The sequence below is a fragment of the Sander lucioperca genome, chromosome 20, assembly GCF_008315115.2.
Source record: "Sander lucioperca isolate FBNREF2018 chromosome 20, SLUC_FBN_1.2, whole genome shotgun sequence".
NCBI classification, from domain to species: domain Eukaryota; kingdom Metazoa; phylum Chordata; class Actinopteri; order Perciformes; family Percidae; genus Sander; species Sander lucioperca.
Window position 1 is genome coordinate 22484768 of NC_050192.1, and position 72089 is coordinate 22556856.

General features: G+C 42.4%; 1 protein-coding gene and 1 long non-coding RNA gene across 2 annotated transcripts in view; one reads left to right on the top strand and one right to left on the bottom strand.

The window, feature by feature from the left end:
• Positions 1-4377: 4377 nt before the first annotated feature.
• On the top strand, positions 4378-56609 carry LOC116051998 (calcium-activated potassium channel subunit beta-4). The gene is made up of 4 exons (XM_031302488.2): positions 4378-4781; positions 10814-10984; positions 46562-46689; positions 55965-56609. The coding sequence occupies exons 1-4, from the start codon at positions 4617-4619 to the stop codon at positions 56290-56292; spliced, it is 792 nt and encodes a 263-aa protein (XP_031158348.1). The 5' UTR covers positions 4378-4616; the 3' UTR covers positions 56293-56609.
• An 11222-nt stretch (positions 56610-67831) lies between these two features.
• Positions 67832-72089, bottom strand: part of LOC116052009 — a 13182-nt gene continuing 8924 nt past the window's right edge. The window contains exons 3-4 of the long non-coding RNA XR_004105472.1: positions 68690-69021; positions 67832-67861 (exon numbers count right to left, since the gene is read on the bottom strand). This is a non-coding gene — a long non-coding RNA (uncharacterized LOC116052009). The remainder of the gene's footprint in view (positions 67862-68689; positions 69022-72089) is intronic.

Genomic DNA, 72089 nt, shown 5'->3' on the forward strand with positions numbered 1-72089 from the left:
TCCTATATTTATATTCATTTTGGTGCCTAAACTTATGTAGTCCTTGGAGGCCATTTTGGATGGCTGGTTGTATCTTTAAGAGCGATTAGACTCACACACACACACACACACACTCACACACACACACACACACACACACACACACACTCCCGCACACACTCTCACACACACACACACACTCACACACTGTCACACACACATGCACACACACACACACACACACAGACGCACACACACGCACGCACACAGACACACGCACACACACACACACTCCCGCACACACATGCACGCACACAGACACACGCACACACACACACACACACGCATAGACACATGCACGCACACACACACAGACATGCACACAGACACACTCACGCATAGACACATGCACACACACACACTTGCACACGGACTCAAACACACACAATCTTTTTCCTAAATTTATAGTAATTTTGGTGCCTAAACTTAATTCAATTCAATTCAATTCAATTTTATTTATAGTATCAAATCATAACAAGAGTTATCTCGAGACACTTTACAGATAGAGTAGGTCTAGACCAAACTCTGTACTTTACGAAGCCCCAACTATTACAGTGGTTGCCTCAAGAGCAAGCATTAGCAGTAGCTATTGCGACAGTGGCAAGGAAAAACTCCCTTTTTTTGTTAGGAAGAAACCTCGGACAGACCCAGACTCTTGGTAGGCGGTGTCTGACGGCACCAGTTGGGGGAGTGGTGAATGGTGGCAATAATAGTCATAATAAAGATAGTGAAGCAGTGATCACAATGGTAGTCATAGTAGTTCATGTCATAGTAGGGCACAGCAGGGCGTTACGGGGTGTAGTGTGGCACAGCAGCCTGGGTGGACGCGGTTGGACGCGGCAGGACGCAGTCGGACACTGCGGGGAAATGCAGAGCGTAGCAGGGTGTAGTAAGTCCATAGCGTCAGCTGCACCCAGGACCCCGGTGTAGGTGCCACCCAATTCCAAGGCGATGTTCTGGGTGAAGAAGAAGCAAAGGGACTCCGGGGAGAAAACTCCCCAGAGATAGGTTAGTAACAGGCATTTCTGGGACTAAGATGCACACAAAAGGAGACAAGTGAAAAGAGAGAAGAGGGAGCGGCTCATTGTGTCCTTGGAAGGAGCTTCCCACAGCAGTCTAGAGTTATAATAGTATAACTAAGAGAGGCAGGCTAAAGAGAGGGGCCCTGGACCGGGCTCGTACTCTCCCCTGCCGGAACGGGCTTGTACTTCCTGCCTCCCTCTACTCTACTCTACTATGCTGCAACTCCTCACTCCCTAACTATAAGCTTTATCAAAGATGATGGTTTTCAGTTTATTCTTAAATGTGGCGACGGTGTCAGCCCCCCGAACCCAAGTTGGGAGCTGGTTCCACAGGAGAGGAGCCTGGTAGCTGAAGGCTCTGGCTCCCATTCTACTTTTAGAGACTCTAGGAACCACAAGTAGCTCTGAGTTCTGGGAGCGTAGTGCTCTAGTGGGACAATAAGGTACTAAAAGCTCTTCTATGTATGATGGTGCTTGACCATTTAGTGCTTTGTAGGTCAGGAGAAGGATTTTAAATTCAATCCTGGATTTTACAGGAAGCCAATGCAGAGAAGCTAATACAGGAGAAATGTGATCTCTTTTGTTAGTTCTTGTCAGAACACGTGCTGCAGCATTCTGGATCAGCTGGAGGGTCTTGAGGGACTTATTTGAGCAGCCTGATAGTAAAGAATTACAGTAGTCCAGCCGGGAAGTTACGAATGCATGGACTAGTTTTTCAGCATCGTTTTGAGACAGGATGTTCCTGATTTTGGCAATGTTACGAAGATGGAAAAAGGCTGTTCTTGAGGATTGTTTTAAGTGGGCGTTAAAGGATAGATCCTGGTCAAAAATGACTCCTAGATTTCTGACAGTAGTGCTGGAGGCCAGGGCAATACCATCTAGGGTAGCTATATATTTAGATAATGAAGTTCGGTGGTGCTTGGGTCCCAGCACAATAACTTCCGTTTTGTTTGAGTTCAACATCAGAAAATTGTGGGTCATCCAGGATTTTATATCTTTAATGCACGCTTGAAGTTTAGCTAACTGACCGCTTTCGTCTGGCTTGATTGACAGATATAATTGGGTGTCGTCTGCGTAACAGTGAAAGTTAATTGAGTGTTTCCTAATAATATTGCCTAGAGGAAGCATATATAAAGAGAATAGAATTGGTCCAAGCACTGAGCCTTGAGGAACGCCATGGCTAACTTTAGCGTATTTGGATGGTTTATCGTTAATATTAACATTACATACTTAACTGTCGTTGCAGCGTGATGCTCACTATTTGTCGGCTAAACTCAACTAGCAACGGTACGACCGACCGCTCACGGAGCTTTGTAGCCGGCGTCACGTGACCGGCCCATACATGACAAAATGCTCAGAGAATGGAAACGTTCAACATCTACAAATTCCATCTGCTGATCGTTTTGTCAACATGTTTCAATAAATAGTCCAACAAAAATGTGTGTAGAGAAAGTTACTGTAAACATTGAGTCAAAATCAGCACATATTTGTCAAATTTTGTCTAATTAAATCATCAACTCAAAGCATTTGTAGCTTGATATTCATGTCTAGTATTTATTAAACCAACGATAAATAATATATGACATGTTTGTCCCTGAGAAACCGAGGATGTTCCTGCTCTCCCTCGGCTAAGAGGCTTATCTCGTGCAGCATGTAGCAGTGAGAGAACAACACGCAGCCAGCGGCGAAATATGAAACACAAATCTGGATTGAATCATCAGGCCACCTGGGCGAGCGAGCATCCCTCAACCTGCAGAGAGAGAGAGAGAGAGAGAGAGAGAGAGAGATGAAACCATAGAAACATCCCAGATAGCTGCAGGCTGCACTATGTGGCCAAAAGTATGTGGACACCTGAATATTGCTGCTGTATGTGAGAACGTGAACAGTCTCACGACTTCAGTTTCAGGCGTCCGGCAGATGTTTGCAACAGCTGCAGAGAGTTTTTTAGATGTCACACACCAAAGAAAAACATGCATTTTCAGAAAATCCAATGTGGTTTTTAAGTAATTAATATTATTCCCAGGGTGTCTAACTAGCAGTCATCTTAACTACTGCAGCCACTAGAGGGCGCCGCCACTAGAAATGTAAATATGAGTCGTAATATAGCTAAACAGTGAGCCCACTTTTTTTTTTAAAGGCTCTGGTTTCCGGAAGTGTTTTTCCCTGTTCAATTGTTCCATTTACATTCCAAAAATTGCTTAAAGTCTTCATATTCTGCTCATTTTCAGGTTCATAATTGTATTTAGAGATTATATCAGAATAGGTTTACATGGTTTAATTTTCAAAAAACACCATATTGTTGTTGTACTGCACATTGCTGCAGCTCCTCTTTTCACCCTGTGTGTTGAGCTCTCTGTTTTAGCTACAGAGTGAGACCTCTCACTGCTGTAACATCTTTGTTGGGAGTCGCACATGCTCAGTAGCTAGGTAAGGACTACTAGCCAGTCAGAAGCAGAGTATGAGGGCGTGCCCTGACAGTACCTAGGTAAGGACTACTAGCCAGTCAGAAGCAGAGTATGAGGGTGTGTCCTGACAGTACCTAGGTAAGGACTACTAGCCAGTCAGAAGCAGAGTATGAGGGCGTGCCCTGACAATACCTACGTAAGGACTACTAGCCAGTCAGAAACAGAGTATGAGGGCGTGCCCTGACAGTACCTAGGTAAGGACTACTAGCCAGTCAGGAGCAGAGTATGAGGGCGTGCCCTGACAGTACCTAGGTAAGGACTACTAGCCAGTCAGGAGCAGAGTATGAGGGCGTGCCACGCTTGCAGCTAGGCGAGCATTATAACCTAGGGGGCTAAGCTTCTCCTCACAACACGTAGCTCCTATGGCGCCATTTTGATGCTACCAAGCCATCACCTCCCGTTAGCATCCCATTGACTGCCATTCATTTTGACGTCACTTTGACAGAGAATAACTTTACATCTGAAGAGTTTAAAGACTCTATTTGTCCATTGTAGTGTACTGTGGTGTACAAACAACCTACTGTATGTGGGCGTTTTTCTGGGGAGCCTTAAAAATCATCAAATAGTCTTGTATGTGAATGTCTTAATTGCCACAAACTAAAAAAAAATGTTAAATAAATGTAGTGGAGTAGATTGTATAAATGCCTAAGTAAATTTACTAATGAGTTACTTTCCACCATTGGTTGATTATTGGACTTTTTGGAGTATTTTTAAAGAGCAGTATTGCTACTTTTACTCAAGGAAAATATATCTTTAAAGTAGTAATTTCACCTCTGGTAACAGATAATTAAACAATAACAAAGATAGACGACACAAAATTGGGAAGGAGAGAGAGAGAGAGAGGGAGAGAGAGAGAGAGAGAGAGAGAGAGAGAGAGAGAGGTTGGTGTTTAAACTCAACCGTTGACGACCGTTGTATTTTAAACTCCGCAGTTTCTCAGCAGCAGAGAAACAGCGCACGCCTCCTCCTCCTTCATCCTCCTCCTCTTTCTTTATCTTTTCCTCCTCCTCCTCCTCCTCCTCCTCCTCTTCTTCATCCTCCACGGGTCCTCGGTCCTCTCCATGCCGGCGGAGGTCTCCGCGGGGCTGCCATGGCGAAGATCCGGGTGTCGTACGAGTACTCCGAAGCCGAGGACAAGAGCATCAGGCTGGGGTTGTTCCTGATCGCCTGCGGCATCCTCAGCCTCTTCATCCTGGGCTTCTGCTGGCTCAGCCCGACCCTGCAGAGCCTGCAGAGCAAGCCGGCCAACTGCACGGTGAGTCCGGCTCCGAGGCTCCGCGCAGCCGCCGCCGCAGACCGCTGCCGGAGCCTCGGATCTGTAGCGTCAGTATTGGGAGGGTTAGTGGAGGCAATGTTGGATAAAACACTAGCTAGGCAAATACACGACTCTTATATTGGATTTTTTTTTTCAGCAGTGTTGTTGCCATTAAAAGTTGTGTAACTTCTTACAGTGTTGTGTTTCAAGTAGAAGTATTTTTGTGTGTTATTTTGTCTTTTTTGTGTGTTTTTGTGGTTTTTTTTGTCTGTTTTGTGAGTTTTTAGTAAAGTGTTTGTCTGACAGTGTATATATTGTTGTTGTGTTTCAAATAGAAGTATTTTTATTTGAATTTTATTCTGAATTTGTAGTTTTTGTGACTGTGGATGTTATCGGTAACGTTATTATTAAGCTTATTAGTAGGCTATTAATAGGTAGGCTACTAAACATAGGCCTACATATTTTTGCATTAGGCTATATTAAGACTAGGCTTTCCAAGTTTTGGAGGCAGTAAAATAGGAGCCAAATACTCGACTTGTTTTCAGCAAAGTTGTTGCCATTAAAAGTTGTGTAACGACTTACAGTGTATTGTTGTATTTCAAATAGAAGTATTTTTATTTGAATTTTATTCTGAATTTGTATTTTTGTTTGTGACTGTGGATGTTATCGGTAACGTTATTGCTATTATTATTATTAGGGTAGCTTACTAATAGGTAGGCCTACTAAACATACATATTGCATTATATTAAGACTAGTAATCAAGTTTTGGGGGCAGTAAAAAATAGGAGCCAAATACTTGTATTATTTTTTAGCAGTGATGTGTTAGCTACTTCTTAAATAGAAGTACGTTTATTTCTATGATATTCTGAAATAGTTTTTGTGACTGTGGAGCTACTTCTCAGTATTATTAAGCTATTCTTGTTATTATTAGTACCAATACTTATTAAACATACATATTTTGCATTATACTAAGACAAGTATCCAACTTTAAAGTAATATTAGTTAACACAGGAGCTCAATACTCAACTTGTATTGGTATTTTTAGCAGTGTTGTTGCCATTAATAGTTGTGTAACTTCTTACAGTGGTGGATTTGTTGTTGTGGTATGAAAAGAAGTGTTTGCAGTATTGTCAAAATGAGCATGGATTTCAGGGTGATAAATCAGAGAGTCCCTCATGGGCTTTTGTTTATTTGCAGATGAGCTCACAGAAGATTTCTTTTAGCATCTGGATTGTTCCTGACATCTATGTTTTTTTTTTTTTTTGCAATTGAAATAGGTAATAGCAACGGAAAAATGTGTGGAGTGGATGAGATTGGTGTACAGTAGCTACGCAGGTGGTTTTAGATTAACTTACATCTTACTTAACAACTCTTAAAGGGACAGTTCAGATGTTTTTAAGTGTGGTTGTATGAGATAATGTTACTATTCGAGGTGGGGGGGGGGGCTTGGGAGAAGCTAAATAGATTTTAGACACCTAACAACATCTAAATCAGTTTAAGTGTACGCTATATTTAGAATATTTTCAGAGCTCTACCTTGCTGTCAGACGGCCCTTTACGACGGGGAACTGAAGCTGTTATCTCTGCATCATACAGACCGTTTATTAAAAAATTAGTGTTACTGCTGGTTGCACGGCATTCGACTGCTCATGACTGTTTTCCAAGATGGCGCCCGGGACTGAGTACTCAGGGTCCTCATGTGAGGAAAGTCCAAAAAGATGTTAGAATGAATAGCTGTGGATGCAGGGAGGGGCCCATAGAGAATGTCTTTCTACAGGGCCCAGAATTTGGTGCTACGTCCATCGACACATCGATCCAGATCAATGTTTCTTTACACCCCTAGTTTCTATGTCTTTTAAAGTGGCCATTTTATGCTAATTTTCAGGTTCATAATTGTATTTTGAGGTTGTACCAGAATAGGTTTACATGGTTTAATTTTCAAAAAACACCATATTTTAGTTGTACTGCTCATTGCTGCAGCTCCTCTTTTCACCCTGTGTTCAGGTCTCTGTTTTAGCTACAGAGTGAGACCTCTCACTGCTGGAACATCTTTGTTGGCAGTCGCACATGCTCAGTAGCTAGGTAAGATCACATGCTCAGTAGCTAGGTAAGGACTACATGAGCTAGCTAGCTGTTTCTCTAACTTCAGTAGTACAAGGCAGGATTAGCCGGGAGACTTCTTCTAAACGAGGGCGCACTTCGAACTTTGTGGAATACCTGCAGAACAGGGACATGGAAGTAGTTCTTTTGTAGATTATGGTGAACTAGTGTGTGTTGTAGCTGTCGGTACACGATCCGTTCTGCCTGCACGATCCGTTCTGCACATGTGCAAGATAATACTGTTTTACCGAGGATACGACCTGCACGATCTGTTCCACGCTAGCCTATGGCTAGCCTCCACCAGGAAGCTAACGTTAGTTCAGCTAACAGCTAATTCGGCTAACCGCTAGCTGACAGCTAGATTCAGTCTAAAATAACGTTAACTCAAACGTAATGGGAAAAGCAGGCTACAGCTAAATTAAGACTTCACAGTAATAACAATAAAGACAAGTATTGAGTGATTGTATTTTAAATGAGCACAAGTAAAGTAGAACTGACGTAACAGCTGTTATATATGTTAGGTGTTTGTTATATATGTCAACGTTTATTTTCAAGTTTTATTTTGAGGGTCTTTTAAAGTTATTACATGCTGTCTCAGCTAGCAGTTAGCCGAATTAGCTGTTAGCTAAACTAACGTTAGCTTGCCTGTGGAGGCTAACGGCAGACCGCTACAATCAGCTAGCGGTTAGCCGAATTAGCTGTTAGCTAAACTAACGTTAGCTTGGCTGTCGACCGGAAGCGTGGAACAGATCGTGCAGTGTCGTAAATCCTCGTACAACCGCGCATGCGCGAACATTTTGCGCATGTGCAGAACGGATCGTGCAGGCAGAACGGATCGTGTACTGACAGTAGCAGTGTTTTGCCATTCAGAACGAGCTAGCATGCTAGCGCTAGCATGCTACGGTTAGCTACCTCGTTTCAGCTAGTGACGTAGAAAGCCCTGCCGATTTTGACCAGCTCACCTGGAGACTGAAGGCAGGACACATTCAGAAACCGTATCTCACTCTAAACAGCATGGATGGTTTTTATCAAAGTTTGTATGTGTATGGAAGCACAAGAGACACAAAATAACTCCCCAAATCATAGAAAAAGTGATTTTTTTCATAATATGGGCACTTTAAACTTAAAGGTGCTCTAAGCGATGTCACATGTTTTTTAGGCTACAACATTGTTTGTCACATACAGCAAACATCTCCTCACTATCTGCTAGCTGCCTGTCCCCTGAACACACTGTAAAAAAACGTGGTCTCTGTAGACAGCCCAGGCTCCACAAACGCCAACAAAAACAAACTGCGCCAACCTGCACCATCAAACATAACAAACAGTGTTCCAGCCAATAGCCGACAAGAAGGATTTGGGGGTGGAAGGAAGAGAGGGGGAGGGGACGGGATGAGGATGAGGAGGGGCGAGCTAGCCTCGTTTTATCTGACAATACTTCGAACGTCAACAAGAAGTGACGTCACCCAACATCGCTTAGAGCACCTTTAAGTAACTATATTTAATAGGTTTTAAATAAATAACAATTTGAGTGTATTTCATCCGGAGTTCCCTCCACTCTCTTATAATATATGATAGAACCTACCCTGTCACATTAAATAGTTATATTTTAAGTTGAACAATCCTGTCTTGTTGGGTTGTAACCGTCATCTCTCTCCCTACGTAGCAGTAGAAAAACATGACCTTTAGTTCTGCAGAAAGTTAAAACCTTTTTTTCCATTTATTTCCTCATTTATTTGAATTTTTTTATTTTTTTTATTGTTGATACAAAGTGTGTTTGTCCTCCTTCGGGTGTTTTTTTCCTTCATGCTGCGTCACTTTCCACTGTGGATAATTATAACTGTTTTGCCTTGCGAAGCTGTTTGGGAGTTTTCATAAATAAACATAAATACAAATTACACTCCTGGCTCTTTACTGCGGAGGATGAATTCGTGCCAGCTTGATTTATCTGGCTGTTAGCTTATTGCATCGGCCTGAAATAATGTCAGTGCATTACAGAGAGTGGAAGCTTTTTGTTGTGTGTTTTTTTTTTTTTTTTGTCTTTAAATCACAAACTCATGAGGCAGTGAGAGAGTCCACTACGTCAGTCACTAATCCACAGCTTAGTGAAACATAAATCACAATACTTTGACTTTACTGCAGTTCCCTGACCTTCTTGAGTGATGAAGAAAGGTCTGACTTTTATCAAATCTGCACAGATTGATTGTGTATTCACCATGTATTGATATTTATTCTCCTGCCTGCAGCTGCTATTTCAGTCCTTTAATGAGCAGGGAGCTCAAATGCAGCCATCACTCTTTATTTTTTCTCATTTTTGAATCTAATCACTCACATTCAGTCACATATATCAACAAATATTAGCTGGACTTATTCAGAGTCCACACACATATTTTGCCGTTACATCTAGGACCAAATACTTCCAGTAAATAGACTATTTGCAACCCTATCTCCTATAAAATGACGTTCCCATACAACAAAATAGGTGTTTGAATGATGACCATGCGTCAGTGTCGACCCAGATACTCAGGACTCACGGTGTGTAATAACTGCTCAGCCCGTTCTCATGAACCATTCAGAATTGGAAAAGGTTTTATTGCTGCAATAAGTTACACTTATGTGGAATTACATACATACATAACCAAACAAAATTAAACATTAAAGTGCTCATGTTATTCGTTTTGGCTTTTCCCCTTTCCTTTATTGTGTTATATATCTTTTTTATATCACATTATAATGCTCGCCTAGCTGCTAGCATGGCACGCCCTCATACTCTGCTCCTGACTGGCTAGTAGTCCTTACCTAGCTGCTAGCATGGCACGCCCTCATACTCTGCTCCTGACTCGCTAGTAGTCCTTACCTAGCTACTGTCAGGGCACGCCCTCATACTCTGCTTCTGACTGGCTAGTAGTCCTTACCTAGCTACTGTCAGGGCACGCCCTCATACTCTGCTTCTGACTGGCTAGTAGTCCTTACCTAGCTACTGTCAGGGCCCTCATACTCTGCTCCTGACTGGCTAGTAGTCCTTACCTAGGTACTGTCAGGGCACGCCCTCATACTCTGCTTCTGACTGGCTAGTAGTCCTTACCTAGCTACTGTCAGGGCACGCCCTCATACTCTGCTTCTGACTGGCTAGTAGTCCTTACCTAGCTACTGTCAGGGCCCTCATACTCTGCTCCTGACTGGCTAGTAGTCCTTACCTAGCTACTGTCAGGGCACGCCCTCATACTCTGCTTCTGACTGGCTAGTAGTCCTTACCTAGCTACTGTCAGGGCACGCCCTCATACTCTGCTCCTGACTGGCTAGTAGTCCTTACCTAGCTACTGCGCATGTGCGACTCCCAACAAAGATGTAACAGAAGTGAGAGGTCTCACTCTGTAGCTGTACCAATGACCGGCGCACGATATCAAACGGTTGCTGATTTAAACCTGTGGTTAACTTTGTGAAATGAAACAAAACTATGTTAGGTTTAGAAAAATCATAGTTTGGGTTAAAATAAGTATGTTTGTGACGTAGCTTAAGTGACGTAGGTTAAGTAGGTTACGTAAACAAGTCAACGTTGACTTTCGGTTTCACGCGGGACACGACCAGCCTGTGTTTGTTTGACCCATCCACCACCCTGACCTCCTCCCTACGCAGACTTTCACAGACTTCCATTAGGAACATATTTGTGATAAATCAAAAACTAAACGTAATCCAGGATGAAATTATGGACAAAACTATGTGTTTTTTCAAGAGTAAGTAGCATGTTTATGGTGAAAAAGATTCCCATGTACTGTGTCTAGCTAACGGTTGTTAAGCTAATCATGTGTAGGGGTTTAGGATAGCAAACAATGGATTCCCAACAAAATCTAATAACTATATGCACAAAATTGATTACATGTTTTCTATAAGTATACTGAAGTTAGTAGGTAACAGTGTGATCCTCTCTTGGTCCAGGTGGTGTCGGTGTTGCGTCCCGAGGAGATGTTCGAGTGTGTGTTTACGTGCGGTACCGACTGTAAGGGGACGTCTCTTTATCCCTGCCTGCAGATCTTCGTCAACAACTCGGAGTCAAACTCGGTGGCTCTGCTGCACTTTGATGAGCAACAGCTGGTCCTCAACCCAAAGGTAACAACACACCTCCGTCACGTTGCAAGTAGTCTCGCTTTGCCAGACCTTCCTCCACAGCGCTGCAGAGGAAGGTCTGGCTAGTCCACACAGCATTCCTGGAATGGGAGAAAAACGTGCTCTGGTTTATTGGCATTTCTTTAAACCAATCACAATCGTCTTGGGCGGTGCTAAGCGCCGGACGGAGCCACGGTGCCTCTGAAAAATAGTCTCAGGAAGGAACTTGTTTTGGTGGAACATGTGTACGTTCAAAAGTTGTTGTAGTCGTGCAACAGAAAACTCAGATTGGACAGATAGTCTAGCTAGCTGTCTGGATTGACCCTGCAGAGATCTGAGGAGCAGTTAACCATAGTCCTCAGAAATTCACTGGAGGTTAGAATAAGAAACAAATAAAGTGGACTAGCGGACTTTCATCTGGCGAAATTTCCGGCGGCAACAGAGCAATCCCGGAAGTGGAACGTCGTGGATAAAGACTACGTTGCATGTTAAACTTACGAGCAAAATGTAGCTCTTTAGCAACATCTAGTGGCAGCTGTGGGAAACTACAAATGTTTTCTCCACTGTGACGCGGGAGGGAAGTCAAAAGGTTCTGTAACCCTATCCGTCAGGCCGCAAGCCCCAGCAAAGTCGGACTCTGGGTTGTGTTTATTTAGGATGTTGGATATACCAGGGCACGTGGCAGGGACAGGAAAACAGGAGTCCAAATGGTGGTTGAGACAAGCCAAACTCTCATTTATTGAGCCTTTCGGAAAACAAAAGTGAATCACAGAACCAGTTTAGAAGAACAATGTGGCTCATAAATCACATACAGTACAACATAAACCTTAGCTGCCCCTCTTGACAGTAAGTGCTTGTTACTTAGCTAGCTCCATGTGCCTGTTTAACATGAATAACAGAAATGCCGGATTAAGCTAGCTTTCCACACACACACACACACTTATGGCGTTTTTCCATTACATGGTACCTGCTCGACTCGACTCGACACGCTGTGCGTCCGTTTTCCGTTGCAGATTTTAGTCCCGCCTCAGCGTGGCTGGTCGTCTTGCCGCATCGACGCACACACCAGCGCACAAGTATAAACATCAGGCCACTTGAGTTGGTTTTACAGTTCTGTGGAGGCTCCACGCAGAGCTTTCTCCGTAGTCTGTGTAGCCTGTGTAAAAGTGGCCTGATGTTTATACTTGTGCGCTGGTCTGTGCGTGGAGCCGGCCATGTGCGTGTGTAGTTAGGCTAAGGCGAAAGCTCTGCCGGAGCCTCCGCAGAACTGTAAAACAAGCGGCGCCGCAGTAAACTGCAGAGACCTAACACGACACACACACAGAACGTGGAAGGTGTGTGTTGTTGTTGCCAGAAGACACATTTAGTTTCTAAAGAAGCTGGAGGCAGCAAAAAAAACACAGCTGGCTAAACTGTTTAAAAATGGCGGGTTTGTTCAGGACGCCCCCGTCTGTCGCTTTCACGTCACCTTTTCGGCTCGCCTCAGCTCGCTGGGAACCTCGACTGAGGAGGTACTAAAAAAAGTACCTGTTAGCAGGTACCAGGTACTTTTTTCATAATGGAAAACCAAAAAAGGCGAGTAGAGTCGAGGCGAGTCGAGCTGGTACCATGTGATGGAAAAGCGCCATTAGCTAGCAACTAGCATTAGCTGTGGATTTCTTAAACATTGACTCACACTGTCCACATATTCTGCTCAACCATCTATTTCAATTCAATTCAATTTTATTCATAGTATCAAATCATAACAAGAGTTATCTCGAGACACTTTACAGATAGAGTAGGTCTAGACCACACTCTATAATTTACAAAGCCCCAACAATTCCAATAGTTCCCCCAAGAGCAAGCATTAGCAGTGGCTATTGCGACAGTGGCGAGGAAAAACTCCCTTTTTAGGAAGAAGCCTCGGCAGACCCAGACTCTTGGTGGGCGGTGTCTGACGGTGCACAATGAAACTTCAAACAGGTGTAATATACAAAATCGTTGCACCAACCAACCTATTTATAATTTAAAATAACGTTTCAGTGTTACAGTGCTCTGATACTCGGCTTATCTTTCGGAAAACAAAAGAGAATATGACCTCCTGCGGTGGCCGCGGAGGAAAGAGGAGCACTCAAAATAAGACAAGGGCGCCACCTGCTGGCCAATACAGAACCCTTCCTTGCAGTTCCATATTAAGATTTTACTTAGGTAACAAATTAGGGCTGAAACGATTCCTCGAGTAACTCAAATAATAATGCGATGACTAAAAATCATCGATGCAAAATTAGGGTTGGGTACCGTTTGAATTTTTACGATTCCGATGCCGAACCGGTTCTTGAAAAACTGAAAAATGACATCAAAGAAAGGCTCTTTTATGGAGTTTTTTTAAAAAATTGAAAATTATTTAAATTCAACAATATATTAACGTTTTAAAGTACTTCAATATGTAACAAGTAAACCTAAGTCACCTAACGCATAACTACAATAATTTAACAAATAACAGTTACACTATTAACAAGTAACAACAAAATAAATGTTGAGTTGGTATGCCAACCAGTTTCAAACTTTAGCAGTTCTTTTGCAGAAAAATGACCATATTTGCTTCTCTGGCGAGATACTACACCTCTCCTGACTTATGGCATGTCCTGCACAGGAGAAAACTCTCTCAGGTGGTGTCAGAGAGGCCTGGACACACAGGGAGGAGTTGGAAAGGGCAGACAATTTGGGGAGGCTGTCCCACCTCCCCCACCACCAGGCTACAGGGTCTTGTCCTGAACGATAGACCAGCAGAGCGTAATCTGTTTACTAGCGATCACGTGCAGTGAATGGTTAATATGCCTTTACGTCCGTTTTGGTGAGCCCAGAGGGGAAAATATAGCATTTTAAAAGTAGCCTACATTTACAATAGCTTGCTAACGGTAGACTACAGAGAAAATGTGATATTTTTACGTCCGTTTCAGAGCGTGTACAAAAAGCCGTCTATCAGCAGTGATGGTAGAGTGCATGTCTGAGAATAGCACGGACACGCGCTTCACACCGCGAGCAGGCACGTGCGCCACTCGGCAGAAAAAGGAGAAAGAAAAAAGAGTCAGAGAGCGACAGAGAGAAAATATTTCAGTCGGAACCAAAATGAGGAACCGAAATTTGCGTTGTAATCCAGTCCAAATACTACCGTTTGCAGTGTTTCCTTCAGGATTTTTTTTAGCAATGGGGGAAGGTCCGCACCCCATGAAACAGAACTGACACAACACAAACTAATATATTTATTCACCTCTATTCACACACAATGAGGCATGTTTTCTGTTGTGATTGAACTGTATTTTTTGAGTTACTATAAAGGCCAACTTTGACATATAGGCTAAGCATTCTGTAGCAAATAACAGTAAACCCACTATTAATTACATGATCTTAGTGTGACTACTTCAGCATGTAAATAATGCACCTAAAATACAGACATGGGCGAGGGCGTTCGGCAATCGCTATCAAATCAGCAGCCACGTGCAATTTAGCTCGCAGGTGAAGAACACAAACAACGAAAATCACCAGTTAACTTCATTTAAATTCGCAAGACCAGGCTTAAATGATCTGACAACATAAGTTATACCACTTACAGTTCTCAAGGACGTACACACACCATCTCAACTGGCTAGTTTAGAGTAGTACTTGTACTCTCACAATGCGGCCCTATTTCTTATACCGTGGGGGACAGAAATGTTGACGTGGGGGTAGAGTTTAAATTCTCGGCCCAAGCCCGAGCCTGACCCGAGCCCGACCGGACCTCGGGTTACCGGGTTACCGTTATTTTCCGCCACATCCTCGGGCCGGGCCGGACCCTTGATCAAGCAATTTTTTTTTTTTTTATCCATTACCTTATTATCCTATTTGGGTGGGAAGATAGCTATGCCATAATCAGAAATATTATAAATATATATATATAGGCTATATAAAAGTAACAAATGTGTACAAAAGTTAGGCTGCAGTTACAAAATGCAGCACTTCATGCGCGGAGTCTCCTCCTCTCACACGCATCACACCGGGAGCTTGAAGATGTAAAGAAAAAAAGAAAAACAGGAGAATTACCTTTGAGCAAGCGTGGAGGAAAGTCGGAGGTATGGAAGCAGTTTAAACAAGTCGTGGGCAGTGACAACAATATGTTGTTCATCATTGTTTTGTTTTTTTTACGTTTCTTCATTCGGATCCATTTGCGATCCGTTCCATTCTGAATAAACTAACAGCAGTTTACAGCTTCGTCCTTGTTGTATTATTCTAAACAGATTTCTGCAGTTCAAACAACTCTGAATTGTAGTTGAGAACGTCAGTTATAACGGCCCACGTATTAAAAAATTGTCGGGTTTAAATCGGGCTCAGGCTCATAATTACAGTTAATGTGTCGGGCCGGGCCGGGCTCGGACGCAACGTGCTCGGGCTCGGGCAGGTTAGGGCTTGATTTTTTGGGCCGCTCTAAGCTCTACGTGGGGGGCCGCCACGGTCAAATCAACATAGAGGAAACACTGCGTTTGCGTAGGAACCGGATCCATAGTGGAACCGGGTTTCGGTACCCAACCCTATGCAAAATTCGTCGCCTCAAAGCTCTCGTATCGTCAATGTAATGTTGACCTGTTCCGCTTATGGGGTGTTGAAATGGATCACTGCATCGATGCATCACGATGCGGACGCGGATGATTCTGCATCGATTCAGTGACAGACCATAATCGATTATTTCCTACTGATGCTGCTTGCTCATTTTCCGCTCGATGCTTTGTTGTTGTCTGCTGTGTTCAGACTCGGCTACATTCAGGAAGGGTCTTTTTTGTTTTAACCGTTGCGTTGTCTTCCCGTAGACCTTTTTAGCAACTTTTAGTTTCTCTGGGTCAAAATTTAAAGTTAAAACCTCCAGACACTTTTGTCACTTTCCCGAAGTTCTTTGTCGATTTCTTTGGGACATTTTTGTTGTTATTTTGACCAAGTTTTTGAAGCTTTCTCCGACATTTTTTTTTTTTGTCACCTTTTGACGTTTTCTCACTTTTCCACAAGGTTTTTTTCTGCATTTTTTTGGGACTTTTTTGTTGTTGTTTTTTTTTTTGTGTGCATGTTATAGGTTTACAAAGTGAAAAAGCCCAAAGTCCACCCCAAAGGGACTTACCATCTCCAACAGAAAACAGTGTTCACAAACTGCTCCAAACAGCTCTATTGTAGTCCAGCCTTTACTTCAGAGACAAACGTTATAATGCTCGCCTAGCTGCTAGCATAGCACGCCCTCATACTCTGCTTCTGACTGGCTAGTAGTCCTTACCTAGGTACTGTCAGGGCACGCCCTCATACTCTGCTTCTGATTGGCTAGTAGTCCTTACCTAGCTACTGAGCATGTGCGACTCCCAACAAAGATGTTCCAGCAGTGAGAGGTCTCACTCTATAGCTAAAACAGAGACCTGAACACAGGGTGAAAAGAGGAGCTGCAGCAATGTGCAGTACAACAAAAATATGGTGTTTTTTGAAAATTAAACCACGTAAACCTATTCTGATATAACCTCTAAATACAATTATGAACCTGAAAATAAGCAGAATATGAGCACTTTAAGCAATACGAATGTTGCTTTTTCTTCAAAGGAAACTTCTCTTGTATATTCACTATTGCTATTTACTATAAAGCGAAAGTATTTCTTATCCGATTACTCGGTTAATCGATGGAAAAGTCGGTAGAATACTCGTTTACAAAAAATTATCGATAGCTGCATATATTATACAGTTATAGGACAGATGCACATGAACTGGTGAGACCGGATCATTGTTTCCTGTGGCTGAGGGTTGACTTTGATGCATTGATCGTCAATCAGAAGTTGAATGTCAGAATGCCGAATCATGCAACGATTTTAAAAAAAAAAGGCAGCACGTGCAGCGGCGATCTTGTAAATAACATGTTGTATTTTTGTTCGTGTGAGCGTCAGAAGAGTGTGAGTCTGACTGATTTTTGGAGCGCAGCTGCACGCAGCCGAGAGCTGACCAGAAATAGATCAAGTGAGACACTAACACGCCGTTAAGACACTCGCTGTGTGAATGAAAGACTTAAAGCACCATTAACAAACAGCTGACAGTAAACACATCACAGCTGATATCCTGCGGGATCGTGTGTGTGTGTGTGTGTATATGTGTGTCTCTGTGTGTGTGTGTGTGTGTGTGTGTGTGTGTGTGTGTGTGTGTGTGTGTGTGTGTGTGTGTGTGTGTGTGTGTGTGTGTGTGTGTGTCTCTGTGTGTGTGTGTGTGTGTGTATATGTGTGTCTCTGTGTGTGTGTGTGTGTGTATATGTGTGTGTGTGTGTGTATGTTTGTCTGTGTGTGTGTGTGTGTGTGTGTGTGTGTGTATGTTTGTCTGTGTGTGTGTGTGTGTGTGTATATGTGTGTCTCTGTGTGTGTTTGTGTGTGTGTATATGTGTGTGTGTGTGTGTGTGTGTGTGTGTGTGTGTGTGTGTGTGTGTGTTTGTGTGTGTGTATGTTTGTCTGTGTGTGTGTGTGTGTGTATATGTGTGTGTGTGTGTGTGTGTGTGTGTGTGTCTCTGTGTGTGTGTCTCTGTGTGTGTGTGTGTGTGTGTGTGTGTGTGTGTGTGTGTGTGTGTCTCTGTGTGTGTGTGTGTGTGTTTGTGTGTGTGTGTGTGTGTCTCTCTCTGTGTGTGTGTGTGTGTGTCTGTGTGTGTGTGTGTGTGTGTGTGTGTGTGTGTCTCTGTGTGTGTATGTATGTATGTGTGTGTCTGTGTGTGTGTGTGTGTGTGTGTGTGTGTGTGTGTGTGTGTGTGTCTCTGTGTGTATGTGGCCAATAGTACAGGATGTTGATGCCGTCATATTTTCTGTCTGGGTTTATCTTGGTTTGTTTTGGGCTTGTTAAGAGACTGTCCTCCCCCCGAAAAATACTCCTATAAGTCCAAATACGTTTCTAGTGTCGGCGCCCTCTAGTGGCCGTAGTAGTTCTGACGGGAGCAAAGCAGGAAGTAAAGTGAGGTAGAATAAGAGCGCCAAATGTCAGGTTGGGGGGGTGGATGGGTCAAACAAACACAGGACTGTCACCCAGGAGACCGGGGGTTCATGTCCCATTAGAAAAGAAAAGGACATTTTTTAACATGCTGACTTTTACCCAAACTGTGATCTTCTTCTAATCTTAACAAATAGTTTTGTTGCCTAAACATAACCAAACTGTGAGCTTGGCAAGTTTTATTTTTTACTTTTCAAATGTCATGTTCCGCGTCTCGTGCGTAAGGAAGTGAAGTAACGTCTGATATAACCCAAACCGTCAAAAAAAAAATCTTCTTTTAAAACTTTTTGTGCCTTAACTTAACCAAACTAACGACGTGTTTAAAAACGCTGAACGTGATGTAGCTCTGGTGATTCTGTTTGTACTGTGAAATTTAAAAAAAACTTGCAGTTTACTTTTATTTTCATGGGACATGAACCCCTCCTGTCTCCCAGTGAAAGTCCTGTGTTGGTTTGACCCACTCTTAAAGTGGCCATATTCTGCTCATTTTCAGGTTCATAATTGTATTTTGAGGTTGTACCAGAATAGGTTTACATGGTTTAAATATCAAAAAACACCATATTTTTTTTGTACTGCACATTGCTGCAGCTCCTCTTTTCACCCTGTGTTCAGGTCTCTGTTTTAGCTACAGAGTGAGACATCTCACTGCTGTAACATCTTTGTTGGCAGTCGCACATGCTCAGTAGCTAGGTAAGATCACATGATCAGTAGCTAGGTAAGATCACATGTTCAGTAGCTAGGTAAGATCACATGATCAGTAGCTAGGTAAGGACTACATGAGCTAGCTAGCTATTTCTCCAACTTCAGTAGCGCAAGGCAGGATTAGGCGGGAGACTTCTTCTAAACGAGGGCGCACTTCCAACTTTGTGGAATACCTGCAGAACAGGGACATGGAAGTAGTTCTTTTGTAGATTAGGGTGAACTAGTGTGTGTTGTATCAGTGTTTTGCCATTGAGAACGAGCTAGCATGCTACGGTTAGCCACCTCATTTCGGCTAGTGACGTAGAAAGCCGTGCAGATTTTGACCAGCTCACCTGGAGACTGAAGGCAGGACACATTCAGAAACCCGTATCTGAAATATTTTGTTCCGATGCTTTTCATGGACTCTCTATGGGCTTCTCTCTTGACTGTATGCCTCCACTTTTCCCCGATTGCCTGAGAGCTTCTCCTGTACTATACGGTAATTCCTCTACTGTGCGACAGAAAGTCTCGTGGTTATGACACAATCGTAAGCCTATTTTTACAAAAACGTCTGCTACGGAGCCATAACGTGAGAGATAAGACTACTTTAAGTCTTCTGGTAGCTGTGCCAAGAGAAATCTCAATCATTCCCAATCTAGCAGAGACGGAGAGCGTAGGTATATGTAAGGAGATAACATAGACACAGGCTAATTATTGATCACTAAAATGATAGTTAACATTAGTAATTAAACTTGAACAGCTAATGGAAGTCCAAACTGCCTGAGAGCTTCTCCTGTACTATACGGTAATTCCTCTACTATGAGACAGTAAGTTTCGTGGTTATGACCCAATCGTTAGCCTATTTTTATAAAAACGTCTGCTACGGAGCCATAACGTGAGGTACAAGGTAATGGAGCCTTTTATACATTGTTGTTTTTCTTTAGAAATAAACAACGGACAAATAGAGTCTTTAAACTCTTCAGATGTAAAGTTATTCTCTGTCAAAGTGACGTCAGAATGAATGGGAGTCAATGGGATGCTAACGGGAGGTGATGGCTTGTTAGCCTACAGTCTCCCCATAGGAGGTACGCTTTCCAGACGCTCGCTTACCCCCTTGGTCTGCAAGCGTTTTTTCAGGGGGAGGACAGTCTCTTTATTTGTCGTTGTCTCTGAATGCTCTCTAATGCTCTTCTGTCAGAGGAAAAAACAGAGGAAGGTTTGAAGCCAGGGTGTGATAATCAGGTCTCTCACATGCTTTTGGCTACGGCGCGCCGGGAGGAGAGACTGCGTGCGAGGACGAGATGGGCGTGTCCTGAGCTGAATTAACAAAACAGTCACAGTGTCACGGTCCGTACCTCCGTCTGTTGGTCTGCGGGGCTTCTCCCTCCTCATATCTTCCTCTTCTTCAGTGCACGTCTGGGTCGTCGCTACAGCAACAGAGTAAATATAGAGGGGAGAGACGGCACGTCATCGATGCCGCTCAGTCGCCATGGTGACCACACCGGAGATGATAGCAAGAGAGAGAGAGAAAGACGAGTCACGCTTCATTTAGAAATCCTTTAATGTCTAATAGAGGGAGAGGATGGATGTCTCACTCTGTGATCGTTGGTAACTAATGACAGAGAGACCTTTAATGCTCTGCCCCCTACAAGCTCTGAATATTAAAGGGGTCACTTTGTTTTTTCAACCTGGATCATATTTTCCCATGATTTTGTGTCTAAGTGACTCATGGGAACAACGATCTTTGAAATTGGTCCAGTATTAGGCAAGATCGCTTCAGTCGGCAGCGGCGAAACAAGCTGAAATGTAACGTTGTGCACCTTCAGTTTAGCGTCCACTAAAAGTTCAGTTTTTGCCGCTGACAGATCCAGATTATTATTCTAAGTGTCTGACAACATTATGGAAAGGATCCCTACAGAGATAGACCTTTTTGATAAAGAGTAAGATCCTTTTTGTTTAACGTTAAACAGCCTCGAAATCACCGTCACCAAACTACACCAGACTCCATGTAAATAATCAGGACTTTTATCATCGTAAAACACACTTCATTCAAAGTCCACAGAAACAAAATAAAACTATGAAAAGCCGTCTTGGTTCATCTTTCCACTGTTCCAAAAATCACCACTCTGGTTTGGTTGAAATAAACCCTTAATTCACCCATTTACATGTGGAGATATGCTGGCTCTATACACGCTAAAAGTACTGATTATTTACATGGAGTCTGGTGGGTTTGGTGATAGCAATTTCAAAAGCTGTTTCATGTTAAACTAAAAGGATCTTACTCTTTAACTAAAAGGTCTATCTCTGTAGAGATCCTTTAATAATGTTGTCAGACATTTAGAATAATAATCTGGATCTGTCAGCAGCAAAAACTGAACTTTTAGTGGACGCTGACTAAAGGTGCACAACGTTACATTTCAAATAATGGGAAAATAGGATCCAGGTTGAAAAAACAAAGTGACACCTTTAATATTCAGAGCTTGTAGGGGGCAGAGCATTAAAGGTCTCTCTGTCATTAGTTATTTTTTACTTTTGTATTTTACTTCGAAGTCAGGTCTTTGGGTCGTAACAGAGTATTTCTGCGCTGTGAGACAGACGGAGTTAATTGCAGGACGTTGTGTGAAGGAGAGACAGATGAAGAGAGACAGACCTGCACTTAATTTGTTTTGTGTCTGTAGGGGGCGATTAGTTAATGGAGCCACCTGTGGACCAGATGACTGACATGACATTTACTGCTACAGACTCCAGCTGTCTCCACCAGTTCATATGTGCTGGTGTTAAAGGGTCAGTCCGCTTTATTACAACTTGGTAGCCCGGGTAAACCCTGACGAACTTCCGGCAAATTTTAGATTTGCTCTGCAAGTCAGTCTGGCGAAGAGCCCATTCAAGCCCATTTCCAATGTCCCCAAAATCGAGGCACCAATCACAACCGTTGAGGCGGGCTTTACACCAATCACAACCGCTGAGGCGGTCTTTACACCAATCACAACCGCTGAGGCGGGCTTTACGCGACGACGATAGCGCAGCGACGGCGAGCAGCTTTTTGTTTACATTCAACATGACGGCTACCGAAGGGCGTCACCTGGATCGTTGCTCTGATTGGTTGAAGGACTATCCATTGCGCCCAGAGGCATTTGAGCGGCGTCCGTTGGTGACGCCCCTTTGGAAATGAACTGTCAATGAACCTTCCCCAGACCCAAAATATATATATATATATATATATATATATATATATTTATATATAACCCAGACTGTGCTTTGGAAATATCTATTACATTTTTTATTTTATTTTATTTTTTTACTATTTGAAAATAATAATAAAAGATTGTTGCATGAAAAAATTTTATTTTATTTTTTAAATAAAATAAATTACAGAAAAATAAAAAAAAACATGAAGGAATTTTAAAATGTAAAAATAAATTAAGATTTTTAAAAGTTAAATTGAAAAATTGAAAAACTTATACAATATAATACCATTGATAATTAAAGTTTAGTTAAGAAAAAGTTTTAAAAAAATAAATAAATTAGGATGAGAAAATTAATAAAAAATAAAGAATGTAAAATAAATAAATACACAAAAAATAAAATTAAAGAGTAAAATAATATGTTATAAAAAAAAAAAAGGAAAAAGAGTTTAAAACAATTACAAATAAAGTTAAATTAAAATTAATGAAAATGAAACTAATTTAAACAATTTTAAAATAGAAGAATGAAAGGAGGCTTATAAAGCTGCTTTTAGACAACGAGCTGTTAACACAGTGTCTGTTTTTAGTTGCTCTATCTCGGAATAACAAGACTATAGGACTATTCGCTCGGGATAAGCCAAAGACCCTCTAGACCAGTGTTTCTCAAAACGCTTTAAAAAACGTTGGGAAAAAATAAAGTTGACCAAAGCGTTGAAAAACGAGTTTTAATTTTTATTTAAAAGTTTGACCCAGAAAAACAAAAAGTTGCAGGGTGGACAAGAAGACAACACAAGGGTTAACTGTACGTCCACACCGCCGCCGACTTGAGCTGCAAAGAAGCTCTGGCCGCCCGGTCAAGGACGCTGGTCAGAAAGTCCGGGGAAGCTGTTTGAGGCTTTGGCCGCTCTGACGTAGCAGCATTCTATGTTCATCATGGAAAAAGATCAAGCAGCCACTGCACGGCCAATACACTGACACTAGAAACCTTTTATAAATGACATATATAATGACAGAATGTGTATTGGTTGTTGGCAGTGTTGGGAGTAACGCGTTACAAAAGTAACGCAATTACAGTAATGTATACCTTTTTGCTGTAACGCAGTAATATAACGCATTACTAATTAAATTTCGGTAATATTATACTCGTTACAATCTCAGTAACGCGAGTTACAACGCATTTTAACGCAACATTTAGTGGTGCATTGTTTTTTTAAAGAATTCACCAACACCGCACATTTCTTCACAGGAAAAAAAAAGCCGTATTATTTTCCTGTCGCTGTATTCGATGGTTGAGATGACTGCAGAGACAAATACATTTGCGATATGGACATTTTCAGGAGTTATTACGCTGCGTTGAAGTGAGCTGTCCTGTTTCTGTTCCCGTGGTCAGAGCCAGAACCAGAGACGGTACGGACAGCATGTATGTCCCAACAGGTGACGGTACGGACAGCATGTATGTCCCAACAGGTGACGGTACGTCAGCGGCTGACAGATATAAACATGTCGGGAATTAATGTTGAGGCTTGCTAACACGTAAATATCATTGCATTTTATCAGCCGTGGAGAGTAACTCTGCCTGTAGTGGAATGGCTTCGAATGACGACCAAAAACGCTTGTCTTTTACTGTGACCATTTACTGTTCAATATGTTGCAGTTTTACACACAAGAAAATGAAGAACTGGAGCCTGACGGACATGTTGCATCTCAGTAAGCTAGCAAGAGTAGCTACACAACAGACAACTTCCGTGTAGCCTACTTCAAAATAAAAGCACTTCCTGTGACGGTTCGCAGTAAAACTAAATTACTGTTAAATAAGGTTGTGTAGGCTACTTTTTCACAAATCAGCTGTAAATCAAGTACTGTAAATAATGATAATAGTGAGTTTTAATCACACTATAATTGAACATTTCCTTTAGAGTGTTTTAAACTAAACATGAATTTCTTATTCAAGTACTATAAACAAACATTTTACAACAATGTCGTACTTTTAATTGAGTATTTTCATTTTCTCCTACTTGCCTGTTATACGTTTTACTTATCTATTTTTTTATAGCTTTAGTTACTTTGCATATTTATATTGATTATACAAAATATGAATAATCTATGATGTATTAAAGTGGATAAAGACGAGACTTTATTGATCCGGTGGTGAAATTCACAAGCTAGCTGCCAAATCAAACTTCCCCTGTTATTTTGGTGAAAGTAACTCAAAAGTAATGCAAAAGTAGTGTAACGCATTACAATTCAGAGACAGTAATATTGTAATATAACTAATTACCCTCAAATGACAGTAACTAGTAATCTATAATGTATTACATTTTGGAAGTAACTTGCCCAACACTGGTTGTTGGTCGCAGCGGTGTCTGTTAGCAGTTAGCTCGCTCGTTAGCCGCTGAACCGCAGCAGCGTGCAGGCAGAGCGAGCAGCCGCCAGCTGTTGATCCGTGCAGGACTTCACCGTGAGCGGACTGTTTAGAGACCATGTGACCCGCAGGTAACGTTAACTGGTCCCTATACGCAAATATCATAAATGATAGGGAACCCAGCAACGGCCATGATGAGCTTCTCCTCCTTTTTCTCTGAACTAATGTTTTGGTAGGAACCAAAGTTTACATCGTATGTTTCTCTGGAATCAGCCAGCGTGAAGGACGTCTATATTCTGATTGGTTGCCGCTGAACCGCGTCATAGCTCATTACCATAAAGTTGACCTACTTTCAACTTTCTGATTGACGCTCTGGTCGCTCAAAACGCCCAAAACGTGACGCCGACAGATTTTCCGCTCCTTGCAGCTGAGAGAAGCAGCTTCCATTGAAAATGAATGACTTCCTGTATCTTTAGAAGATCAAGTCGGCGGCGGTGTGGACGTAAGTGCTTTCAACCTTGAAGGTACAAACTCCGGACAGCAAGAAACAAGTGCAAGCACATTAGCTTCAAATAAGCCAAACTACAAAGAGACAAATGAAAGTGCTTTTGCCTCTCTGTTTTTTTTTTTTTTGTATATCCGTATCTTTTTGGGCCCTGGCCCAGTAGAGGTTACCAATGACGCTTACTAGAGCCCTGCGCGGGACTGTTTTCTTCATCCCGCTCCCGCCCGCTCCCGGCGAATTTCTGACCATTACCGCCCGCACCCGCAACGTGTGTGTTACACTCCCGCCCGCTCCCGCAAAACTCTGAGAATTTATGCCCGCACAATAATAGAGATGCATTGATGTTATGTCTTGTCCCGTCCCGCATGAGAAAACACGTCATTTTAAAGGTTAAAAGGGAGAAGATAAAGGCAAAGAAGGCAGGTGCTTGCTGCTGTTAGACGGGGAGGAAGGAGCAGAAGGAGAGGGAGAGAGGGGGAGGAAGGAGCCGAGGATGAGGGAGAGAGGGGGAGGAAGGAGCAGAAGGAGAGGGAGAGAGGGGGAGGAGCCGAGGATGAGGGTGGACGGAGCCTTGGCTTGGAGCTCCCCCGTCCTGGGAGGCTCAGACACGCTGGTGTCTGCTCATAGATGGCCTATACAGTATATACTCAGTCAGTATATATATGTATATCTATGGTTTCTGCTGGCGTGGGGGGGGTTCCAGGCTACATCCCGATCCCACAGTGTTTTTTTTAGCCGCCCGCTCCCGCCCGCAGCAAAGTTAAAACCGCCCGCTCCCGCGAGATTTGCGTTGAGTCCCGCGGGACCCGGCGGGACCCAGTCCCAATGCAGCCCTCTAGCGCTTACCCTGTCAGTGTTTTCCCTGGCTTCGTGGAAGACTTAGGTGCGTGTATTTGGCGGGGGGTTTAGGCATCTTTCCTCAAGACGATATTGTGTTTCTTTTTTTAAAAATTGAATTTTTGCGTCTGTTTGTAGTCCTAGTGTGTCTCCTTTTGGTCATTATGGGGTTTTTTTGGGTTCTTTTGGGTCTCTGGGGTCATTTGGCGTTGGTTTGTGTCCCTTTGTTGTCGTTTTGCGTCTCTTTATCACATTATTTCAGACCGTTATTATCACCATAGTCTATATCCACTACGTTCCACTTCAGAAATTCTACGGTGCCGCAGGAAATTCCGCCGGATGTCCCTGTTTTCGCCGATGTCCGTCCCCTTCCTCTGTCTCTGTGTTGCCGTTCTAACCTCCGGTGGATTTGTGAGGACTATGGTTAACTGCTCCTCAGATCTCTGCAGGGTAAATCCAGACAGCTAGCTAGACTATCTGTCCAATCTGAGTTTTCTGTTGCACGACTAAAACTACTTTTGAACGTCCACACGTTCCACCAAAACAAGTTCCTTCCTGAGACTATTTAGCAGAGGCACCGTGGCTCTGTCCGGAGCTTAGCCCCGCCGAAGACGATTGCGATTGGTTTAAAGAAATGCCAACAAACCAGAGCATGTTGGACCTGGCTCCACAGAGCTGTGGAGGAAGGTCTGGCAATGCGAGACTATTATCACCATAAAACGTTGGAAAAGCTAGAGCAGATAATAAATATATTAACATTCAAAAAGCTTAAACTTAAAGCTAAAGAAGTCCAACTACAGTCTTTAGATCTGAGAAAAGTCTTTCATTTGGCCTAGGTGCTGCACCTAAACCTTATCATTACAGACATGGCCGATTCACACATGATAAAGATCACAGTCACCTCCATAATTATTACAAATGACTAGAGGTCACCAGGTAGTACTGATCCCGTGCAAATAGGGTTTCAATGTGTGCAAGTATGATTTTTTGAATACAGTTCAAGTGAACTGACTTCTTGTCCCTCGAGACGAAAATATTTGTGACGGAAAAGCCGTTTGAAACTGTTGTAATGTCGCAGGAAGGATTCTGCGTTTTAGATTTCTGGAAGCTATAATCTGTCCATCAGGGTGTCCTGCAGCTACACCACCAGGGTTCACACATTTTTCTGCTGTTTTTTCCCCACAGTCTGCGTTCGCTACGGCTGCTTATTATACCTCTGATTTGAGCTGCGTCCCATCTAATGGAGCTGTCTTTTCACATGAAATATTCTGTCAGCCACATCCTGCAGAGAAACCTTGACGTGTGATTGGTTCTGTAAATAAACAGTTTTTCTCTTCCTGCGATTATATGAACTGGGCCATGATAAAAACACACACTACTACCTGTTAGTCGGAGCGTTAAGACATGGTTCTGAGATTTACTAGTTCATCATTTTAAAAAGAAATGAAGTCTTTCTAATGTACGGCACCAAAATGTCTCTTTACTGACGGGTGGATATGAGCAGACGAGCCACAAATATGTCAGAGCGATAACCTCCTAGAAATTTATTGTGGAATACACACACACACAGTAATACACAGTAATACACACACACACAGTAATACACAGTAATACACACACACACAGTAATACACACCTCCTGAACCATCTTTCGTTATTGGGGTCAGGAGTTCATTTGAACTGTGGAGACAAGAGATGAGAGAGCGACTGGAAGAACAAATAAATGGAGGTGTGTGTGTGTGTGTGTGTGTGTGTGTGTGTGTGTGTGTGTGTGTGTGTGTGTCTGTCTTTCTGTCTGTGTGTGTTTGTGTGTCTCTGTGTGTTTGTGTGTCTGTCTGTCTGTTTGTGTGTCTGTGTGTGTGTGTGTGTGTCTGTCTGTCTGTCTGTCTGTCTGTGTGTGTGTGTGTGTGTGTGTCTGTCTGTCTGTCTGTCTGTGTGTGTGTGTGTGTGTGTCTGTCTGTCTGTCTGTGTGTGTGTGTGTGTGTGTCTGTCTGTCTGTCTGTCTGTCTGTCTGTGTGTGTGTGTGTGTGTGTGTGTGTGTGTGTGTGTCTGTCTGTCTGTCTGTGTGTGTGTGTGTGTGTGTGTGTGTGTGTGTGTGTGTGTGTGTGTGTGTGTGTGTGTGTGTGTGTGTGTGTGTGTGTCTGTGTGTGTGTGGTGGTTTCTGTTTGTCTTTTGTCTAGTTTGGACCGTGACATTAAAACTCAGAACATGGATCCTGTGAAAGAAGGTTACATTCTTTGTTTGTCACATACTGGGTCTTGTTTTGGTAGTTTTGTACGTCATTTCTATCACCGAGTTAATGTCGGAGGTCTGCGAACACAGTGACATCAAACAGTTCATCCAGATGGTCTAAACCAGCAGCATTTATTTAGATAAAAGATTGATCTCTTTGGCAGATTCACGTTAGTTTAAGAAAATAGGAAGCGCAATATCTTTTTTTTTTTTTTTTTTTACTATATACTAGAAACTTGTTTTGTTCCCTCTGTGAGCCTGTATGCAGTTTGTTGTTCTGAGCTCATAATGTCCCCTGGCTTTCTATCAAATACACACACACACACACACACACACACACACACACACACCATCCAATCCATTTCTAGTTTAATGGAGTCTGAGAAAGGCTACATTAGTTGTGTGTGTGTGTGTGTGTGTGTGTGTGTGTGTGTGTGTGTGTGTGTGTGTGTGTGTGTGTGTGTGTGTGTGTGTGTGCTTGTTTCACTATATTCGTGGGGTCCAAAAACCGGGGAGTCCAGTATACTTGTGGGGTCTGCACAGGGTTGTGGGGCCAAAATGCTGGACCCCACAAGGTTAAAGGTCTGTTTGAGGGTTAAGACTTGGTTTTAGGATTAGGGTTAGAATTAGGTTATGGTTAGGGTGAGGGTGAGGGTTAAGGTTAGGCATTTAGTGGTGATGGTTAAGGTTAGGGTAAGGGGCTAGGGAATGCATTATGTCAATGACGGGTCCCCACAAATATAGTGAAACAAACGTGTGTGTATGTCAGTCAGTCCTGCTTTTCTGTGCCTGCAACTAATAGCAGCACCCTGAGAGTGGGATTTGAGTCCCGTTTGAAACTAAAAGTAAACGGCGAGGGTTTTTTTTTTTTCTTAACCAACGTCACGTTCTGCGTCACGTGCGTAACTTTCAGGCAGTGAAGTAACGTCTGATTTGAACCCAAACCTCCATCTTTTTCTAAACTTTACTTAGTAGTTTTGGTGCCTAAATATAACCAAACAGCGACCGCTTCACAACGTTAACGACATTTTTAATACCGCAACGTTTACGTTCTCTGGTTTAGATGTGAGGTCGTATTTCCTGCCACCGCTAGGTGCAAAGGCACAGCGGACACGGGGTACGGGGGGGGGGACATGCCCCCCGCACAAGATGTCCGTATGTAGCCTAGTACCAAGATGTCCGTATGTAGCGTAGTACCAAGATGTCCGTATGTAGCCTAGTACCAACATGTCCGTATGTAGCCTAGTACCAAGATGTCCGTATGTAGCGTAGTACCAAGATGTCCGTATGTAGCGTAGTACCAAGATGTCCGTATGTAGCCTAGTACCAAGATGTCCGTATGTAGCCTAGTACCAAGATGTCCGTATGTAGCCTAGTACCAAGATGTCCGTATGTAGCCTAGTACCAAGATGTCTGTATGTAGCCTAGTACTAGTACCAAGATGTCCGTATGTAGCCTAGTACTAGTACCAAGATGTCTGTATGTAGCCTAGTACTAGTACCAAGATGTCCGTATGTAGCCTAGTACCAAGATGTCTGTTTGTAGCCTAGTACCAAGATGTCTGTTTGTAGCCTAGTACTAGTACCAACATGTCTGTATGTAGCCTAGTACCAAGATGTCTGTTTGTAGCCTAGTACCAAGATGTCCGTATGTAGCCTAGTACTAGTACCAAGATGTCCGTGGCAGAGACTCAAGAGAACTCGAGGAAAATGTCCCGACCAATCACAAGCGAGGAGGTTGGCTGGTCTTCCTGGCTACCAACTACGGACATTTCTACTTAGGTACGGTAACAAAGTATTTGTACTTCGTTACTTGACACCTCTGCAGTTGATTGATCGTCTCATATAGATATAGGCAATAATAAAATAATTTATACAAAACAATTATAAGGAGGAAAGCTCATTTAAATATGCAATAATTAAGACCAGTGCATATGATGGAATAGTGGCATTACAATGTGTCAGAGGCCCCCGGACGCCCCTACACTAATCAGTCCTTCCAGAATTTTTTTTTGTGATTGTTGCGGGCAAAGATCCTTGATTATGCGGCAGGTTTTCTTAAAAAATGTGATGGAATATGCGGGATATTTATGCAATTTTATGCGATGAAATTGCGGGAACTTGCAAAAACTGCGGTTTCATCGTGGCTTCATCGCGGGGTTTGCAGCTTTTCGATGATGTTCACGTCGCGTAATTACGTCACTTCATAACGTTCCCATGGTAACAGGGGAAACGGCTTCTCTTGTGTGAAGTAAACGCAACGTTTTTCAACTTTCTGCTATGATATATGTGACTATTTTTGTAACGAAAATGCGGGGATTATGAAATCACGCAAGTGTATGAAATGCGCAGAAATCGGCAATTTATGCGGCGAAAGTGCGGCGTATTTGAAAAAAATGCGGCCCCCGCATAAATATGCAGACTTTGCTTTGGCGTTTTTCTGGAGGGACTGACTAAAGCTAAAGCAGTAAAAGAGTTTGGTTTTGGTTCATGGAAATGCCAGTTTTTCCATCAATCATAAATGAAATGTAGGCTACTCAGAATCCGCAATTAGGAGAGACAAATGGGAGAGGATCTTTCAATAAAAAAATCCTCCTCTTGAACAATCTGTCCTCCTCACTTCGGAAATTACAGCTACGCCCTGATTTATGAAACGCTCCTGTGGGTCGTATTAGAGGGTAGGAACAAACGACCCATGTGATGAGGAGGACTTGTTGATCATTGAGCTATGGATCGATAACCGTGTCAATCCCTGCTGATTTGTTGAGAGTATTCTGAGACGAGCAGCAGCGGAAGCCTTCACCTCTGTGAGGCAGATTCATTCGAGTCTTCCTCCCAGTTCCTGTCATTTAAAAAGCCAATCAGCAGTAAAGTGTGTGTTTTGAGCCGTAAAATGGTGAATAAAGAACGAGAGAGCAACATGAACACACTGAGAGAGGGAGGAAGGAAGAGAGGAGAGGAGAGGAGAGGAGAGGAGATGAAGGCAGGTGGGCGGTTGCACTGAGCCAATTACTCGCTGAGTAATTTCCTCGTTTATGAGTTAATTATGTTATAAATGGAAATGACAGGAGCCGCGGGTAACCAGAGGGCAACGCCGCTCGGATGACTGACACCCTCTAACTAACTTTCACCGTTATTTTAATATTAATAATGAACTCTGAACCCAAACTAATCATTCAAAGGGAATGTCCTCACTGCGGAGGATTACAGACAGCGACAGAAACACACAACAAATCAGCTGAAAAGGTCAGAAAGAATTAATCATTTATGAAAACATGCGTTTCTTCAGGGGGGAAATACTTAATGTAATAAGGGAGAAATGATAACATTAATGTGTGTGTGTGTGTGTTAAACTAATTAACTGTAATGAGGCAGCTTCTGGAGCTCCAGGACGTCAGGGTGGCCGTCGGTGTGTCCCTGCCCAGCTGGGAGCCTCTGTCTCCCCTCTGCTTCACTCCCCTCTCTCCGTTAAAACTACTCTCAAAGCGATCGGTGACATGCTACTATATCTTCTACTTAAGTAAAAGTACTAATGCCACACTGTAAAAAATACTCTTATACAGTAAAAGTCAAAACATTACTACAAAACAACTACAAGGAGACCCAAAGTTATTGCAAAGAGACTCAAAATAGATGCAAAACCACCACAAAGAGATGTTAAAAGACCATCTAGAAATGCACACACACACACACACACACACACACTCTCACACACACACACACACACACACACACACACACACACACACACACACACACACACACACACACTCACACACACACACACACACACACACACACACACACACTCACACACACACCTGCTTAAATAAGTGACACAGACCTGCAGATTCATCAGCATCCTGTTCGTTCGGCCTTCAGAGGACGAGAGACAGACCAGCAGACAAACAGACAGACCGGTGGACAGACAGGTGGACAGAAAGACAGGACAGACCAGTGGACAGACAGACAGTTTGGTGGACGGACAGGTGGACAGACAGGACAGAGTGATAGATAGATAGACATGACAGGTGGACAGACAGACATGACAGACCGGTGGACAGACAGACATGACAGACCGGTGGACAGACAGACAGGACAGAATGATGGACAGACAGGATAGACAGGACAGAATGATGGACAGACAGGATAGATAGACAGACAGACAGGACAGAGCGATGGACAGACAGGTGGACAGACAGGACAGAGCGAAGGACAGACGGGTGGACAGACAGACAGGTGGACAGACAGGACAGAGCGAAGGACAGACAGGTGCACAGACAGGACAGAGCGAAGGACAGACGGGTGCACAGACAGGACAGAGGGAAGGACAGACGGGTGGACAGACAGGTGCACAGACAGGACAGAGCGAAGGACAGACGGGTGGACAGAGCAATGGACAGACAGGTGGACAGACGGGTGCACGTGGCCTCCTGTTAATCTGTTTATCCGTGTGCAGAGTCAGAGTCAGACAGAAAGGCAACAGCAGGTCACTGATGACCAGACTCTCCTACCGTACGTCCTGATTATCTCCCGTATCTAGAGTCATAACAAGGTTGTGCTACAGCAACACCGCCTCGCTCTGATACTGTCGGCAGACAGTCTGCACCATTTTGATTTATTCTGTATGGAGCTGGCACATTATGAGAAAGATTGGTGTGTATTAATACAGATATGTAGTGTAGAAGGGCCGGGTGATGTGACCAAAATCTTCAATGGGTTATTAATAAACTTTGTTTCAGATGTACAGCACATTTTTATATAGTTTGTTTGCAAAAATCTGAATCTGCAAAGTAACTAATGCATTCAGATCAATGTAGTGGAGTAAAAGTACACTAGTTTCCTCTGAGATGTAGAGGAGTAGAAGTGTAAAGTAGCAGGAAATGGAAAGACTACCTGGAACCAGAGATGTTCACAAGTCATTTTTTGAAAGGCCAAGTCGAGTCTCAAGTCTCTGGCCATCTGATCTGGATACAACTACAAAGATACAATGTGCCTGTTCCCAGCATTAGCACAACACTTAGCGATGGTTAGCTTGTTACCTGTGACGATATATGCTAAATGTAACGTCTCTTTCACATTAGCAGTGACTGACCTATCTGGGTGCGTTTGGAGATGCCTGATGAAGTTCGACGTTGTTGATCCGGCATCATTCATCTTGGTGTCACTCACCTTGCATGTAGCTGTTCTCTTACTGCCACTGTTTACCAAGTTATTGAAAGCAAAACTAAAGACAAAAGGCACAACTCCAGGAGGACTTGGTGTCTCCATCGTCAATGCATTTTTTGATATGTGAGTGCGCGCACATAAGGCATAACGCATGAGTTACGTTGCACATTACGTCAAAGGGCGGGGACATGCAGCTCGTCATACGTTTCCCCAACGTATACGCGCCAACTAAAGAAAATAGAAATACATGAATACATTTAGATTTAAAAAGCAATAATTGCATGAAAACAGGTTGTTGACGAGTCTCGAAGCTCGAGTCCGAGTCAAGTCTGAAGTCAGCTGTTTGTGCGACTCGAGTCCTCCATCTCATCAAGTTAACCCTTATGTTGTCTTCACATCGACACTTTTGTCACTTTCTTCAACGTTCTTTTCTCAATAATTTTTTCAAATGCTATTCAATTGAATAAAACACCCAAATTCAATGAAAGTAGTGCACTGCTCATGTATTTTACTTGTGAAGAGTGTTGTAGGGAACCATCCACGTTACTTTTTTTGACAATTTGGTTGAAAGAAACCCAAATTTCTGATATATAAACATTATGAAAACGGGTCAAATTTGACCCGAGGTCAACAGGAGGGTTAAAAAAACTCACCGTGAGTCATAATTGCTGCCTGAACAAACGACTTATGGGAGCTTTTTTTCGGGGGAGGACAGTCTCGTTGAACGTCAGTGTCCTCTTTCTCTGCTGCATCTAAACTTTCCCGCAGGACAAAGTTCACTTCTTCATTAAAGACCAATCAAACGACTTCTCCCCCCCTTGATTGATCCAATCAGGACCAGCTGTGTTTGTAGCTGTCAGCACTGTCAGGAAGTGATTGATGCTCCTGTGCGCTCACTGTTAATTTTTGGGGCGCCTTTGTTAAGTGGGACAGTGGTTCATTGGAGAGAACTTTGAAATGCCGACACCTTTTTTAAAATGTTTCTTAAAGGATGTTTCTGTTCTATCACTCGTTTCCACAGACAGACCTACAGTCATGTGAACAAATTAGGACACCCATGCTAAAGTTGACTAAAAAGAGGAATGAACAAATCATCTTTTGCAAATTAATCTTAATGCCTTAATTAAAAAAGATGAGGGAAAATCCAACCTTTAAGGACACCAATTTTGTTTGTGAATGAATAATGTATCGTAAATAAATAAATGTTCTTCCTTAAAATACAGGAGGCATAAGTCAGTACACCCCTATGTTAAATTCCCATAGAGGCAGGCAGACTTTTATTTTGAAAGGCCAGTTATATCATGGATCCAGGATACTATGCATCCTGATAAAGTTCCCTTGGTCCCCACATCATCACATACCCTTCACCATACCCCCACATCATCACATACCCTTCACCATACCCCACATCATCACATACCCTTCACCATACCCCCCACATCATCACATACCCTTCACCATACCCCCACATCATCACATACCCTTCACCATACCCCCACATCATCACATACCCTTCACCATACCTAGAGATTGGCATGGGGTACTTTCCATAAAATCATCTCTCAATGCAAATCAGACCAGTTATTAGGCTAACTGACATAAAAACCATGCCAATCTCTGTATTTTAAGGAAGAACATTTATTTATTCACGATACATTATTCATTCACAAAGAAAATTGGTGTCCTTAAAAGGTCGGATTTTTCCTCATTTTTTTAATTAAGGCATTAAGATCAATTTCCAAAAGATGATTTTTTTATTCCTCTTTTTAGTCAACTTTAGCATGGGGGTCCTAATTTTTTCACATGACTGTATACACCTGTATGGTTGCAGTTTTAAAGGCTGCTCTTTCCTGTAATAGGTCTAATCTAATGAGGTAAAGAGACACACTGAAATCCGATTTGAGCGGCCAGAGTGTCCAGACTAAGACGCATCTGTAGAAAATCGCATTTCAAACCATCTCCAAATGTTGTTTGAAACCGATTTGAAAAGAAATCGCATTTCATGTTTGTTTTTTTGCTGTCCAGACTTTCTAAACTCAATCTGGATATACCAACAACAGCTTTAAGCTGGCAGTCAGAACAGGGACTTGATTGGTTGATTGAATGATTGATTTTGAAGCTCTTTTAAAAGTTTAAAATGTTATTCTGTAGTTAGACTGAAACATAGAATCTGCCAAATAAGCATCAATGACAAAATGAAATAAAAATTAATAAAAAAAAGACTTGTTAAAGACAAATACACGAGTCACAATCATGTCCCATTTCCAGGGCCGCACAGAATCTATGGACGCATAATTTCCACATATTTTTCGAATAATAATTTTTTGAACGTTTGAACACATCTTGACCCCGAGCAGAAAAACTGATTTTCATTCTGCATCGCCGCTTAAAACTGTAAAAAAAAAAACCAGTCCACATTGCGTTTGGTTCTGCTCATTCCAACTGACTTTATTTCATTTTAACAACCGAAAGATTGTCAACCCAACTCCCCCCAAAAAAACCACTTTGGACACATCAGTGTGTCTCTGCTGTGAAAACCAAAAACCAGCAGCAGCAGCATTGTGATCAGTGTGTGTTGTCAGGAAACCCTCCGCATGTCAACACACACTCTCTACATTGATCTCATTTGGGCCATTAATTCGGGACTAAAAAACACACACACACACACATACACACACACACACACACACACACAACACACACACACATATATAATTGTACCCTCGGCCTGCTGGCATGGCAACCGCAATCATCCAGCAGGGCGACCCACTTATGATGTCATCAGGCGAGGTGCTTTTTTTGATTGGCTGGGTGATGAATGGCTGCTGAGCTGAGCGGGTTAGTAAGCTGACAATTACCTGAAACACAGAGAGAGAGAGGGGGGGGGGAGAGAGAGAGAGAAAGAGAGTGAGGGAGAGAGGGAGGGAGAGAGAAAGAGAGTGAGGGAGAGAGAGAGGGAGGGAGAGAGGGAGAGAGAGAGATAGAGAAAGAGAGAGAGAGAGGGGGAGAGAGAGAGAGGGGGAGAGAGAAAGAGAGAGGGGAGACAGAAAGAGAGAGAGAGAGAGACACATAGATAGATAGATAGAGAGAGAGAGAGAAAGATAGATAGATAGAGAGAGAGAGAAAGAGAGAAAGATAGATAGAGAGAGAGAGAGAGAGACAGATAGAGAGGGGGAGAGAGAAAGAGAGAGGGGAGACAGAAAGAGAGAGAGAGAGAGAGAGAGAGAGAGAGAGACAGATAGATAGATAGATAGAGAGAGAGAGAGAAAGATAGATAGATAGAGAGAGAGAGAAAGAGAGAAAGATAGATAGAGAGAGAGAGAGAGAAAGAGAGAGAGAGAGAGATAGATAGAGAGAGAGAGAGAGAAAGAGAGAGAGAAAGATAGATAGAGAGAGAGAGAGAGAAAGAGAGAGAGAGAGACAGATAGATAGAGAGAGAGAGAGAAAGAGAGAGAGAGAGAAAGATAGATAGAGAGAGAGAAAGATAGATAGATAGAGAGAGAGAAAGAGAGAGAGAGACAGATAGATAGATAGAGAGAGAGAGAGAAAGAGAGAGAGAGACAGATAGATAGAGAGAGAGAGAGAGAGAAAGAGAGAGAGAGACAGATAGATAGAGAGAGGGAGAGAGAGAGAGAGAGAGATGGTCTCTCTGCCTTCTCGAGGAGATGCAATCAGACCGAACATCTGATCTGATCATAAAAGCATTTTTACAGCTGAGAGAAAATAAAAGATCTCACATTAATCACAGACGGTGACGACAGTAATGTCCTAATCTGTGAGACAGATTTACCGGACAAATGTCTCCTCCGATGTTCTCCATATTCAATCCATCTTTATTCATAAAGCACTTTTCAGTGGAACCAACATTATGTGTGAAACCTCCCCGGACCAAACGGTGGTAATGTAAAGAGGTGGTCTTATACTACTTGGTTAAGTTTAGAAAAAGATCTTGGTTTGGGTCCAAATCCGACGTTATTTCACTCCCGATAGGTTACGGACGTGATGTTGAACGTGATCTTCATAAACATAGAAAAATCTCATTGTTTACTATTATTTTTGAACGGGTCTCGACCCCGGCTTACACATGTTGAAAGTCCTGTGTTATATTGCGTCACCTTACTTCCTGCTTTGCTCCGCTCAAAACTCAATGCTGTAAATCTGGGTTCAACATTGAGATCTCCACTTTTGAGCACAATTGAAATTTTGAGCATATTAAAACACTTCATTTCCTGCATTCTGGTGAATTCTTTTCTGCAACAATTTATGGTGAAGGTAAACTTTATTATCCACAAGTAGGAAATTCATGGTCACCATTACACGCTCCATCGTTATACAGCCTACTGCATAACATTAAAAACATAATTACAAAACATTAAAAGACAGGACAAGACAGACAAGGCAGTAAAAATGTCTTTAATTATGTAAAGGAAATTATTAGATATTTCAGGGGGGGGATGGGTTGCATTGGCCAGTTTTGATTATTACGTATATTATATAATGCTGTCAGTTAAACGCGTTATTAACGGCGTTAACGCAAACCCATTTTAACGGCGCCAATTTTTTTATCGTGAGATTAATGTTCTTTTTGGCATAGCAAACTTTGTAGTTTTGTTCACATGCTGTTGCAACAACTAGTAACGTTAGAAAAACTACAACACCACACCGGATCTAGCTAGACCGGAAACTAAACAACAGGCACGCCACACACACTGGTTTGGGCTTGCGAGCCGGCCAAGGACTAGTAGGCTAACGTTACGTTTTGAGTGGATGGCGAGCGCGAGACGCCGAAATGGATGCCAATAAGATTCTGAATGGAAAGTTTAATTTTAAAAAGTTGCCAAATGGTTCCAGTAACAAGAACAAAGTGATCTGTGTGTTTGGTCATTGTGAACTGAGCTATCATCGCAGCACGTCCAGTCTGAAATACCACTTGATGGCCAAGCACACAGCTGATGACCAAGCACACAGCTGATAACCAAGCACACAGCTGATGGCCAAGCACACAGCTGATGGCCAAGCACACAGCTGATGACCAAGCATACAGCTGATGGCCAAGCATACAGCTGATGGCCAAGCATACAGCTGATGGCCAAGCATACAGCTGATGGCCAAGCATACAGCTGAAGGCCAAGCACACAGCTGATGGCAAAGCACACAGCTGATGGCCAAGCACACAGCTGATCACCAAGCACACAGCTGATGGCCAAGCACACAGCTGATAACCAAGAAAACAGCTGCTGGCCAAGCACACAGCTGATGGCCAAGCACACAGCTGATGGCCAAGCACACAGCTGATGGCCAAGCACACAGCTGATGCCAATTCTCAGCCCCTCGTCAAAGCCAGGCGAAAAACGCACAAAGCAAGCCGGTCCACTTTTCTATGTTGATAAGAGCATTAAAATGAGAAAAAATAATGGGACAAAAAGAAATCTAGGGACATTTAGAATAGATAAAAATGTGAGATTAATTGCGAGTTAACTATGACATTAATGCGATTAATGCATTTGACAGCACTAATATTATATTATATTTAAGTTTACGCCACTATAAACTTAAATATAGTTCGTAATTGCTGCTTGAACAAACCACCTTGGGGAGTGTTTTTCAGGGGAGGATGTCAATCTGGCCCAAGGCCTCGGATCTATAATTTACTACAACAAGGAGAGTCTCATAGTTCTTTAGTACGCTTTACATGACTGCCGTGTGAAACCAAAACTAAGCGGATCAAATGTACACAATGTGACAAAAACATGAACCTTGGCCCGGACCTTAGTTTGGACTTTTAGGTTTTTTAAAAAAAAGGCCCTAAAACAACAGAAGTTGCCCCTAAGTGCTTTCCACTCGATACAGACGGTTTATTCTTATTTTTATTCTTTATTTTATAAAGGACAACACCATACCTGCCAACACTCCCGTTTTTCCCGGGTTTCTCCTGTTTTTTAGCCCTACCTCCCGGACCCCTCTCGGTTTGTTATTTCTCCCGGGAAACTCCCGTAATTTGCATGGCCCAAACTCCTTTATAAATAATCGGACCAATATGTTTGTCTAATGTTGACCAGTTGCCAGATCTTGTATGAAACGCATCCTATCCACACAATCCACACACAATATACAATTTTCCACCCGTTTGTCACCTCAACCTGGCAACCTATAACCCAGAACCTGCCAACCTATAACACTCAATCTGGCAACATATAACACTCAATCTGGCAACATATAACCCTCAACCTGGCAACATATAACACTCAATCTGGCAACATATAACCCTCAACCTGGCAACATATAACCCTCAACCTGGCAACCTATAACCCTCAACCTGGCAACATATAACCCTCAACCTGGCAACCTATAACCCTCAACCTGGCAACATATAACCCTCAACCTGGCAACCTATAACCCTCAACCTGCCAACCTATAACACTCAATCTGGCAACATATAACCCTCAACCTGGCAACCTATAACCCGGAACCTGGCAACATATAACCCAGTTGCGCAGTTGAGTCGATACAACTAACAAGGCTCAAAATATCACCACACTTCCACGGTACTATGAGGGTCCCTACATGTAAACCAAAGCATTGAGAACTTTGTAAGTGTACAGACAGTTTATTAAACAGATAGTTTAGAAAGACAGTACTGTTCACGTATACATGCGGGCGCCATCTTGGGGAAACAGTCACGATCAGCCGAACGACGAACGCCGTGCAACCAGTAACATAGCTCAAGCACGGCGTTCGTCGTTCGACTGATCGTGACCGTGGTATAGAAATAGCGATTTCTTTTTACTTTACCTTCTGCCCCGACAACTAGCGTTATAAGCTAATTAGCGCTTTGCGCTAAAACTGGTCCCATTTGATGGGCATGAAAACATATCCCAGAGAACGCCAAGCTTTGCGGAAAGTTCAGACCCGAAAGCCAACCGATAAAAAAGACAGGTAAAGGCGGTGTTCCCGCAAAGAAATCGAAATATAGCTGTAAATTTCAACAGTGTTAGGCGCAATAATTAACATGCATCTTACCTATAGTCATATCGACAACCTCCACGCTTTTTGTAAGGTTGCATTGATTTTAATGTAGCACACGGCGGGAAAAATGACATCACCCAGCACATTAAAACACAGCGGCCATCGCGCAGAAGAGGCACATAAGGGCACACAGGGGATTTCATCCTTCATCACGAAAGGACAGACAGAGGCAGAAAACGCGATGCAAGCTGAACTCACTTAACACTTACAATATGCCCCCGCACAAATCTCCCGGATTTTGGAAACCAAATGTTGGCAGGTATGGACAACACACATTAATCAACATGTCTGTAAATGTGCCAGTGTTAGCCAGCTGGCTAATTTTCAACTGTAGTCCATTGGCCAGATGATTTTAGAACAGAGCAACAGGAAACAGCAAGACATTAGTACAGGTTAAACTATGCAGACAGAAGTCAACAAGACACCACACAGACAGCTAGAGCAACAAATAAGCTTCCTCAGTAATCCATGCAGAGCTACAGGAAGCAGCAAGACATTAGCATAGTTACACATCAACAGTATTATATCAGTATAAGAAGCCATGCAAGCATCTAAGATCTGCCTCAACACAGGTACACAGCTAAAGAAATAAAAAGGTGCATAATGAGCACAAATACATAATGTAATACAAAACTAAACAACTGATATGATAAAGCAAAGTCAAGTAAAGAAATAGGAAGTTAGGAGAGAAGGAATCAAAAAAACAAATAGATGAAAAAGCAGTTAAAAGTGAGTTAGAATAAGTCAAGAGGGAGACCAAAGACAAGGAGTCTCAGACTGAACTAACAGCGAGTGGAAAGAGGTAGGTCTTTAAATGTGATTTAAAATGTTTCATTGTGAAACATGAAATCATTTAGTAACACCTGGGAGTCCATTATAGCTTTATACTTCTCTTTTTATACCACGGCCACGTATTAAGGGACAAAGGAGAGGTATAATAACCAAATTGGTTTTTTATATGTGGGCAGTTTGCTGCCCAGCATGCAGCAGTGAAATCGGAGGTACTTGTACTTCACTTGAGTCTTTTCTTTGTCTGCCACTTTCTACTTCTACTGCACGACATTCATCTGACCGCTTTAGTTACTTTGCTAATTAAGATTTTGTGCATAAAATGTGCTTTGAATTAAACTTCCCCACAGTTTATGCAAGCTAGAGCTGGCAGATTAACCAAAAAATGAATGAATTTATTATTAATCGTTATTGTAAGTCATGTAAAAAACATTTGATGGTTCCAGATTTCCTGGGTTCCCTCGTTGCTCGAGGCTTGGACCCCGTCATAACTGCTCGCAGTTCTAGTTTCTGTTGTCATGTTCAGTTTAACTGTCACGTTTAAAGCTTTAGTGCGTAACTTAAACCTATTGCCAAATGAGTTGCTACAAAGCTAATTAAGACTATCAGCTCCACACAACTCTCTCTGTTTCTCAGTACCACTTTGTTCAGAAGATTGTGGCGTCCGGTGACTTTTCCACACAGGTGGTGATGGCGCAGTGGATGTGACACATGCCTTTGGTCTGGGAGACCTGGGTTTGATTCCCACTGTGATACATCAACCAATGTGTCCCTGAGCAATACACTTAACCCCTAGTTGCTCCAGAGGTGTGCAACCTCTGACATATATAGCAATTAGTGCTGTCAAAAGATTAAAATATTTAATCGCATTAATGTCATAGTTAACTCGCAATTAATCTCACATTTTTATCTATTCTAAATGTCCCCAGATTTCTTTTTGTCCCATTAATTTTTCTCATTTTAATGCTCTTATCAACATGGAAAGTGGACCGGCTTGCTTTGTGCTTTTGTTGCCTGGCTTTGATGAGGGGGCGGAGAATTGGCATCAGCTGTGTGCTTGGCCATCAGCTGTGTGCTTGGCCATCAGCTGTGTGTTTGGCCATCAGCTGTGTGCTTGGCCATCAGCTGTGTGTTTGGCCATCAGCTGTGTGCTTGGCCATCAGCTGTGTGCTTGGCCATCAGCTGTGTACTTTTTAAAATTAAGCTTTCCATTCAGAATCTTATTGGCATCCGTCCAGCGTCTCACACTCGCCATCCACTCAAAACGTAACGTTAGCCTACTACTCTTTGGCCGGCTCGCAAGCCCAAACAAGTGTGTGTGACGTGCCTGTTGTTTAGTTTCCGGTCTAGCTAGATCCGGTGTGGTGTTGTAGTTTTTCTAATGTTACTAGTTGTTGCAACAACATGTGAAAAAAAACTACAAAGTTTGCTATGCCAAAAAGTACGTTCATTTCGCAATAAAAAAAAATTGACGCAGTGAAAATTGGGTTTGCGTTAACGCCGTTAATAACATGTTTAACTGACAGCACTAATAGCAATTGTAAGTCACTTCGGATAAAAGCGTCAACTAAATGACATGTAATGTAATAATAACCCTTTCTGAAGACTCCATCATGTTTTTTTAATCCTCCGTGTCCTCCTTGGCTACTAGCAACTGTGTGGAGAAGCGGTGAGGGGGTGCGTGATCACGGACGGCTTGTATCATGTGGACGCGCCAACAGTGTTGTTGTCATTACTTAGAATTCCTCATGGGGGCGACAGAAACTACGCACTATAGCTTCAAAGATTATATATTTAAAACACGGAGGTCTGACCTATCTGGGGTCTCTGCTGTGCTTCTTATCTGTCCCGTGTTGATCCGCTAGTGTCTTTGATAAACCAAATCTGGCGTTAGAAACAGCAACGTGTCACCGCCGGTCGGGCTGACTGCTAGTTTGGGTGGCGTCATTTTCTTTAGTTTGTGGCCCAACAGGTACATTAGCTCTCCAAGCTAACGTTAGTCAAAGTGTTGACATAATTATGAAAGCATCAAACATGCATTTTCGATGAAGGACATGAGAGTAAATCCAGCTGTTCCTCTCCCCCGTTGTATGTAATTGTATGTACGGGACAGAGAGTCTTCTACAGGCAAGTTATTGTAAACAAACATTGTGATTGGGTCGATTCTGTTGTAGTTCAGGGATGAAGAATATGTAATATTGAATAGATAAACACTGTATGTGGTTTTCTACCCCAGTATCCTGATGGAGCTGCTCAACATAACTGTCCATCGCAAATTAAATGGCGCAGGAAGTAACATAAATTATAATTTTCTTCACTTTAGATAGCCTATTGTTGCAGTAGACTTATTACAAGACATATCAGCCTTTAAAACTGCAACCGTGAAGGTGTTTCTGTCTGTGGAAACAAGTGAGAGCCACCGAACATTGAAGCATAGAAACAGAAACACGTGCAATCCATTGAAAACATTTAGAGAAAGGTGTCTGTCTGAACATAAATCTGGCAACATGACATCATGACTTTGTGTAAACATACACGCCACTTTTCTAAAGCCAAGTGGCGCGTTATCTGTACGCATTTTGAGCTATCCGCGTCTATGTCTACGCTGTATACATCGGACGGCAGTCTGCAACGTCATAGCGTAAACATATACGCCACTTTCTAAAGCCACGTGGCGTGTTATCGCGAGGCTACGGTTTAGTAAAACGTCACACGCGGGTTGGGTTTAGGAAAAGAACAAACGTGGAAAGGAAACGTCACACGCAGGACACGAAGGAAACGTGACACGCGGGACCCGATCCCCGGTCTCCTGGGTGGAACTTTCCCGGTGATGGCTGAGCGTTACTGAGCAGCCTCCAACTGAGCTTGAAGACGTAGATGTGACGTGAGCAACCTGTCTGAAAGTTGGAAGTCTTCTGGTAGCTGTGCCAAGAGAAATCTCAATCATTCCCAATCTAGCAGAGACGGAGAGCGTAGGTATATGTAAGGAGATAACATAGACACAGGCTAATTATTGATCACTAAAATGATAGTTAACATTAGTAATTAAACTTAAACAGCTAATGGAAGTCCAAACTGCCTGAGAGCTTCTCCTGTACTATACGGTAATTCCTCTACTATGAGACAGTAAGTCTCGTGGTTATGACCCAATCGTTAGCCTATTTTTATAAAAACGTCTGCTACGGAGCCATAACGTGAGGTACAAGGTAATGGAGCCTTTTATACATTGTCGTGTTTCTTTAGAAATAAACAATGGACAAATAGAGTCTTTAAACTCTTCAGATGTAAAGTTATTCTCTGTCAAAGTGACGTCAAAATGAATGGCAGTCAATGGGATGCTAACGGGGGTTGATGGCTTTGTAGCATCAAAATGGCGCCATAGGAGGTTCGAGCTCTGAAGCGAAGCGTACCCCCTTGGGCCAAACAGCGTTGATAAACACGCTAAAAAAAGCAACACGCCAATAATGGCATACAAATTGGCGTGTCATACATACACCACTTCATGAGAAAGGTTGACATATCAAACATGCATTTTAGATGAAGGAGATGAGAGTATATCCCGTTATTCCTCGTCTGCGTTTTGTTCGGCGTCGTTAAACTCTGTGTGAACGGGACGCAGGAGTTTTCTACCCGCAAGTTATTATAAAAAGAACATTTATAGATTTTGGGTATAGTTTTGCACCTGTATTGATTTCCTTCCATGATGGAGACACATTATTTTATTGTCTTATGTTTCTTTTCAATGTAATATTGTTCGTTGAGTTGAGCTGAAATGTAGTTTAGGTTGCAATCACGACATCACCCCCCCCCCCACCCTCCCCGCCAACTCCCATTTTGTCTGTGTACCAATCCCACCGTCGCCATAGCAACCTTTTAGTCCACACAGTAACGAGCCAGGACACAAATCAGCCTCCTGCTAGGAGAAATCTGTGTGTGAGGTTATGTTTGGAAGCTGGAACTAAACTAAAAAGACGAAAGAGAGCCGATGCAGACCCCCTCTGAGTCAATCAGTTTCAAGCCTGTTGCCTCGTTTTGACCTTGTTACAGCGCCCCCTGCTGGGTAATCGCCACCAGAACGCCAGAGGGACGCATCGACTCTCCGGCATCTGTCCAAATCTGATCCGTCTGGGCCATTAAAGGATAACTACCGTTTTTTTTCAACCTAGACCCTATTTTCCTATGTTTTTGTGTCTTAAATGACTGATGGGAACAACAATCTTTGACAGTGGTTCAGTATTAAGAGAGATTAGTGCAGATAGCTGCAAACAAGCTACAATGTAAGTTAATAGGACAATTGTGCAGCTTGTATTTACCTTCACAAAAGTGCTCGTTTTGCCACTGACAGGCTCAGATTAATATTCTAACTGTCTTGACAACATTATGGAAAGGATCCCTACAGAGATAGACCTTTAAAACCTCTTTGAGACCTTTCTGTTTAACCAGAAACAGCTCTGAAGTCGCTAGCGCTAAACCCACCAGACTCCATTTAAAAAAACAATACTTTTAGCGTGTATAGAGCCACATGTTTTCACATGTAAATCGGTAAACTATGTGTTTATTTCAACCAAAACTAGAGTTGTGATGATTGGAAAAGTGGAAAGACGACCCAAAACGGCTTTTTATAGTTTTATTTTTGGTTCTGTTGACTCTGAATGAAGTGTGTTTTACGATGCTAAAATTACTGTTTATTTACATGGAGTCTGGTGGGTTTAGCGAACGAGATTAGAATATTAATCTGAGCCTGTCAGTGGCAAAACGAGGACTTTTGTGAAGGTAAATACAAGTTGGACAATTGCCCTATTAACTTACATTGTAGCTTGTTTCTATGCTGCTGACTGCAGCAATCTGTCTTAAAGTGCTCTTACAGTATTATGCTCATCTTCAGGTTCCTTAATTATATTTAGAGGTTATATCAGAATATGTTTACATAGTGTAATCTTCAAAAAACACCATATTTTTGTTGTACTGCACATTACTCTAGCTCCTCTTTTCACCCTGTGTATTGAGATCTCTGTTTTAGCTACAGAGTGAGGCATCACACTTCTGTTCCATCTTTGTTGGGAGTCGCACATGTGCAGTAGCTAGGTAAGGACTACTAGCCAGTCAGAAGCAGAGCATGAGGGCGTGCCCTGACAGTAGCTAGGTAAGGACTACTAGCCAGTCAGAAGCAGAGTATGAGGGCGTGCCCTGACAGTACCTAGGTAAGGACTACTAGCCAGTCAGAAGCAGAGTATGAGGGCGTGCCCTGACAGTACCTAGGTAAGGACTACTAGCCAGTCAGAAGCAGAGTATGAGGGCGTGCCCTGACAGTAGCTAGGTAAGGACTACTAGCCAGTCAGAAGCAGAGTATGAGGGCGTGCCATGCTAGCAGCTAGGTGAGCATTATAACGTGTGTTCCAAAGTGACCACGTTTGTCTCTGAAGTAAAGGCTGGACTACAATAGAGCTGTTTGGAGCAGTTTGTGAACAGTGTTTTCTGTTGGAGATGGTAAGTCCCTTTGGGGGGGACTTTGGGGCTTTTTTCACTTTGTAAACCTATAACATGCACAAAAAAAGATATATAACACAATAAAGGAAAGGGGAAAAGCCAAAAAGCGTAATATGAGCACTTTAATACTGGACCAATGTCAAAGATTGTAGTTCCCATCAGTCACTTACACCCAAAAACATAGTAAAATAGGGTTGAAAAGAACGGTAGTTACCCTTTAATAATGTGCAATGTGAGGAGAATTAACCCCGTAACTGTTGCTCTGTCAAAGCAGCGGTGTTGGTATCTATCTGTTTTCCTGTCTCTCAGTGTTCGTACGTCCCTCCCTGTGAGAGGGACAACCAGAAGAACAAAGACAGCGTCCTGTGGTGGGAGGATTACTTCACCAAAGAGGTCAGCAGCCAGTCCTTCACGTGCTTCTTCAACCAGCAGAGGAGGTGAGACACGCACACACATTCACAGCGCACTCTATTTTAAGGTGTGATGCTGATACATTGGAAACCGGGGATGTGTGATGCTGTGAAGTTTTCCTCGCTGACAGATCGTTGTTACCGCAGGAGATTACACATGGCCTGTCTTAACCTGCAGCATTGCACGGGCTTCTTTTTCACACATCCCTCAATTTGCTGCCTGCGACCTTTGACCCAACATTAGACACCCTCGACTTCAATTTGACAGTCCTTGTAGCTCCATTGTCAAGCATCTTGTGACCAGGGTTCGAAGTTAGCACCATCTACCAGCCAAATGCTGGTAAAATATGCAAGTGGCTGGTAGATTTGCTTCACTCACCAGCCAAAGAAACAATGGTAGTCTATTGAATGGCTGGTAAAATTCGAACATTCACTTGCCATTTGGCTGGTGGACGAAAAAGTTAATTTTGAACCCAGCTTGTGACGTATATTTTTCACAAGAACGATGTAACTGCTGCAGAAGACTGGTAAAGTCTATTTAACCCTCATGTTGTCTTCCCGTTGACTGTGCAACTTTGTGTTTCTCTGGGTTGAAATTTCAACATTTTGTTGATCTTTTTCTACACTTATCTCGATGTTTTTGTCAATTTTATTTAAATTTTTTTGTCACTTTTTTTCACATTTTTTGTCACTTTTTGGGTGTTTTTTTTTTATGATGTTTTTTTTTAAATTTTTTTAAGAATTTTTTGTCGCTTTTTCCATTTTTTTTTTTTTCTTCTTCTTCACTTTTTTCCAATTCTTTTGCCACTTTTTTAAACACGTTTTTGTCACGTTTGGTGATGTTTTTTTTTTTTTGTCACTTTTTCTGATTCTTTTTTTTTTAATATATTTTGGGGGTTTTTTGGTCACTTTTTTCAGCGTTTTGAAAAGCATTTTTGTATCTTTTTCCAACATTTATCACTTTTTTCGACATTCTTTTGTCGTTGTTCTGATGTAAAAAGTTTTTGTAAACGAGTCAAATTTGACCCGAGGACAACAGGAGGGTTAAGTTGCAAAAGTTGAGGAGTGGTTTCGGGAGTCCACAGTTTAGGATATAAAAAAGTTTTTTGTTGTGAAGACAATGTGTCGGGTTTCAACTAGGGATTGATTTTTTTAAGGCCGATATCGATACAGATTATTAGTAGTTAATGAAACCGATGGAACTGATATGCATTTACAGTGTAAAATGAAAAATCTTTAAGTCAAAATTAAGATTTGTGGAGTTACAAACTCCAACACAAAACTTTGTTTAAATGGTTTAAGCAAATATTTAATAAAAGAGAAACTTTGAATATAATCCCCAGTAACAGAGAGGGGGTTTAATTTCAGCCTAATAGCTGGTTTGATTTGCATTGAGAGAAAAGTTTTTGGAAAGTACCCCATCCCATGTACGGTGAAGGGTATGTGATGATGTGGGGGTATGGTGAAGGGTATGTGATGATGTGGGGGTATGGTGAAGGGTATGTGATGATGTGGGGGTATGGTGAAGGGTATGTGATGATGTGGGGGTATGGTGAAGGGTATGTGATGATGTGGGGGTATGGTGAAGGGTATGTGATGATGTGGGGGTATGGTGAAGGGTATGTGATGATGTGGGGGTATGGTGAAGGGTATGTGATGATGTGGGGGTATGGTGAAGGGTATGTGATGATGTGGGGGTATGGTGAAGGGTATGTGATGATGTGGGGGTATGGTGAAGGGTATGTGATGATGTGGGGGCATGGGGAAGGGTATGTGATGATGTGGGGGCATGGTGAAGGGTATGTGATGATGTGGGGGTATGGTGAAGGGTATGTGATGATGTGGGGGTATGGTGAAGGGTATGTGATGATGTGGGGGTATGGTGAAGGGTATGTGATGATGTGGGGTATGGTGAAGGGTATGTGATGATGTGGGGGTATGGTGAAGGGTATGTGATGATGTGGGGGTATGGTGAAGGGTATGTGATGATGTGGGGGCCAAGGGAACTTTATCAGGATGCATAGTATCCTGGATCCATGAAATAACTGGCCTTTCAAAATCAAAGTCTGCCTGCCTCTATGGGAATTTAACATAGGGGTGGACTGACTTATGCCCCCTGTTTTTTAAGGAAGAACATTTATTTATTCATTTATTAATTTATGATACATTATTCATTCACAAAGAAAATCTGTGTCCTTAAATGTTGGATTTTTCCAAATTGTTTTAATTAAGGCATTAAGATCAATTTCTAAAAGATGTTTTTTTATTCCTCTTTTTAGTCAACTTCAGCATGGGTATGTAAACTTATGAGCAGCACTGTATATCTGCTTCTTTGATTAAAAGCCAAAAGGTCCGAGAAACCTGTGGACATAAAATCTGAAGGAGCGAAAATGAGCCGTTCTGCATAATTAGTACTTTTGCTTTTGATACTTTAAGCGCATTTCACTGATAATACATCTGTGCTTTTACTTAAGTAACATTTTGAGTTCAGGACTTCCACTTGTACTATAGAATTTAGACTAAAGTATTTCTACTTTTACTTCAGTAAATGATCTGAGCACTTCTTCCACTTCTGTTTAAAACAATCTGCCGAATCAAACTCACAGAATCTTTTTTCACAAAATGAAATGATGATGATGATGATGGCCGTAACGTAAAGTGGTTACGGTTAATTTTTACGGTTAAATTATCCTCCAGACTCCTGTGTTTCTAGTGTGAGGAACAGGGTTCAGGGTGTCAATTAAAGTGGGAATTCACAGTGGTGATGATAGCTTTATTCAACTATACTCACTGCAATCTGCACCAGACCCTGAGCTTGCAAAACATACCCTGAAATGGGAATTCACACAATGATTAATTAACCCTCTGAGCTTTAAGGTGGTTTTGACAACTTATGGTCATATCTAACTACTCTGCCCTTTGGGTTCAACATCTGGGGGGTTGAGATCTCCACTTTGAACGTCAAACACTTTATATTTCTGCATTCTGGTGAATTTTTCTGCAACAATTTATGGTGCAAATGCCTTTATTTATGTAAAGGGAATTATAATAGTTTTTTTGTTTTTGTTAGAAACATACTGGGCCCTATTTTAACGATCTAAGCACACGGCGTGAAGCGCCTGGCGCAGGTGCGTTTAGGGCGTGTCCAAATCTACTTTTGCTAATTTGACGGCATTGCTGTTATGATGGAGGATTTGCACCGTAATATTTTTATTTGTAATCTTCTGCATGTGTGTGTGCTGCTGTGCGTCCCTGTGTGTGTAACAAGCATAGTGTGCGCTCGCTGTGCACGAGCCTAGGAGCATTTTACTAATGCTCTGTTAAAATAACAATGAAATGCTGCGTTATTGACTTTAGACCAGGTTTTTGTTGGTCAATGGCGCCATCACTTCCCGCTGCCTCAAGATAGCAATACTCCCAGAATGCACCTGAACACACCTCCCTGTAAGACCAGCACGCCCAGAATGCACCTGAACACACCTCCCTGTAAGACCAGCACGCCCAGAATGCACCTGAACACACCTCCCTGTAAGACCAGCACGCCCATGGGCGCACAAATGGGCGCAGGTGCATTTGCTATTTAAACAATGTGGGAGCTGGATGGGAAATTGATAACAGCGTCGGTCTTAAACTAGCAAAGACACTTGCGTCGGGCTTTTTCGCTGCGCCGGGTGCAAGATAGGACCCTGAGTCTGTCAGCGGCAAAAACTGAATTTTTAGTGGACGCTAACTGACGCTGAACATTTGCCACCGTAGGGTTACATTGCAGCCCGTTCTGTAGCTGCTAGTTACAGCGATCTCGCTAATTACTGGACCAACTTCAAAGATTGTTGTTCCTATCAGTCACTTACACACAAACACATAGGGGAATAGGGTTGAAAAAAACAACCGAAATTACCCTTTAAGACGTCATAGTACAAAAGACCATGTACTGTATTTCAAACAAAGCCCCCTTACCAACAACCAGAATAATTCAAAAGGATTCAGCAGACACAAACCCACAAACACAAGCTATTCAAATATCAATAATTGAGTCCTGATGGGAGCGTGTCCTAGATGTGTAGTTGTCCAATCACTACTAAAATGCCCACTATCATCTCCACCAGTGTTTCTCAAATAGGGGTACGTGTCCCCCTAGGGGGTACCTGAGATTTTTTGCAAAATGTTTTTCAGTTACAAGGCTGTTGTTACTTCTACTGTGTTTTTTTTTCCCCAAGTTTGTCGCTTTTCTCGAAGGTTTTGTCGTTTGTTTTGACCTATTGTTGCCTTTCTTCCTGACTTTTTTCTACTGTCTTTTTTTCTTCAAAGTTTGTGTCTCTTTTTTTGAAGTTTGTCTCTTTTTGCAACACGTTCTCACGCTCATCTCGTAAAATATGGACGCTTGGTCAGGTGCCTCTGTCGTTCTTATTGCCGCTGAAAGTCTCCTTTAGCGCTATAAGTAAACGCGATTGGTCGGGACTATTGCCGTCCCTTTAGCGCTATAAGTAAACGCGCTTGGTCAGGACTATTGCCGTCCCTTTAGCGTTATAAGTAAACGCGCTTGGTCGGGACTAATGCCGTCCCTTTAGCGCTATAAGTAAACGTGCTTGGTCGGGACTATTGCCGTCCCTTTAGCGCTATAAGTAAACGCGCTTGGTCGGGACTAATGCCGTCCCTTTAGCGCTATAAGTAAACGTGCTTGGTCGGGACTATTGCCGTCCCTTTGACGCAGTTATGTTAAGGAAAAGGTCGTGGGTGGGCGTACGGTTGTGTGACACGCGTGAGGAGAGAAAACAGTGACTATAGCAAACGTGACAAGCGTGACGCGAACCCCTCTCTCCTGGGTGAAAGTCCTGTGTTTGACCCATCCACCCCCCCAACCAACCTCCTTACATACTACTCTCTAAATCCTCTCTAACTGCTGCTCTCCCCGGTGTGTTACACAAACACGCTGAAAGACGCCTTTTTCGTCACATCAGACGCTGACAGCCACTGTCCAAACGTCCTTATTTTACGAGTTCAGAATGACAACGGGTTGCTTTTTTGATTTTTGTGTTGAGTGTTGCCTTCCTTCTTTCTACTGTTTTTTTTTTTTTAAGTTTTTATTGCTTTTTTGAAGTTTGTGTCTCTTTTATCAGAGTATTTCTTACTATTTTCGACCTATTCTTGTCTTACTTCCGTCTTTCTGCCATCTTTTTCCATCATCATTTAAATATTTTCCAGGTCCAAGGCTGTTGTTTAGTAAATCTATCGCTGTATTCTTCCTCTTTATAGAGACTTTCTTTTCTACTAAAAATTATTTGCGCTGGTTAGGGGGTACATGGCCTTAAAAAACTGTTCAACAAAGCTTGAGAACCATCATCTCCACCAGTTGAAACTGAAGTTTCTGTTAATCCAGGCGTACCAGCCTCTGTCTCGAGGATATTACGGTTGCATAAATACTGCAATGACATATAAAAGAGGAGGTCAACTGATGTTTAAAGAACCTCATCATATCTTATATAGGTCGTGTTGGCCGGCCCCCTTCTTTTTAAATGCTGTGACCGAAAATTGTTGAGACGGAAGGAGGAAAGAGATCTCCTTTAGCGTGTCAGCTTAATCCTCCAATTATTCACCGACGACGCTCACCTGTAACCTTGGCTGGTTGTATTTTTATCTCTGCACCAGAAGGATCAGAATGAGGGAACTCATTCGTAAATGAGGGCCCAGGGGGGTGATGCTGCAGATAAGATATTATTTCGTGTTTTAGAGAAAAAGAACTGGAGCAGTCAAAAGGTTATTTTTCAAGACGAGGGAAAACACAGTTAGGCACTTGATTTATGGGCTTGTTTCAGCGGTGGCAGGACTGTTAGATCCCTAAAACCTTCCAATGCAACTTTACACAGTGGTGGAAAGTTCAGTTCAGTTCAATTTACAGTATAGCACGTTTAAAAACAACCATAGTTGACCAAAGTGCTTAACCCTTGTGTTGTCCTCCGTTTTCAAAGTTTTTTTATATCAGAAATATGGGTTTCTTAACAACCAAATTGCCTCAAAATAACTTGGATGCATGCATGTTACGTTGTATGGAACCCATATAACATATACATCCATGCATCCATGTTCTTCGCAGGTAAGATTAATGATTACTTTTATAAAAGTAATTGTGTGCACAGCCCACCTTCTGGCAGGTGCAGGACAAATGAAAAATGAATGAAAAAAAAAAAAGGCAAAAGGCCTGAAGAAGACCCAGTAGGGTCGAAATGTTGCCTTTATATTAAATATGGGAGTTTAAAGCAGTGTTGCGGACATTACATTCTTTCATTTTAAGATTAATGATTACTTCCATTGAATTTTGATTGTTTTATTTAATTTCATGGCATTTGAAAAAACGTGTTTAAATAGTTTCAAAACAGCATCCTGACCAAACTTTGACATAAACCAGTCTGTGATTCACTCAACATCCTCTGATCTTAACTATTAGTCAGAATAATTCATAATGTCTGCTTTTTTTCAAACTCAGAAATTAGGTATAATGTCATTTTTTTTAGGTTTATTGACCATAAATAAAAATATAAAAGAATATCGGCTCAGGCTGAGAATCTAAACTCTAACTGCGGCCCTTTGCTGCATGTCATTCCCCCCTCTCTCTCTCATTTCATGTCTTCATCTGTCCTGTGAAAAATAAAGGCCAAAAAAATACAAATAAAAAATTAAAATTGACAAAAACATCGGGGTGAAAAGCAACAAAAGTTCTGAAATAGACGACCAAAATGTTGGGGGAAAAAACCCAGAAAAACAAAAAGTTGCACGGTCGACGGGAAGACTACACAAGGGTTAAGAGACATTTCCAACGTCGCACAACCGGAATATGGTCTTCGAATATCCGCTGTTGATTAGTAACGAAGCTTAGAAGCACAAGAAATGGTGTCGAGACAATCATAGTTATAAGCTGCCGTACAATCGACACATTATTGAGTGGTGAAACTGCTGTAAATTATTTACAGTAATAAAATATACTTACTTCTGTGATTTCAGACCAGACGACGTGTTGTGGCGCCGTTCCCACGACACCAGCGTCCTGCTTAATGTCCCCCCCACACCCCCGCCCAACACTATCTGACTGTATGTTACTGGGGATTATGTTCAAAGTTTCTCATTTATGAAATGCTTAAAGCATTTAAACACAGTTTTGTGTTGGAGTTTGTAACTCCACAAATCTCAATTTTTCATTTTACACTGTAAATGCATATCAGTTCCATCGGCTTCATTAAGTAAGGGTTAATGCCCGACGAGGTGTCCATTGTCAGGTATTAATGGACGACGGCGAGGCGTGAACCGGTTACCTCTGCCGAAGTCCATACCATGGTCACTTGCCAAATAACATATTTTTAAAACATTAGTTCATATTTTAATTAGTTTTACAATCGAAATCTAAAGTTTATCCAAACAATAACTCGGTAACGGTTTGACTAATACCTGGAACAATCATTCCCATCCATCAGGTTCTCAATGCAAACGTTGTAGACTCCCCCAGGAATTAGGAAGGACCTTAGATACGACTTGCCTCCCTTAGCAACCGGAGGTATTTATATAGTCCGCTCAGCTGATAGAACCAGAGTTCAAAATTAGCACCATCTACTAGCCAAATGCTGGTAAAATATGAAACTGGCTGGTAGATTTGCTTCACTCACTAGCCTAAAAAACAATGGTAATGTATTGAGTGGCTCGTAAAATTTGAACATTCACTAGCCATTTGGCTGGTGAACAAAAGAGTTAATTTTGAACCCTGGATAGAACCCTTCAGTTTAGCTACGAGCCAGAAAGCTAACGTTATGCTAGCAAGATCCAAAGTCAATAACATTGTGTGCAGTTGGCAATCAGTAAAAATAACCTGTCAGTATGTTGAACAACAAGACAAGCTAGCTATCCAGCCATGTCATTGTCCCCGAAACAATATAACGACTTTTACGAAGAATTTGATCCGCGATGTGTAACGTTACTGTCGGCTGCAGCGGCGCAGCCTGAAGCAGCGACATGAACAGTGAACAGGATGTGAGATAACGTTATTCTCTGTGAAACAAAGTCAGTCCAGAGGGGCAGTATAACTTACTTCCTGCAGCCTGTGTGTTAGCTCCATCCTGTGGTGTTCAGAGGACGAGTTGGAAATAATAAATCCACATTTCCTTTTTGATTTAATGTAGCGCATTCATTTAGAACGGTTAACAGACAGTTTCACCGGAACTCCTTTAGGTGTCCTACATCACTTTTTAATGGACACCCTGCAGCCAATCAGAATCGAGTATTCAACCAGACCATGGTATAACTACTAATAATCTCTATCGATATCAGCCTTGAAAAAATCAATCCCTAGTTGAAACCCGACACATTGTCTGCACAACAAAAACTAACTTTTTCATATCCTAAACCGTGGACTCCCAAAACCACTCCTCAACTTTTGCAACTTAAGAGACATTTCCAACGTCGCGCAACCCTGCGGAATATGGTCTTTGAATATCCGCTGTTGATTAGTAACGAAGCTTAGAAGCACAAGAAATGGTTTCGGGACAGTCTTAGTTATAAGCAAGGGCGTAAGCTTCGCTTCAGAGCTCGAACCTCCTATGGCGCCATTTTGATGCTACCAAGCCATCACCTCCCGTTAGCATCCCATTGACTGCCATTCATTCTGACGTCACTTTGACAGAGAATAACTTTACATCTGAAGAGTTTAAAGACTCTATTTGTCCATTGTTTATTTCTAAAGAAACACGACAATGTATAAAAGGCTCCATTACCTTGTACCTCACGTTATGGCTCCGTAGCAGACGTTTTTATAAAAATAGGCTAACGATTGGGTCATAACCACGAGACTTACTGTCTCATAGTAGAGGAATTACCGTATAGTACAGGAGAAGCTCTCAGGCAGTTTGGACTTCCATTAGCTGTTTAAGTTTAATTACTAATGTTAACTAGCATTTTAGTGATCAATAATTAGCCTGTGTCTATGTTATCTCCTTACATATACCTACGCTCTCCGTCTCTGCTAGATTGGGAATGATTGAGATTTCTCTTGGCACAGCTACCAGAAGACTTCCAACTTTCAGACAGGTTGCTCACGTCACATCTACGTCTTCAAGCTCAGTTGGAGGCTGCTCAGTAACGCTCAGCGCTCACCGGAAAAGAGCTTCTAATATCCTTCACTGGTCTCCGTCCAGAGACACGGGATCTGTTGGTCCATTCTTATATGCTGTCTATGGTTATAAGCTGCCGTACAATCGACACATTATTGAGTGATAAAACTGCTATAAATTATTTTTTTTTCTTTCTTACTTCTGTGATTTCAGGCCAGACGATGTGTTGTGGCGCCGTTCCCACGACACCAGCGTCCTGCTGCACTGCGTCCTCTGGCCAATGGTGTCGCTGCTCCTGGGCACGCTCATTGTGCTCCTGACGGTGTGCGCGCGCTCCCTGGCCGTTCGAGCCGAGGCTCTCCAGAAGAGGAAATGCTCCTACGAAGTGTGCCAAGACCTGTCCGCCGCGGGGCCCTCGGCTCGCCGCGGCAACAAGGTCGACGACCCTCTCACGACGAACTCTGACCTGGAGATGTCGTCGCCGACACGGACCCTGCCGCTGTTTGCGGTGCCAGTGCGACGCCGCGACCGAGAACATTAGGACGAAACAGAAAGCTGTTCGTGGAATTGAATCCGGATGCTTACGAGCCGGTGGGCGAAATCGAATAAACTGGCTGAAGACGCCACCAACAACCCAACGCTCTCTGGCGTGGTTTGTATCATCGGAAGTTTTAAAACCAGGAGCGATTAGGAGAAGAGGATGATGGGAAACCCACCCTGTTGCCTATAGATTTCAGCAGAAACATCAGCACCTTTTCCCTGGTTTCAACTAAAGATGTTCCGATACGATTTTCCCGAGCCTGATACTTGAACTTGCGTATCGCCCAATACTGAGTACCGAAATGGTACCGGTGTGTTTAAAAAAAAACACGTATATATTATACTGATTCAAGACCGCTTCGCTTCGCATCGGTGTCCTGATCACCCTGTTGGGGTTGTATTCGCTATAACAACTGCCTCGCTCTTAGGGCTGGGCCTTAGATTTTGGATATCGTGACATAAGTGGTGTCTTTTCCTGGTTTTAAAGGCTGCGTTACAGTAAAGTGATGTAATTTTCAGACTGATCTAGCTGTTCTATTATTTGCCTTTTCCCCACTTAGACATTATGTCCAGTGTGAAGATATTTTGTTAAAGCACCAATTGTCAATCCTAGAATATCGCCGCAATATCGATATCGAGGTATTTGGTCAACAATATAGTGATTTTCTCCCTATCGCCCAGCCCTACTCGCTCTACATTATCCCGCTTATTACATGGCTACTTACCAAATAAATCAATAATTTGACACAAAATACTCACCAGAGCTGCTGTCATTGCTTGGATTTTGGAGGAGAGAAGTTGCTCCACGTTTCCCCACTTTTTGCCACAGCTGATAAATTATCCAGACTTCTTTCAGCGGATTGATAGCTTTTCCTCCAGAGTGAACAGAACTGCATTCATTGCAACGCTCTGCTATGCATGGCAACGGTGTGTTACACTTAGCAATGGTCTGTTATCAAGAAATAACAGACCGCAGAATGCCTTAGAATTCAGCCATGTCATGTAATAATGTTTTAGCAGCTGTATACTACTATCCCTGTATATGGATATGATGTGACGCTATCGTTGTTCGGTCTGGCTCAGGTTAAAGCTCTTCTCGTCTTTTACTATCCAGTTTGACAGCGAGTCATAACGGAAAATGAACGTAAATAAACTACTAGTAGATTTTCTTCTGGACTTAATTACGTGGTATCGGATCGGCGCGTAAACTACAACACGCGCCGATACATTACTTAAGTTTTAGGACGGTATCGGAGGCTTTTCTGTCACTGGTATCGGAACATCTCTAGTTTTAACCCAACAAACCAGACTAGTGGATCTGGACTGGATCTCTTGGAGGCTGCTGAGTTAAATCCTCTGATTATAATCAGCATTTCTTCTGCGTTAAGAGTCGTAAACAAAAGGTTGTTATAACGACAACATGTGATGCTGTGATCGATGGTACCGTGAATTGTGTGTCCGGAACAGTGAGTCAAACTTCAAGCAAAAGGACTCAACTCTTCACTGCGCTCTTAACTAACTGTAGCTCTTCTATTAATGTAGTTTTCCCTTTGAGTCCCAGTAGCCATACATGTTGATAAATTAGAGAGCTAAAGTCCTGACATCTCGTCAGGCTTTGCTGCTCCTCTAGCTTCTAAGACTGAAGAATGCAATCCTTCGTTGAGGGGTTTCTTCCATCCGTCTTTCTCCATACATTCATTTATTTTATTTAGTTGTGAGGAACCATGCACTATATTAAAGATATCCATTTCCACAGCACTGATTCCACCGATACAGCTACAGTCATGTCATACTAATACAACACACAGTACTGTTCACGTACATGGCTATTATTTTTTATCCAGTCGCTTCTACTTTGCTGGGTTTTTATTAGTGCAATGACATTCAGTGTTGGGGGCCAGTTACATTGTAGTGTAGTGTACTACTGAAAATGTGGTAACAAAACGTAGTTCCTTTTTCAATTCGGCGCAACTTTACTTTTCCCAGGGACAGATTTGACAGCGACACTGCCTTCTCACAAGCTCCACACAGGACGTGACAGCGGCTGGTAGCAGAGCAATCATGGCAAGCGAGAAGCAGCCAACGCTAACTTTTGAGAGCGTTTTAAGCTTCGTGGCTTTTTGCTGGGCGGCGTTCTGAGCCAGGCAGACACAAAGCTGACAACCTCACAGATGGATGCGTTGGAGATGGCCTCATACATACCAGCGGACAGCTGTGGACTAGTGTCGGTTGCACGGACACGCAAGGATTTCCAGAAAAGAGGCTGCAGGTGTCTACGACAATGCACGGACCATCGTGGCTGCGCGACCGGTACAAGTCGATACAGACATTACATAGTATACACTAACACCGTGTAACGCCGATGACCTGCCCATGTGCATTCAACCCGCGCTGGACTCGTTCATAATGAATCAGCCGTCACTCTGTGAGGAGAGAATCCAGCCTGCAGGGGAGTTCAGACACTTCACTGATGAACCAGAGATTGGCTTTATGTCAAAGATAGTTTTGGTATAATTAACTTCAGTCTCTGCCAGAGACGCCTGCTTTTAAAAGTAACAAGTAATGTAAAAAGTTACTTTCCATAGGGGGTAACTAAGTAAAAAGCAAACACTGCTTATTAAAAGTAACTTCCCCAACACTGATTACATTACACAAAGAACACAGGGCCATTGGTGCATTAAAACATTACAGTAAGGATATACTGTCAAATGTTTAGAAGTCCCGCCCTACGAAGCAGCCCGATTGGTTGGGATTAGGCATTGAGGCCTCGAGTGGTTAACCCTTGTGTTGTTTTTGGGTCAGATTTGACCCGTTTTCTAAATTTCAATATCAGAATTTTTTATTTTTTTTTTTAACTACCTAGTTTTGATCAAAAATAACACGGATGATTCCATACAACGCACTTCGCGAGTACAACAAAAGATCGGCTCTCTACTTTCATTCACAATTTTGGCTGTTTTGTTAAATTTTTTAACATTTAACAAAAAAATGAAATGTTTAGAAACTGAACCCAAACCACGTTGACCCTTCTGTGATTATCCTTCCTTTAATACTAGTCTAAATAAATCATAATTCCTGCTTTTTTTAACTTAGGAATTAGGTACAATTTCCTAAAAAGGAGGTTTATTAACCATGAATTCCAAAAATAAGTGTAAAACTATATAAGTTGGTGTTGGTGTTCATACATGGTAGTGGAAATATGCATTATATGTAAAAAAATAATTATTTAAAAAGCACCAAAAACATTGAAAAAAGAACCAAAAATGTTGAAAAAGAGACAAAGACGCCAGAAAATTCGTAGATTTTCAGTTTTGACCTGAGAGGATGATGCACGGTCGAATGGAAGACAACACAAGGGTTAAGGTTAGGATAGCTGATTGGTCAGGGGATAGGACCTGAACAAATCGGGTTACGTTACCTTGCGTAAGCATGGACGCCTGGCCAAAAGTAGCGTGTGAATGCCATTGAAGGGCGGGTCTTGCCTAGAAGTTGCGTGGGTTCCATAACAACGTGTCTGGGAGGTCGAATTTGGATTAATGTTTTAACATAACATGTAAGGTGAGGTGTGTTTGTTTGTAACAAGGATGGCTACTCAGAAATGCCAAAGAAAAGAGGGAGAGAGACTCACGGTAGAGAGGATAATAAGTAATAATAGTAACATAGTGATGGAAACAGAGGATGTGGATGATGTTAAACTTGTGGGTTTGTAAATTGATCATGTAACCTATGTTACAGTTTTATTTGTATACCCTAAAATTACAAATTACAGATTTGCCTGCAAAGTTTGCAAACATTTCAGCAGCTTAAAGGGCTCTTCTTATAGTCTTTTAACGTGAAATATCTGCAGGAAGTGTTACTGTACGTCCACACCGCCTCCGACTTGAGCTTCTAAAGATACAGGAAGTCATTCATTTTCAATGGAAGCTGCTTCTCTCAGCTGCAAGGAGCGGAAAATCTGTCGGCGTCGCATTTTGGGCGTGTTGAGCGATCAGAGCGTCAAGCAGAAAGTGGAAGTTTGGTCAACTTTATGGTAATGAGCTGTGACGCGGTTCAGCGGGAAACGACCAGCAACCAATCGGAATATAGACGTTCTTCACGCTGGCTAATCCCAGAGAAACATACGATGTAAACTTTGGTTCCTACCAAAACATTAGTTCCGAGAAAATGGGCGGAAAAGCTCGACCAAATTTGACCAAAACGGTTATAAAAATTCTGTCATTAGATTATAATTATACATTTATAAAAGGTTTCTAGTGTCAGTGTATTGGCCGTGCAGTGGCTGCTTGATCTTTTTCCATGATGAACATAGAATGCTGCTACGTCAGAGCGGCCAAAGCCTCAAACAGCTTCCCCGGACTTTCTGACCAGCGTCCTTGACCGGGCGGCCAGAGCTTCTTTGCAGCTCAAGTCGGCGGCGGTGTGGACGTACAGTAAAGTTTCATCTGCACTGATTAAAGGTCCCATGACATGGTGCTCTTTGGATGCTTTTATATAGACCTTAGTGGTTCCCTAATACTGTATCTGAAGTCTCTTTTATATAGACCTTAGTGGTCCCCTAATACTGTATCTGAAGTCTCTTTATATAGACCTTAGTGGTCCTCTAATACTGTATCTGAAGTCTCTTTCCCCAAATTCAGCCTTGGTGCAGAATTACAGCCACTAGAGCCAGTCCCACAATGAGCTTTCCTTATGATGTGCCATTTCTGTGTCTGTAGCTTTAAATGCTAATGAGGAGGAGAGGGGGGGGGCAAGGTGGAGGGGGGGGGTGTGGTCTTGACCAACTGCCACTTTGCTTGTTTTCAAGCCATGATGTCTCTCTCTCTCTCATGGGTGGGCCAAATTCTCTGGGCGGGCAAAGCAGAGAAAGGGGAGGTAACCTTTCCCCTTATGACCTCATAAAGGGAAGATTCCTGATTGGCCCATCTGAGCTTTCATTTCCTCAAAGGCAGAGCAGGATACCCAGGGCTCGGTTTACACCTATCACCATTTCTAGCCACTGGGGGACCATAGGAAGGCTGGGGGAACGCATGTTAATGTTAAAAAACCTCATGAAGTGAAATTTTCATGCCATGGGACCTTTAAAAACAAAAGAAGCAAAGTAGAAGTGACCGGATTTTTTTTTGTGGGAAAACAAATGATGGAGTTGTGATGCAACACTTGTACCTTGGGTTTATTCCTTGGATTTACGTGGATAAATGAGCATCTACAGCACTTTGATACCATTCAAGCCCTGTGTGAGTTAAACAACATTTCATTTCTTAGCATCCCAAAAAAACTACAGATTTTTTTTCCATTAATTTCAGTTTCTTCTGTTTACATGATATCCACCACCGCTCTGTTTAAATGTTGTCTTGCCATTGTTACAGTCATGTTCTTTATTTCTAAGATGTATGTTTTTGGGGCATTTATTTTGCCTTTATTTTACTGTACGTTACTTTGCGGCCCTCGGCTGGAAATCGGCTGTGGCTAACCACGTTTAAAGGTGCTGTAGGTAGGATTGTTAAGATCCAGGACTCCCTCCCCCCTTTCTGCTAAAGCCCAAAACGGTCTTCTAAGCCCCTCCCCCCACAAGGGAGAATGAATGTGTGTGCATGAGCAGTGATTGACACAGAGTTAGACACGCCCCCTGGCCCTGATTGGTGCATCTGAACAGTTAGACACACCCCCTGGCCCTGATTGGTGCATCTGAACAGTTAGACACGCCCCTGGCCGTGATTGGTGCATCTGAACAGGGAGCGGTGGATTTTTGCAAATCTCACTACAGGCTGTAGGTGGAGCCAGAGGAGCTGGATTTATTTTTAATTACCTGCTTCATGTAGTTCTACTGGAACATAGGGTCAGTTTCAGCAAATGTGACAGAAAGTTAGTTTTATAAAACTTACCTACTGCACCTTTAAGCAGTAAAGGTCTCAGGTGTGGAAATCCCAACTCCTTAAAAATGATGTTCCCATACGACTAAACTGCCCTCTCGTTACGTTTCGAGGGAGGCGTATTTCCTAGTAAGATACTTTTTGTTAAACCAGAAACAGCCTCGAAATAACCATCACCAGACTCCATGTAAATAATCAGGACTTTTATCATCGTAAAACACGCTTCCTTCAAAGTCGACCGAAACAAAATAAAATTATCAAAAGCCATCTTGGTTCATCTTTCCACTGTTCCAACAATCACCACTCTGGTTTGGTTGAAATAAACCCTTAATTCACCCATTTACATGTGGAAATATGCTGGCTCTATACACGCTAAAAGTAGTGATTATTTACATGGAGTCTGGTGGCGATATGCTGGCTCTCTACACGCTAAAAGTCCTGATTATTTACATGGAGTCTGGTGGGTTTGGTGATGTTGATTTCGGGGCTGTTTCGTGTTAAACTAAAAGGATCTTACTCTTTAACTAAAAGGTCTATCTCTGTAGGGATCCTTTCCATAATGTTTTCAGACACTTAGAATAATAATCTGAGTCTGTCAGCGGTAAACATTTGTCCAATGTGATTACACTACAACTATTGTTGTCATAGGGACAATAATGTTCAAAGGCCGAGACTAAATTACTTTGCTGCCACGCAGCAGAGTCAACAATAGATCTGCTATCACCGAACATGATTCATCCTTTATCAGAGGGAGTTTTTGATCTTAAAGTGTCCAAATTCCCAACACCACCCATTCCTACAGTCTAAAAATTACCTACACGTTGCTTAGCAACAGCCGCAAGGCCGAGTGATGTCGCTGCCAATGAGAAGTGAAAAACAGCCAAACTTGAAGTCTGCGGCTGCTTCAGCTCTCTGTGTGAACTGACTGTTGTTGTAAATACATCTTTCCTCCTCAGGTTTAGATGTTTTTTTGAACTTTAATGTTGCTGTAGCGCGTTCTGTCTGCGCCGCTCCTCGTGGAAAAGTGTCTCGGATTTGTGTTGTTGATGTTTGAGTTTGACCTGAGCGGGAGTAGAATCAGGATTTTAAATTTTTTTTTTTTTTTGTTTAGCCTGTCCTTTGCAAAGAAAACAAGCTGATGAATGTATAACATTAAATTAGTTATTTCTCTTGAGGCATAATGTGCAGGAAACTGTGTTTTTAGGTTGTATTGTTCTTAAAGGGACGGTTCGGAGTAATTTCACCCTAGGGTCCGTTGCACCATGACCTCGAGCCAAACACCCCCCCACAGAAGCTTTTGTCCCTTGGTCTAACATTGGGCTAGTTAGCGCTTAGTGCAAGCGCTAATGGAACCAAAGGTGTATCTCGTAAATTACCCCACTGATAATGCCCGTAATGGTACCAATCTTCTACAGTGGTACAAATAGGTTCTGTGCTCATAAAATGAAGCATTAGAAAGGTTGTAAGTACACCAGGCAGTAGCTCAGTCAGTAGGGAGTTGGGTTCCTTCACAAGTCAAATTAAGGATCAGTTTACTACTTTTATTGAATTTTTGTTGTTTTATTAAATTCTATAGAATTATTCTGACTTCACTTTGACAGTCTGTGATTATCCATCAACATACGTTCCTCTGATCTTAAATAGTAGTCAAAATTATTCATACTTTCTGCTTTTTTTTTAACTCAAAAGTTAGATATAATTTCATATAGGCTACATGAGGTGTATTGCTCTAACATTGGACTAGTTAGCGCTATTAGCCAGATGGCTTAGTGCAGGCGCTAATGGAACCAAAGGTGTATCTCGTAAATTACCCCACTAATAATGCCAGGAATGGTACCAATCTTCTACAGTGGTGCACATAGATTCTGTACTAGAGCTTAGATCGGGCCCAAAACATCAAGCCTGACCCTACCCGAGCCCGTGCACGTTGTGTCCGAGCCCGGCCCGACACATTAACTGTAATTATGACCCTGAGCCCGTTACAACTGACGTTCTCGACTACAATTCAGAGTTGTTTGAACTACAGACGTCTGTTTAGATTTATCTTAATGAATACTGGTAATGCAACAAGGACGAAGCATGTAAACTGCTGTTAGTTTATTCAAAATGGAACGGATCGCAAATGGATCCGAATGAAAAACGTAAAAAAAAAAACTCGACCCTATAAGCTCCCTCAGCTGAATAGTGAGGGAACAGATCAAGACAGCAACATAATCAAAGACCTGGAACCATATAGGAGACTTTCTGGTCTCCATCACCTAATTAATACTGTCCTTCACCACGGTCTCATCACCTAATTAATACTGTTCTTCACCACGGTCTCTGTCACCTAATTAATACTGTCCTTCACCACGGTCTCCGTCACCTAATTAATACCGTCCTTCACCACGGTCTGCATGCTGACGCACTGGCCAACAGTGCTGCAGAGGGGGGGAGACGCGATGTAGCCCAGTTTACCTCACACTCAAGTCAGGTCAGGACATCCACCCAGAGCTACGGGAGAAGCTGGAGAGGCAGAGCTTTCTCCCCACTGAATAAGGCTAATAAAGTAATGCTTGATCAAGGGCCCGGCCTGGCCCGAGGATAGCGGCGGAAAATATCGGCAAATTCGGGCTAGGGCAGATAATCTGAACTCTATTCTGTACTCATAAAACGAGGCATTGGAAAGTTTGTAAGTACACCAGGAGTTTATTTAAGTAACGCTTGCCTGATGGCTTCTACTCTCTGCTGCTCCCGTGGCCGGTGGCATAGCTCGTGGAATAGCGCTCCCTTTCAGCTGTACTCTAGTCGGCTTTTTTGGGTCCTTGGCTTTACTAGGATAATAGAAGTCATCTTTATCGAAATGTCTGCTACCAACATAGTTCTCACTCCCATCTCGTAAAATACGGACGCTTGGTCAGGTGCCTTTGTCGTTGTTATTGACGCTAAAAGTCTCCTTTAGCGCTTTAACTAAACACGCTTGGTCGAGACTATTGGCGTCCCTTTTGACGCAGTTATGTTAAGGAAAAGGTCGTGGGTGGGCTTACGGTTCCGGGACTCGCGGGAAGAACGGGACGGTTAAAAAAGAAAGCGACTTTAGGAAACGTGACAAGCGGGACACGAACCCCGGTCTCCTGGGTGAAAGTCGTGTGTTTCACCCATCCGCCACCCCAACCAGCCTCCCTACACGGAATTTCGTCCTTACATACTACTCTTTAAACCCAGTGTAGCTGCTGCTCTCTCGGTACGTTAAACAAACACGCTGAAGGACGCTGACAGCCACTGTCCAAACATCCGTATTTTACGAGTTCGGAGTGAGAACGGGTTGCCGCTACAGACACGATAGCGCTTCTTCTTTAGCGTCTCGACTGGCGTCGTGATGTCCGTTTAGAGAACGACAAGCCACTGTTGTAGAAGCTCCGATTAGCGAAACGTCAGATATCAATGTCGTTATCAAGACATTTCTATGTAGTGTTGAATTCACTAGCTATTCCCTTATAACTTTTACGGGTTTTTTCCCAAATCACAGAAGTGATATTGACACTTGCAGTAGCAGGCAAGAGTTATTTAAATGAACTCCTAATATAATAATGTATACTTTATTTATCCCATAAGGGTAAATTACAATGTTTATTATTATACACATTACACACAGGCCTGAATTACACACACATGCACTAAATGGAGAGATATCAGAGTGAGGGGGCTGCCCATGGAAAGCAGTCGGGGGTGCGGTGCCTTGCTCAAGAGCACCTTGGCAGTGCCCAGGAGGTGAACTGGCACCTCTCCAGCTACCAGTCCACCATACTTTGGTCCGTACAGGTACTTCAACCAGCTTCCCAACCCAACTCCCTACTGACTGAGCTACTGCCTGGTGTAAATTACAAATACACTGTAAAATGCCTTGTTTTATGAGTACAGAACCTATTTGCACTACTGTAGAAGATTGGTACCATTATGGGCATTATCAGTGGGGTAATTTACGAGATACACCTTTGGTTCCATTAGCACCTGAAATAAGCCATCCGGCTGACAGCGCTAACTAGCCCAATGTTAGAGCAAGGGAAACAAGCTTCTGAGGGGGTGTTTGGCTCGAGGTCATGGTGCAACGGACTCTAGGGTGAAATTACTCCAAACCGTCCCTTTAACATAAAAAAGCTAACATCTGATAATGTTCACAAAGAAACGCTGGTTTATTCACAATATGATGTGATGTTCAGAGGCATCGGGAAATCACAGGACAGACGGTGTAAAAGTTAAACTGAGTTGTGCGACAGGAAGTTCTGATGTAGCTTCATGATGTAGCTCTGGGTAGTCATTACTGCATCCTCACCTTCTTTCATATTTCCTCCATTCTTCCATTTTTAACTAATTTTCCTACCTTTGCTTTTCTTTCTTTCTGTGTTCATTTATGTCTGTCTTTCTTTATTTCTTTGTTTCTTTAAGTCCGTCTTTTTTCCCTCTTTCTTGATTTCTTTGTTTAAAGGTCCCATGGCATGCTGCTTTTTGGATGCTTTTATATAGGCCTTAGTGGTCCCCTAATACTGTATCTGAAGTCTCTTTTATATAGACCTTAGTGGTCCCCTAATACTGTATCTGAAGTCTCTTTTATATAGACCTTAGTGGTCCCCTAATACTGTATCTGAACCCAAATTCTCTGGGCGGGCAAAGCAGAGAAAGGGGAGGTAACCTTTCCCCTTATGACATCATAAAGGGAAGATTCCTGATTGGCCCATCTGAGCTTTCATTTTCTCAAAGGCAGAGCAGGATACCCAGGGCTCGGTTTACACCTATCACCATTTCTAGCCACTGGGGGACCATAGGCAGGCTGGGGGAACTCATATTAATGTTAATTAAACCTCATAAAGTGACATTTTCATGCCATGGGACCTTTAATTCTCTCTTTCTGTATTTTTTTCTTCTTTGATTCTTAGTTTCGTTCTTTGTTCCTTTGTATTTCTTTCTCTTTCTTTCTTTCTTTCTTTCTCTCTCTCTCATGGCATTTCCTTTTAGTTTCTGTTCTGTTAAAACTACAAAACCTGTTAAATAGAAGCTTCCTTTCTTAAAAAAAAAAAAACGCAAAAAAAGTGTGAAACACAAACGAAAAAAAAAAACAGAAACCTGTCTGACCGAAAGCTTTCTCCCACTTTAATGAATCACGTTTGTTTCCTGCTGATTTTCTCTGTATCACTTCAGTAATATTTGAGTTTGGTATAAACACGTAAACTTGTAAACTGACAACAAAAAAAATCACCATCTTGTAATTCTTTTCCCCTGAATCCTCCGTATATTCCCCAAAGAAATCGTAGCTTCACTGTAGCATTTCTGTGTGTTTGTATGAGCCGTTGTTGTCTCTCTGTCTGACATGTTACAGGAGATAGAGTCTTCTGTCCTCATATCAGCTGACCTGGGAACTGCAGTAGCAACAAACAATTCATGTATTTCACTTCTTCCCCACGAAAACAAAAGATGTTTCATTATATTTTTATAGACGTAAGTTTGGTATTTAATGAGATTTTAAATGAGGAAAAGATTTTTTCCGGTGGCCGACAGGTGCAAACGCCCAATAACCCTAACCCGCCCTGCAACACATACACACAACACAACCTAATACACAAACACGCTGCAAATACACACAACACAACCTAATACACAAACACGCTGCAAATACACACAACACAACCTAATACACAAACACGCTGCAAATACACACAACACAACCTAATACACACAACACACTGCAAATACACACAACACAACCTAATACACAAACACGCTGCAAATACACACAATACAACCAAATACACACAACACCACCAAATGCACACAACACAAACAAATACACACAACCAAATACACACAACACAACAAATACACAAACACTCTGCAAATACACACAACACAACCAAATACACAACACAACCAAGTACACAAACACGCTGCAAATACACACAATACAACCTAATACACAAACACACTGCAAATACACACAACACAACCTAATACACACAACACACTGCAAATACACACAACACAACCTAATACACAAACACGCTGCAAATACACACAACACAACCAAATGCATACAACACAAACAAATACACACAACACAACAAATACACAAACACTCTGCAAATACACACAACACAACCAAATACACACAACACAACCAAATACACACAACACAACAAATACACAAACACTCTGCAAATACACACAACACAACCAAATACACACAACAAATACACAACACGACCAAATACACACAACACAACCAAATACACACAATACAACCAAATACACAAACACGCTGCAAATACACACAACACAACCAAATACACACAACAAATACACAAACACTCTGCAAATGCATACAACATAACCAAATACACACAATACAACCAAATACACAACACAACCAAATACATACAACACAACCAAATACACACAATACAACCAAATACACAACACAACCAGATACATACAACACAACAAATACACAAACATTCTGCAAATACACACAACACAACCAAATACACACAATACAACCAAATACATAAACACGCTGCAAATACAGAGACGATGCAAAATGAAAAGCGCACAATTCCCGAGAACAAATGCAACCGAAGAACGCTGCATCCTGTTTACACAACGGAAGTTCATTTTGCATCGTTTCTGTATTTGCAGCGCATTTGCTAAATGCTACGCGTGTATAAAGTGTAATGAAGATGTTTTCTTAATTTGCTTGTGGTTTTTTAGTTGCAGTGTGTTTGCCCCTGTCAGCCACCGTAGGTTTCCCCTCCCTTAAAGTTAAATCTTTGATTCACTCCCAGGTTCTTTTCCTTCTGTAGTTTGTGCTCCTGATTTTGTTAATTCCTAAACTCTTTTCACAAATAAACAATATTTTAATTTCACCGAAAACATCTGGTTTTATGTTGCTTATGGGCTCGTACGGGATTTGTAAAGTTCAGTAACTGATATGTGACGTGAAGGAAGATGTGTGTTTACCTTTTGACTTCACTGTATAATCATTATTGCTGTTGTTGTTCCGATGAGTCTCGTTTACACGTTCTCACTCCCATCGCGTCAAATACGGACGCTTGGTCAGGTGTCTTTGCCGTTGTTATGACGCTACAAGTCTACTTTAGCATCAGATCGAAACGCGCTGGGTCGGGACTATTGGCGTCACTTTTGATGAAGTAAGGTTAAGGAAAAGATGGTGGGTGGGCTTATAAATAGTACGTTTAAGGCTACGTTCACACCGCAAGTCTTAATGCTTAATTCGTATTTTTTGCTCAGATCCAATTTTTTGATTGGCTGTTCAAATTACCTTTTAAAATGTGGCCTATATCAGATTCCAGTGTGAACTGTTTGCTGTTTCGAACTGACCCACATGCGCAAAAGAACAATAACAATGACATCAGACGCAGCACGCTGTTGCACTAAAGTTAGGGAGGTTATGGAGGAAGTCAGCATTTTCACTTTTATTTCAAAATGTAATGTAATGGCAGCCGTAACATTAATGAGCATGCACTAATTAGGTCTAACACCTCCCTCTCCCTCCATTGACTTGCTCCATCACTGTTCTCCATTCTGTAGGCCTAGTCTAGTTTGTAATGTTACTGTCTGTGTCTCGGGCTAACTCCCGCCAGAGCATAATTGTGACAAATGTCGATGTAGATTGACGTAAAAGTCGCATCAAATCCTCCTCGGTTGTTCACGCTGCGGCTGCATTGATAATAATCAGACCTGGGTCTGATTCAGGACCACATATGGAAGTGGTCTAAATCTGATTTGAAGAAATCAGATCTGGGCAAGATTTAAGTGTTCACACTACTTCTGAAGAAGTCTGACCTGGTCATTGGACCCCAAAAAAAAAATCAGATTTGGGCCGCTTGCCTGCAGTCTGAACGTAGCCTAAGTCACACGCGGGACAATAACGGGACAGTTGGGTTTAGGAAAAGAAGAACGGGACATTTGGGTTTAGAAAAAGAAGAACAGGACGGTTGGGTTTAGGTAAAGAACAACGGGACGGTTGGGTTTAGATAAAGAAGAACGGGACGGTTGGGTTTAGATAAAGAACAACGGGACGGTTGGGTTTAGATAAAGAAGAACAGGACGGTTGGGTTTAGGTAAAGAACAACGGGACAGTTGGGTTTAGGTAAAGAACAACGGGACGGTTGGGTTTAGATAAAGAAGAACGGGACGGTTTGGTTTAGGTAAAGAAGAACGGGACGGTTGGGTTTAGAAAAAGAAGAACGGGACGGTTGGGTTTAGAAAAAGAAGAACGGGACGGTTGGGTTTAGGTAAAGAACAACGGGACGGTTGGGTTTAGGAAAAGAAGAACGGGACGGTTGGGTTTAGGAAAAGAAGAACAGGACAGTTGGGTTTAGGTAAAGAAGAACAGGACAGTTGGGTTTAGGAAAAGAAGAACGGGATGGTTGGGTTTAGGTAAAGAAGAACAGGACAGTTGGGTTTAGGTAAAGAAGAACAGGACAGTTGGGTTTAGGAAAAGAAGAACGGGATGGTTGGGTTTAGGTAAAGAAGAACAGGACAGTTGGGTTTAGGTAAAGAAGAACAGGACAGTTGGGTTTAGGAAAAGAAGAACGGGATGGTTGGGTTTAGGAAAAGAAGAACGGGATGGTTGGGTTTAGGTAACGAAGAACGGGATGGTTGGGTTTAGGTAAAGAAGAATGGGACGGTTGGGTTTAGGTAAAGAACAACGGGACGGTTGGGTTTAGGAAAAGAAGAACGGGACGGTTTGGTTTAGGTAAAGAAGAACGGGACAGTTGGGTTTAGGAAAAGAAGAACGGGACGGTTGGGTTTAGGTAAAGAACAACGGGATGGTTGGGTTTAGGTAAAGAAGAACAGGACAGTTGGGTTTAGGAAAAGAAGAACGGGACAGTTGGGTTTAGGAAAAGAAGAACGGGACGGTTGGGTTTAGGTAAAGAAGAACGGGACGGTTGGGTTTAGGTAAAGAAGAATGGGACGGTTGGGTTTAGGTAAAGAAGAATGGGACGGTTGGGTTTAGGTAAAGAACAACGGGACAGTTGGGTTTAGGAAAAGAAGAACGGGACGGTTTGGTTTAGGTAAAGAAGAACGGGACGGTTTGGTTTAGGTAAAGAAGAACGGGACGGTTGGGTTTAGAAAACGTGACATGCAGGACATGATCCCCAGTCTCCTGGGTGAAAGTCCTATGTTGTTTGACCCATCCACCCCCCAAAACGCCCTCCCTATGCAGAATTTCGGTCTTTCATACTACTCGCTACCGTAGTCTCTCTTAATACTACGTCACCTTCCAGCGCCGTGGAGCTGCTGCTCTATCCGGTGCGTTCTAAACACTTGCTGAAGCGTGATTCTTCCGTTGTATCTGACGCTGACAGCCAGTGACCGAGCGTCCGTAGTTTACGAGTTGGGTGTGAGAACGGGTTGGTCTCTTGCTTTCTTTTCTGCCGCCCCTCTGTACTCGGCGCTGTGTTGTCTGCAGGAATGTAGCCGTCCTCCATCTCCTCTGACCCTCCGCTGTGTCTGTATGTGACCCAGGGAGCCGCGTCCTCCATGTTTGAACCATAACCATGATAACTATAGTGCCTGATAGAGATCTTTAAATAAAAAACACATTTTATCTTCAAATGGAGTCACTTTTTCTGCCCAGCCTCACTTTATCACATGTATTTATATGTCTGGTTATACATTTATTTATTCATACTTACTTTCATTATAGTTAATGTGTGTAATCTACTAAGAGGAAAACTTATTCTGATGTTTTTTAAAGTTTTACTTCAAGGTCAATTTGAGATTTGTTCCCCAAAAAACCTACTTTGAAAAACCCTTTAAACCTTTATTTATCCAGGTAAGTCGATTGAACACAACTTCTCATTTGCAACGATGACCTAATCACATTCACACAGTTCCACATTCATTCCTGGAAGATGCCCAATACAACCAC

Bases quoted from the DNA above. Each gene is read 5' to 3' on its own strand.
- LOC116051998 (XM_031302488.2), top strand. From the start codon at position 4,617: ATGGCGAAGATCCGGGTGTCGTACGAGTACTCCGAAGCCGAGGACAAG. The intron at 4,782-10,813 runs GTGAGTCCGGCT...CTCTTGGTCCAG, and splicing joins GCAAGCCGGCCAACTGCACG to GTGGTGTCGGTGTTGCGTCC. The intron at 46,690-55,964 runs GTGAGACACGCA...CTGTGATTTCAG, and splicing joins TTCTTCAACCAGCAGAGGAG to GCCAGACGATGTGTTGTGGC.